Source organism: Loxodonta africana, chromosome 4, assembly GCF_030014295.1.
Source record: "Loxodonta africana isolate mLoxAfr1 chromosome 4, mLoxAfr1.hap2, whole genome shotgun sequence".
Taxonomy (NCBI): Eukaryota; Metazoa; Chordata; class Mammalia; order Proboscidea; family Elephantidae; genus Loxodonta; species Loxodonta africana.
This window is the reverse complement of record NC_087345.1, coordinates 8629781-8690235: the sequence shown is the minus strand read 5'-3', so window position 1 is coordinate 8690235 and position 60455 is coordinate 8629781. Positions and strand designations below refer to the sequence as shown.

At 50.1% G+C, this 60455-nt stretch overlaps 1 protein-coding gene across 3 annotated transcripts; it reads left to right on the top strand.

Annotated features, from left to right (window-relative positions):
* Positions 1 to 5229: 5229 nt before the first annotated feature.
* On the top strand, positions 5230 to 46479 carry SAMM50 (SAMM50 sorting and assembly machinery component). 3 transcript variants are annotated; one of them, XM_064283401.1, is made up of 16 exons: positions 5643 to 5906; positions 10016 to 10126; positions 12453 to 12533; positions 13339 to 13440; positions 17092 to 17179; positions 18215 to 18321; positions 18977 to 19107; positions 19337 to 19424; positions 22562 to 22690; positions 23634 to 23705; positions 24684 to 24770; positions 31286 to 31356; positions 33841 to 33908; positions 37746 to 37892; positions 38598 to 38739; positions 46264 to 46479. In XM_064283401.1, the coding sequence occupies exons 4-16, from the start codon at positions 13396 to 13398 to the stop codon at positions 46307 to 46309; spliced, it is 1221 nt and encodes a 406-aa protein (XP_064139471.1). In that variant the 5' UTR covers positions 5643 to 5906; positions 10016 to 10126; positions 12453 to 12533; positions 13339 to 13395; the 3' UTR covers positions 46310 to 46479. The 3 variants fall into 3 exon arrangements, with proteins under 3 accessions (XP_003419766.2, XP_064139471.1, XP_064139470.1); XM_003419718.4 differs by lacking the exons at positions 5643 to 5906; positions 12453 to 12533 and adding an exon at positions 5230 to 5383; XM_064283400.1 differs by lacking the exon at positions 12453 to 12533 and having other exon boundaries at positions 5644 to 5906.
* The last annotated feature ends 13976 nt before the right edge of the window (positions 46480 to 60455 follow it).

The window sequence follows — 60455 nt, the reverse complement described above, 5'->3', positions numbered from 1 at the left end:
ACTACGGGTCGGAACCAACTCAATGGCGCCTAAAAACAACAATATACTGCATGTTCTGTGAGGGAAATTTAAAATGACTGGTTGTCATTGACTTAATCGGCAGGAGGCGGCTTGGGTTGGTTTATTAGTTTGCGTGTCTGGTTACCTAGAGGCTACTTATGGCTTATCTAACTGCCTTTATCACGAGTTTTTTGTTTCTGTGAAGGGTTAAGAGTTATGTCTAAATGGGGTGAGGGCTTTTTTTTTTTTAAACACAGTAAGTTTCTGTTGTTTTAAGCCCCTCATTTTGGGGTGCTTTGTTGCGGCAGCCCCAAGAGACTGACACAGCTAAGCGCCTTCAGAACAAGCCTCCCTGCAGGCTCGCTGTCTGGCTCCACCATCCGCGCTCAGTGGCAGCCCGGCTCCCACCCACCCAACTGCCCTCCAGGTCACCTGTGGCCTCCCAGCTGCCACAGCACAGGTGGCGTCCCTGTCATCACCTCATGGGGCAGCTGAATCTAGACCCTCCTCCTGGACTCTCTCCTTCCTCTGGGACTCGAGACTCATGGGCTCTTCAGCGTCCAGACCCCTCCCCAGGGCTTGGGTGATGCCGCTGCTCTGCTTGCCTGTGGCTCGTGGGGAGACCTCACTCCTGCCGAGGTGCAACCAGCATCTTCAGGGCAGGCCTCTGGCTCAGGGGAGGGCTGGGCCCACCTGCCTCTGGCAGACCTTCTGCTATGGGAGACCACCCCACTGCATTTGGCTGTTAATAAATAGCTTTCAGCCAGTGTGTAGAGTGCCTTCCAACCCAGAGGGCTCATCTTCCAGCACTATATCTATTATAATCCACAGGGTTTTCATTGGCTAATTCTTGGACGTGGGTCGCCAGGCCTTTCTTCCTAGTCTTAGTCTAGAAGCTCCTCTGAACCTGTCCACCATGTGTGACCCTGCTAGAGAGAGCTAACCCTTGGTGAGCATGCTCTTGGTGCCAGGCACACCTTTACATACATTACCCACTGAATCTGCAAAGTAATCCTAAGAGATCTATGCTGTTAACTCATTGCTGTTAATTCCGACTCATGGTGACCTCCATTTTACAAGAGAGAAAGCTCTGGCCCAGCGAGGTACACACCTTGCCCAAGGCCACACGGCTTGGAAGTGGTAGAATCAAGACTGAAACACGGCAGGTCTGTGCATAAGGCTCACTCTTGGAGCCCTGGTGGCCCGGTGGCTAAGAGCATAGCTGCTAACCAAAAGGCTGGCAGTTCGAATTCACGAGCCACTCCTTGGAAGTCCTATGGGGCCGTGCTACCCTGTCCTAAAACGTTGCTATGAGTCCGAGCTGGCTTGACAGCCACGGGTTTGGTTTGGTCTTGATGTGACACCGCTTGATGGGAGTGAACCTCGTGTTGCTGTTTGACTTGCAAGTGGTTATCCAAGATGGCCCTCAAAACCGGCAGAGACCCAGCACCTGTCACTTCCCACCGAGAAATCTAAACAGATTTTTAAAATTGCCTGCAGAACTGGCAGTTCTTAGCAATCCCATTCTGTTATTTTGTAGTGGCAAAACCCACTCACAGAGGCTACGACTGGCCTGAGGTCACACAGCCAACTTACAGCCCTGTTCTTCTAGCAGCTCGCAGAGCAGGCTCCTTCCGCCTCAAACCTGAGCCCACCCCCAGGCCTGGCTTTGCACAGCCCGCACACAGTTCTCCTGTCAAGGCAGCCTCCTGTCCTCCCACACCCCCCTGTATCCCTCCACACGCCTCTGCAATGCCCTTCCTGCCACCTCCTCTCTCTGAGCTGGGAACTCTGCTAAGCACTAGGGATACAGAGCTGAGGCGGGAACCGTGCTGAACGCTACGGATACAGAGCTGAGCCGGGAACCGTGCTGAACACTAGGGATATAGAGCCGAGCCAGGAACTGTGCTGAATGCTAGGAATATAGAGCTGAGCTGGGAACCTTGCTGAATGCTAGGGATATAGAGCTGATCCGGGAACCGTGCTGAATGCTAGGGATATAGAGATGATCCGGGAACCGTGCTGAACGCTAAGGATAGAGAGCTGAGCCGGGAACCGTGCTGAACGCTAGGGATAGAGAGCTGAGCCGGGAAGCGTGCTGAACACTAGGGATATAGAGCTGAGCCAGGAACTGTGCTGAACACTAGGATTAGAGAGCTGAACAAGGTAGGATGGGTTCCCTCTGTCAAAATGAACAAACGCCATTAACAGATTGCTGTGCACGTTCAGTAGACAATTTGCACCTTACCACCAGGCTGGTTAGTGCTCCAATGAATTCAGATTTTTCAGGGTGTTTATATACGATTTTATCAGGAACTCTGAACACATTTTCTGACTGGTTCAGGATTACTTTAGAACACGTCAGTCTTCCACGAGGGCAGTATGGACCTTAACAGTACCCAAGGTCAAACAGAAACCTCGGGAAACAGCCACACAGCCACCACAGGATTGGTAAGCCGTGGCCACAAGCCCTCTGGAGCCTTGGAAACAGGGCATGTTGGTTAATCTCCCACTATTTTATGAAAAAGTAAGTTTTAAGGTAAAGTTAATAATGGAACCAGCCCTTCTTTGTTGTCAATAAGCTTGATCATCTAGATACAGTTATGTTAAACAAGCTACTTTTAAAGGTTTGTTATAATGCAAAGCATAGCTATGGGTGTTAAAAACCAAACCAAACCCACTGCCGCTGAGTGGATTGACTCCTAGCAGCTCTGTAGGACAGAGCAGAACTGCCCCATAGGGTTTCCAAGGAGCGGTTGGTGGATTCAAACTGCCGACCTTTTGGTCAGCAGCTGAGCTCTTAACCACTGCGCCATCAGGGCTCCATAGGCATTAAAGACTTTTATTTATTTATTTCTGGACATAGGCTTCTAGCATTTACCTAGATGATCTTTACTGTCGTAAGAGAACTCTGCTTTCCTAAAGCAAAACTTGTAATTTTATCTCACAACTCCCGGTTTTCAAGTCTGTCTTTGGAATGGGTGGCATCTACTGGGAGCTAAAGACAGCTGCCATGGAATCGCTTCTCACTCATGGCCACCCAGTGTGTTACAGAGGAGAACTGCACTCCATAGGGGTTTCAAGGCTGTGACCTTTCACACAGAGATCACCGAGTCTTTCTTCTGAGGTGCCTCTGGTTAAGTCTGAACTGCCAACCTTGTGCTTAGTAGCTGAGTGCTTAATATTTACACCACCAGGACTCCTCATTCTGGACAGGTGAGCAGTTACTCAGTTCAGCAAGTTCGCCGTGTGGCGCCAGGAACTGTGCTAGGCTCTGGGCTCAGGGCAGTGAACCAGACCGGGCCCCACCTTGATGAAGCTGACAGTCTGGCTCAGAGGACAGATGAAGAAGTCAACCAGCAAGGGGTGCCCAGTAGGGGAAAGAGCAGGCAGGGCCTGGTATGTGGTGGGTTCTGCCTCTTTCCAGCCAAGAAGGGGAATGTGGACTTTGGGAGTTTACCCCAGGGATGTTGGAGGCGTAAAACCAAAAAAACCAAACCCAGTGCCATCGAGTCAATTCCGACTCATAGCAACCCTATGAGTCAATTCCGACTCATAGCAACCCATAGAGTTTCCAAGGAGCACCTGGCGGATTCAAACTCCTGACCCTTTGGTTAACAGCCATGGCAGTTAACCACTGCGTCACCAGGGTTTCCGCTGGAGGCGTAAGGTGCAGCTATTTAAGGAGAAAAGGGTGTTAGGGTCTCTGGGGGAAAAGGGACAGACGGACAGGAGGATGTTGTAACAACTGTACATTTTTAAAAAAAACAAAACCCCAAACCCACTTGCTGTAGAGTTGATTTGACTCATGGCGATCCCATGTCACCAAGCAGATCGCCAGGCCTTTCTTTCATGTCACTAGGTGGGTTCGAACTACCAATCTTTTCAGTTAGCAGCCTAGTGCAAGCTGTTTGCACCACCCCAGGACCTTGACTGTACAGAATATGGAAAATTCCTCTTCTCCCATTCTGTCTCTTATTTGCTTCTCTCATTGCACTTATCATAATGTGTGATTGCTATTTATCATGTATTGTTTTTTGGGGGGGGTTGTTTTCCCACCAAAAAGCAAGCCCCAAGGCTGTCTTGTTCACCTGTGTGTCTGGCCCCCATCCAAACACCTAGGTGGTCCTCACTAACATTTACTGACTGTAGTTGAATAAATTGTTCTTGTCGTCAGGTGCTGTCCCGTCAGTTCTGATTCAGTGACCCCACGTACAACAGAACAAAACACTACCCGGTCCTGCACCATCCTCCCAATCACTGTGCTTGAGCCCGCTGTTGCTGCGACTGTGTCAATCCATTTCATTGAGTGTCTTACTCTTTCTCTGACCCTCTACTTTACCAGGCCTGATGTCCTTCTGCAAGTACTGGTCCCTCCTGGTAACATGTCCAAAATATACGAGACGAAGTCTTACCATCCTCACTTTCAAGGTGCATTCTAGCTGTACTTCTTCCAAGACAGACTCAGTCCATTCGGTGTTCGTCACCAACACCATAGTTCAAATCTATCAGTTCTTTTCTGGTCTTCCTTATTCACTGTCCAGCTTTCACATGCATATGAAGCAAGTAAATTAAAAAAAAACCATTGCCCTTGAGTCGATTCCGACTCATAGAGACCCTACAGGGCAGTTCTACTCTATTCTATCGGGTCGCTTGAGTCGCAATCAACTCGACGGCAGCCAACATTCCCTGCTTACTAAGCGCCATGAACGGCAACGGGCGGTTTGACATACGCTCTCTCCTACAGGAGCCCTTCAGTCCAACCCTGTGAGGTAGCTATGACCATCACCTGCATCTCACCAAGGAGGACACTGAGCCCAGGGGCTTCAAGGGCTTCAGCGGGTCCGTGCACCCAGGACGAGGACCCAGGGCACCAGTCGGGATTGACGCAGCACCCGATGCGGGAGGCGAGATCCACTGCTGCGGGCTGGGTGTAGCGAGAAGTCCTACGCTGTGTCGGGGTGCCAGGAGGGTAAAAGGAGAGAGTTGAGTGACGGCCTAGAACACGAGTCGACTTCTTCCAGCCGCAACTCCAGGTGCCTGGCTCCTGGCCAACCGTCAGGCAGACCAGCCATCCACGTGCCAGGAGCCTCACTGCGTCCTTGGACACTCTGCGCCTGCGCCGTCGCCAGGCCTCAGCACTTCCGGCGTCCGGAGCAAAGATCCGGGTCACGGGCTCAAGGGGCCCAATGAGCGGAGGCGCCCTGGGCTACGGGGGCGGGACGGAGGCGGGGCATCATGGTCGCCCCCGGTGCGCAGCGTCTAGGGGGCTTGTGGGAGGCTCGCTGACCTCCGCGGCCGCTGACTCGCCTTCGGCCCTCACCGGACGAGTGCTCTGCAAAGCGGCGGCCTAGAGGGAACCATGGGGACGGTGCACGCTCGGGTAAGAGGCCCAGTGACCCTGGGCTGTGTCGCTCCTGGGTGGCGGGCCCGCGGGGAGACGCTCTCTGGGCTGCGGCCGCGCGTCCACCGGGGCGGGAGCGTCGAGGGCGGCGGGGACCGGAGGCCCGAGGGGACGGGGACGGGCCGGGCCGGCCATCCGCGGGCAGCGTCCCCGCGCGGACCTCCGGGGCCGGGTGCGGGAGGCTGCAGAGACGTGGCCGCAGGCCAGCGGGTCTCGCGGCGCGGGGCAGGACACCGATGCTCCGAGGAGGGACCTGCCTTGCCCAAGGTCACTCAACAGGTGGCCCGGAAGCTCCCAGTGAACTCTCCGTAAAGTCCTGCAGCAGCTTGTGAGAAGTTATCTTTCTCCGTGACTTGACTTCCCCTCAGCCGTTTCGGGTGTCTTTGCCCCTTTCTGGTCATTTTGTCCCGTCTCCCTGCCCAGCCGCCGCTGGAGTCACCCGAGACCCTTGGAGCAGGAAGAGTCTTTGAGGTCTTCGAGTGCAGACTCACCTAGGAGTCAGGTAGACGTGTTTACCGGGCAAAGACGGGATCTCTCTTTGCTTTAGCTTCACCTTTTAGAGTGGAGGTGGTGATAGTATGTGCCTTCCTTACCAGTTATGGGGAGAATTAAAAGACACAACGCATGTGAAGTACTTAATTAAGCGCTTGGCTACTAACTTAAAGGTGGGCAGTTCGAACCCACCTAGCATCTCCCTAGGAGAAAGACCTGGCTATTTGCTCCGGTAAAAATTGGTGGCTTTGTGTGCCTTTGAGTCGATTCCGACTCATAGCGATCCTACAGGACGGAATAGAACCACCCCATAGGGTTTCCAAGGAGCGGCAGGTGGATTTGAGCGGCTGACCTTTGGTTAGCAGCTGAGCTCTTAACCACTATGCCACCAGGCCTCCCCCATAAAGATTAAAAAAAAAAAAAAAAAAAGATTACAGCCTGAAAACTCTGAGACAGTTCTGCTCTGTCACATGGGGTCACCACGAGTTGAAATCCACTTAACAGCACTCAGCAGTTTCGGTTCTTGGCTCTTCGTAACTCCTTGCCAAATGCTCTCATTTATGATAATCTTAACTGAGGGCCAGAGAATGAAAGTCACTTGACCAGGATCACAGTGTTGGTGCCGCAGGACGTTCTAGACTCAGACCTCCTGACTTCCGGCCCTCATCACTACTTTTCTCCTGTGGCATGGGTTGTTTCACTTGCCCTGTTCAGAAGTTTCCCGGTGGCTTCCACAAGAGCTTAGTACAGACTTGTCATCCTGGCATCAGGAATTGCACTTAGTGCCTCTTCGCATAGCTTTTGTTCAGAACAAGCCCTGTTGCTGTCTGCTGTGCTCAGGACTGTGCTGTATACACAGTTCCCTCCCTGGTCACCCACCCCACACCCGTCTTTACTTCCCATAACCTTTTCCTACATCCCTTCATTTGGGTGTCCTGCTAGTTTTCTTGGCATTTTTCCTCTGGTGCCATTTATATTGTGCTGTGTTGTTGCTCTGTTTGCTTTTTGGTCTTATCCTATTAGATTCTGTGTTTCTAGATATTCCTATAGGAGCTGCATCTTACTTGCCTTACATTTTTAGCATCTTTAAACATACTTTCATTTAACTAACATTTACTGATGGCCTACTTACGTGCCTGACACTGTTATAAGTGCTAGGGATATTTTGTGTGTGTGTGTGTGTGTGTGTGTGTGTGTCTGCAATTCTGTGATTTCACATCCCCCTAGCCACTGGTTTTCAAACTTTTTCAATCAGGACTCTAATGGTGGCAGAATGTGAAAAATGTAGTCAATGTTGTTAAATTGTAAAAGTGAAAGTTGTGTTGGCAGGTGTTTTGGGGTGTATATTTTCACCACAATAAAAAAGAAAAAAAGTTTTGTAAAAAAAAAATATTTACTATTAATATTTGTTATGTATTTTTATCTTTTCTGTTTGATTCTAGTGTATATCACTTTAAAAATGCTGATTGTAACTCATTAAGTTGATTTTATGTCCTGTCCCCCCATGCCTTGCACAGTGCCTGGCATGTGGAACTCAGTAAAAACCTGTGGACAGATTGGTAGACTAGTCTGCTTAAAGGCTAATGGCTAGATGCAAAGACTTATTTTAATTGATTTTATCAAATCCTTACCCCTTACCTGCTCTTCCAGACACTGGAATATAAATTCTGTGAGGATGAGGGTTTTGTAAGTGCTTGTCACATAGTAGGTTCGTCATGGTATTTGGTGATGAACGAATCTGTCTGTGAGACCATGAATTTAGAACATTAAGCTTTGGTGTACCTGAGCAACCACAGAGACACCATCTCTTGAACTTAAGGTCTAAATTTCAGGTTAAAGAATACAAGTAGGTCTGGCGGGGGGGTCTCTGGTGAACCTTGTTTCGTACTTTGAGACTTTAGAAACTGTAATGGGATTTTTTTTAGCATAATGGAATATGAACTTTGTGCCTAGGCAAAGCATGTTTGCTAAGCACTGAGATTACAAACAAAATAAGTGCACACATTCCTGACTGTACCGTGTATCCCATGCAGAATTCTCACACTTCAGTACACTTTTTGTGCTGTATAAGCTTAAGCCCAGAAGCGTGTTCATGAAATGGTGCAGGTAACAGGTCACCATTGCTGAGAAGTAATGATGATTCCGTTTTGAAATATTACACAACAAAAATGGGAGAATAATGATACGCAATTGTGTATTCTTTGTCCAGCATTAGCTTCTTTTTTATTTGTGTAAATATGTTTTACTTTTTATCTAATTAGTTTTGATTTTATTTTTCCTTGTGTAAACTTTTCTTATGCAGATATTGGTTGTCTGCACTGCCGTGTTCCCAGCGCTTAGCACATGCTGAGTACTGAGGAGATTCTTGTCCAGTGAAGGAATAACAACAAACTTCATTCGTTCATCCATTCCACGAGTATCTCCTGAGGGCTTCTAACATGCCAGGGCAGATACAAATAAGAAAAAGAAGGGGTGCCCGAGGAGGCCACAAACTTCTAGGATCAAGAGATGTCCCTGTGCAGGAAGGGCTGGGCCCTCCCGAGGAAGATAGGAGTGGCTCACAGCAGAGGCGACGTTTACGGTGGATCTGTAAGCTGCATAGGGGAAAAGTGATTCTGGGCAGCGGGAACAAGGTGTGCAAAAGCAAGGATGCGAGGGTCGGGGAGTGGGGAGATCGACCCTGGAGTAGCAGACGAGGGCCTTGTGGTGAAGCTTTTTGTGGCCCTGCTGAAGAATCTAGTTGGATTCTATCCCTGTAGGGCCATCAGAGTTGTTTAGGGCATGGATAGGAAAGGGGGACATGACAGTATCAGGCCGGTTACCTTCCCAAAGAGCTAGTGACAGCGTGAAGATGTGCTGGTGGAGCTGTCGAGTGTCCCCATGGCCCCATGTACCACAGATGTCAAACCTGTCTCTAAGCTTTTTACAAAAGAAAGATGGTAAAAATACACATAACATTTGCCAATCCAACAATTTTACATGTGTAGTTCAGTAATAGTGGTTAACGTTCATGTTGTGCACCCGTGCACTTTTAAACCTGTCTCATTGCCAGGAATTGGTGAAGCAAGGAGATAGGCAGATGTTGGTTAGCACAGCTTTTCCAAACTCGGTTATTTCTCATAGTCACCCAGTGCCACGCTAGACCTGAAGCCATCTCCAGGGGGTACCTGGGAGTCCCTGTGGTTAAGCTCAGGCGAATGTAGGAATACACGAGAAGTGAACGAACACTTTGTTATTACGTATTACTTCTCATATATAGGAGCCCTAGTGGCTGAGCGCTTAAGAGCTCGGCTGCTAACCAGAAGGTCAGCAGTTCACATCTGTCAGCAGCTCATTGTGTACCCTGTGGGGCAGTTCTCCTCTGTCCTGTAGGGTCGCTATGAGTGGGAATTGACTCGGTTTTTTGGTTTTGGCCGTATGTGAAGTATATATGATATGTGTTACACATTTACTACTATCATCACGTCTCCCTGAATGTACTAAACCTGGTGTAGCCTGTCCTTATTCAGGACATGCTTTCAAGCATTTGAGACGGTGTCAGTTCAGGCTGGGGACTGACAGCTTCCCGGCCATTCTGTGAGCATGTGTAGCTCCTTATAGTGTGTGAACGAGACTTTCTGACCTGAAAAGATCTATCAGGGCCCAGAGCAAAATGTTTTCTTGGTAATTTAGTGTGTCAATGTAGCTATCCTATTTTGATTCAAAAAATCAGAATACTTTTATGACAACAGGAAAGCAGGGTTCTTTATTTTTCCTTCTCCCCTTGATAAATGTCTCTGTGGTGCCTTATTTTTTAATGACTTCTTTCCTTTAAATGGGCCTCAGGTGTACAGAGTTAGATTGGCCATAATCCTTGGTTCGTGGTACGCTGTCATCAGTTTCAGCTCTTTGTTAATTATGATATAATGAATTAAAACGATATAGCGAACACCAAGGAGTTCAGCACCGACCCGGGAACTTCCCGTGAACAGCGGCTCACATCTGCCCGGCGCTCCGCTTCTGTCCTGTCCCCGCCTCCGCTCCCCACGCGGAACCGGGCACTCAGTGTTCTCTAACACCATCTAAAGATCGTGGTTTTGTTATGTTACAACTTTGTTGATCTGTGGTTCTTCCCCTCAGAGTTTGGAGCCCCTCCCAGTGGGAGGTCCTGATTTTGGGGCCTTGGGAGAAGAAGCCGAATTTGTGGAAGTTGAACCAGAAGCGAAACAGGAGATCCTTGAAAACAAAGACGTGAGTATCTGCCGCCGGCCGTGGTGTCGTCGTCACTAGGAGCAGGCACTTCAGTGCCCCGCTAGACGACCCCGCCGGCCGTGGTGTCGTCGTCACTAGGAGCAGGCACTTCAGTGCCCCGCTAGACGACCCCGCCGGCCGTGGTGTCGTCGTCACTAGGAGCAGGCACTTCAGTGCCCCGCTAGACGACCCCGCCGGCCGTGGTGTCGTCGTCACTAGGAGCAGGCACTTCAGTGCCCCGCTAGACGACCCCGCCGGCCGTGGTGTCGTCGTCACTAGGAGCAGGCACTTCAGTGCCCCGCTAGACGACCCCGCCGGCCGTGGTGTCGTCGTCACTAGGAGCAGGCACTTCAGTGCCCCGCTAGACGACCCCGCCGGCCGTGGTGTCGTCGTCACTAGGAGCAGGCACTTCAGTGCCCCGCTAGACGACCCCGCCGGCCGTGGTGTCGTCGTCACTAGGAGCAGGCACTTCAGTGCCCCGCTAGACGACCCCGCCGGCCGTGGTGTCGTCGTCACTAGGAGCAGGCACTTCAGTGCCCCGCTAGACGACCCCGCCGGCCGTGGTGTCGTCGTCACTAGGAGCAGGCACTTCAGTGCCCCGCTAGACGACCCCGCCGGCCGTGGTGTCGTCGTCACTAGGAGCAGGCACTTCAGTGCCCCGCTAGACGACCCCGCCGGCCGTGGTGTCGTCGTCACTAGGAGCAGGCACTTCAGTGCCCCGCTAGACGACCCCGCCGGCCGTGGTGCCGTCGTCACTAGGAGCAGGCACTTCAGTGCCCCGCTAGACGACCCCGCCGGCCGTGGTGCCGTCGTCACTAGGAGCAGGCACTTCAGTGCCCCGCTAGACGACCCCGCCGGCCGTGGTGCTGTCGTCACTAGGAGCAGGCACTTCAGTGCCCCGCTAGACGACCCCGCCGGCCGTGGTGCCGTCGTCACTAGGAGCAGGCACTTCAGTGCCCCGCTAGACGACCCCGCCGGCCGTGGTGTCGTCGTCACTAGGAGCAGGCACTTCAGTGCCCCGCTAGACGACCCCGCCGGCCGTGGTGTCGTCGTCACTAGGAGCAGGCACTTCAGTGCCCCGCTAGACGACCCCGCCGGCCGTGGTGTCGTCGTCACTAGGAGCAGGCACTTCAGTGCCCCGCTAGACGACCCCGCCGGCCGTGGTGTCGTCGTCACTAGGAGCAGGCACTTCAGTGCCCCGCTAGACGACCCCGCCGGCCGTGGTGTCGTCGTCACTAGGAGCAGGCACTTCAGTGCCCCGCTAGACGACCCCGCCGGCCGTGGTGTCGTCGTCACTAGGAGCAGGCACTTCAGTGCCCCGCTAGACGACCCTGCCGGCCGTGGTGTCGTCGTCACTAGGAGCAGGCACTTCAGTGCCCCGCTAGACGACCCCGCCGGCCGTGGTGTCGTCGTCACTAGGAGCAGGCACTTCAGTGCCCCGCTAGACGACCCTGCCGGCCGTGGTGTCGTCGTCACTAGGAGCAGGCACTTCAGTGCCCCGCTAGACGACCCTGCCGGCCGTGGTGTCGTCGTCACTAGGAGCAGGCACTTCAGTGCCCCGCTAGACGACCCTGCCGGCCGCGGTGGTGTTGTCACTAGGAGCAGGCACTTCAGTGCCCCGCTAGACGAACCTGCCGGCCGTGGTGTCGTTGTCACTAGGAGCAGGCACTTCAGTGAGCCACTAGATGAACCCATTTCAATACTTTTATCAAAGAAGAGTTTGTAACGAATGAACTTTTCCAAAGACTGGTGAGTTAGAAACAGAGTTTCTGGTTTTAGAGAAATAGCTTTTTCCTTAGTGATTATTTGCCTGGCAGGCTTAGGCAAATGCATTTTTGTATTTGTATTATAAACAAGAAGTACTTCAAGGACAAGCTCAAGTTACGCTTAAGTTTATACTTCCACGTCTTGTACCCAGAAAAATGAGCTTGGGTCTCAAGTGCTTTTCCTAAACTTTGTTGTCTCTGAAATTTAAATATACCTGAAAAAATGTAAGTACATGTTCGTAAATTCTTTAATTAAGATCTTCTCAATTCCCCTAGTACTCCCCGTCCCCACCCTTCTTTATTACCGCCTGTTGTACAACGTGAGGGGGCCTGGTGGTGCAGTGGTTAAGCACTCGGCTGCTAACCAAAAGGTCAGCGCTTCGAACCCATCAGACGCTCTGCGGGAGGAACATGTGGCAGTCTGCTTCCATAGAGATTACAGCCTTGGAAACCCCATGGGGCAGTTCTACTCTGTCCTGTCGTTTTGCTATGGGTTGGAATTGACTCGACAGCTGTGGGTTTATGATTCAAAACACATTACCTATTTCTCTCCCCTTTAGAACATAAGCTCCATTTGGACAGAGATTTATGTTTTACTCACTGCTGTGTCCACAGAGTTGAGGACAGTACCTGGCTCCTAGGTAATCAGTCCATTTTTATTGAGTGAATGAGTGAAGTAAGCAGTTACTGAGTCCTCACTCTGATAAGCAGCTTTTATGAACAGTGGGGAAGCAGTTTCTTCTCTTAAGGAGTTTACATTCCAGTGAGAAGGTGAGAAGTTAGAGGCTCTCTGCGGAGGGTGGGAAGTTAGAGGCCCTCTGCGGAGGGTGGGAAGTTAGAGGCTCTCTGCGGAGGGTGGGAAGTTAGAGGCTCTCTGCGGAGGGTGGGAAGTTAGAGGCTCTCTGCGGAGGGTGGGAAGTTAGAGGCTCTCTGCGGAAGGTGGGAAGTTAGAGGCTCTCTGCGGAGGGTGGGAAGTTAGAGGCTCTCTGCGGAGGGTGGGAAGTTAGAGGCTCTCTGCAGAAGGTGAGAAGTTAGAGGCTCTCTGTGGAGGATGGGAAGTTAGAGGCTCTCTGCAGAGGCATTTCTCCTCCTGGGTTGGAACCTCTGGAAGGTACCTAGCGAGATATGCACACTAGGAAGGCGGAGCTGGGGCCTCTGAGGACTGCCTGGATTCGGGGCTGCCGTGGGCGGTGCTCCTCTGGCCGTAGAGACTTGTAGGTTTCTTTTCCAGAAAGTGAGGACCTAGCAAAGGAGAAGGCCCAGTGGCCAGTTTTTTTTGGAAAGGTGTGAAAAATAAGGAGAAAAAAGTTAAGAAGAAGAATGGGTCCTTAAACTTGAAAATAAAGAAATAGATGGAAATGAATTGCAGATATCTGTCTTTAGCCTTGCTGCCTCATTTCTGCCCAGTGTCGTATTTAATAACCAGCGTCCTCTTGTCGCATTTAGGTGGTTGTTCAGCACGTTCATTTTGATGGACTTGGAAGGACTAAAGATGATATCATCATGTATGAAATTGGAGATGTTTTTAAGGCAAAGAACCTAATTGATGTGAGTATTTCCCATTCCCTTCTGAGGGGCCGGTAGGTCTCCCTGTCTCCTCAGACCACTGTGTATCCCGCCTCCAGCCTCTCTACCGAAGACCTTGCCTTCACCTCCCAGAGCTGAACCCCCGATTCCCTGAACCTCCCACAAACTCAAATATGTTTGCATCCGCCCTTACCTCCTGTCTGTATACCTCAGAGGAGGAAGCGTCTGCCCTCTTTTCCAAGGCCAGCCCATCCCTGTGTTCTTCAGAACGACCCCTGGCCTCTTCTAGGAGCTGGTGCTGTTGACCACCAGCCTTCCTCACCAGGCCCTGTTCCGAGTGCCCTCTACTGCTCTCTCCGTCCGGCCTCACCAACCCTGCAGGGAGCTAATATTTGTAACGCCCCCCTCCAGCTGCTTCTCAGCCCCCCAGCCCATTGGCCCATCCTCACCCGTCACCCCCCACTCTATTAATCAGCCAGTCTCCTGCCTGGATTGCCACCCGTCTCCCTTCTCTGTGGGCTTCTGCCTTTGGAACCGCATTGAACATTCCTGGGCAAAGGTCACTGCTTTCCTCGTGGCCAGATCTAGCTGGCTCCTTCCAGTCCTCATTACACTGGACCTTTCACAAGTGTGACACCGTTGACCACTCCCACTTTAAAAAAAAGTATATATATTTTTTTAAAGTTTAAAGTATTTATAAGCATAGCCAAAAATATATAAATATACACACATATGTACGTATTTGTATGTGTATGAATGAAAACGTAAAGAAGGGTATGAACAAAATGTACACGTTTCCCTCTTGCTGGCCAATCCCCAGGCCCACTTTCTGGAGGTAACCAGGACTGACCCCACCCAACCTCACTCTTCAGAGATAACGAGGACTAACCCCACCCAGGCCCACTCTCCAGAGATAACCAGGACTAGCCCCACTCAGTTTCACTCTCTCAGAGGTAACCAGGACTAACCCCACCCCAGCTCTCTCCAGAGTTAGCCAGGCCTAACCCCACCCCAGCTCTCTCCAGAGGTAACCAGGACTAACCCCACCCAGGCCCAGTCTGCAGAGATAACCAGGACTAACCCCACCCAGCTTCACTCTTCAGAGGTAACCAGGACTAACCCCACCCAGCTTCACTCTTCAGAGGTAACAAGGACTAACCCCACCCAGGCCCAGTCTGCAGAGGTAACCAGGACTAGCCCCACTCAGTCTCACTCTCTCAGAGGTAACCAGGACTAACCCCACCCAGGCCCAGTCTGCAGAGGTAACCAGGACTAACCCCACCCAGGCCCAGTCTGCAGAGGTAACCAGGACTAACCCCACCCAGGCCCAGTCTGCAGAGGTAACCAGGACTAACCCCACCCAGGCCCAGTCGGCAGAGGTAACCAGGACTAACCCCACCCAGGCCCAGTCTGCAGAGGTAACCAGGACTAACCCCACCCAGGCCCAGTCTGCAGAGGTAACCAGGACCAACAGTTTCTGATGCATCCTTCCAAATACTTTATACACGTGTATGAACACATATATCCTTAAAAAAATAAAATTCTTATCTCACACATTTTCTCTCACCTTTCATCTTCCACGTTACGCCTTTTCCCATCAGCACATAGCAGCCTGCTATATGGCTGCACGGTGGTAGCTCAGTGCGGGGACTTTCCATCGTTTGCATACCGTGAACAGGTCCCTCCTCGTGGACATCCCAGTTAGCGGAGTGCTGTGCTCTCACAGACAGTGCTGCTGTCAACATCTTTGTGTCTCTGTGGACGTCTGAGAGTGCATCTGTGGGATAAATCCCTAGAAGTGGGGTGAGGAGGTCACAGGGGGTGTGCTTTCTGATTTCAGCAGACGCTGCCATATTGCTCTCTAATGAGATGGCGGCGTCTATAGTCCTACCCAGAAACCCTGGTAGTATAGTGGTTAAGAGCTAACCAAAAGGTCAGCAGTTCAAATCCACCAGGTGCTCCTTGGAAACCCTATGGGTAAGTTCTACTCTGTCCTACAGGGTCGCCGTGAGTCAGACTCAACTTGACAGCAATGGCTTTGGTTTTGTTTTTTTACACTCCTACTCGCAGTTCAGGAGAGGGTCCGTTTCCCAGCATTGCGTCTCATCAGACTTCTGTAATCCTCGCCAGCCTGTTAGGTGAAAAGCCCTTTCTCACTGTTTTAGTTTGCATTCACTTATTTATGGATGGTCAAGAGCTCAGCTGCTAACAGGAAGGTCTGCAGTTCGAATCCACCAGCCCCGTGGGGCAGCTCTGCTCTGTCCTGTGGGGTCACCATGAGTCAGAGTCGACTTGATGGCGATGGGTTTGGGTTTTTGTTTTAATTACGGATGAGGTTGCGTGTTTTTGTTAATTTATCAGAGCTCCTTATATATTAAAGAAACCATCTCTGTGTCACTTACGTTAAATATATTTCTTCTGCTCCGTCGCTTGTCTTTTGAATTGGTTTATGTCCTCCCTCTTTCTGGTCGTTCTCCCTCACCCTGGTTTCTGGGGTCCCACTCCTGGGTTTGCTTCCACTTCTCATCCCTTTGTGTTAGCTCCCTGGTCAGCTTCTTCCCTGTGACCACCCTTATGTGTTGCTTTGCTGCAAGGAGCAGTTTTGATCTGCTCACACCCTCCCTGCTTCCAGCTTCCAGCTTCCAGCTGCAGCCTGTCTGCCGAGGACCCCTTCTATTTCCAGCCAGTTCCCCTGCAGAGCTTCAGTCCCTTCATGCAGCCGCCTACTCGGTGTTTCCTCATGGAATTGCCACGGACAGCTCCAGCTCTGCATGGCTAGATCCCAAAGTCACTGTCTATTTTCACCCCAGCCCCTGGTTATTCCTCCACCTCTGTCCCTTCACGCCGTAGCCACGTGCAAAGCCTAGAGCCAGAAGTTCTCATCAGCTCCTTCCTCACCCTTGTGTTCAGTGGCTAACCAGTGACCGTCACCTGGCCTCTGCCTGTCGACGTCTCTAGCGTCCGTTCTCTCTCTACACCATGGCAACACCTGGTCAGTCTCCATCACCTCTCCCTGGGTCTGTGGCAGAGTCTCCTCATGGCCTCCTCTGGCTCTACTTTTCTCCCCCTCTGAGCAAAGACCTATATTCACCCCCATGATAAGCTTTCTGAGGAGGAAATGGCATCCTGTCTCTCCCCTGCTGGGGGTTCTAATGTAGGTAGCTCCCCTTACTCGGGATCCTCCTGGTGCCTGTCCTGCCCTCTACTTTCCCTCCAGCAAAAAAGGACTCCTGGACTGCCAGCCTCATAATGCCCTATGACCTGCCGTTGGCCTGATGGGAAAACACAGACCATGTGTGTGTGGTTCAGGAACCCAGACCGCACTATAAAGCACAGAATAACTGCATAGTCACTGCTGACAGTTGATTGTGAGCCCTTCCAGAGAAGCAATGCCAGGCTTTCTGTGGGGGTCTTTTATTTATTTTGTTTCTATAAAAGGGATTATATTACGTACACTGCTTTGTGCCTCAGGCTGGGTTTTGCCCTTTAGAATCGGGTTTTTGTTGCCCTGTTAGGTGCTTTGTCTGCTCTTTCATGTCGTCTTGGTAGCCATCTCTTCTCCGTGATTAGTGACGTAGCACCAAGTGGAAAGTGCTCGCCTGGTCGTACAGCCACCAGTTGGGTTTCTCCGTTTTACAAGAATGCAGCCTCTGTCTCTTTCCCCTCTTGCAGGTAATGCGGAAATCTCACGAGGCTCGTGAAAGGCTGCTTCGCCTTGGAATTTTTAGACAAGTGGACGTTTTGATCGATACATGTCAAGGTCTGTACTGTGATGTAGTACCTCTGTGATTTCCCTTCTCTGTCCTCCAGGATCATAGAAAAGCTCTTTGTACATAGAGCCTCGGGTTCATCAGACAGAAAGGTCTGGCAGTTAGCAGTCTCTGGAAGTGGCTGGGTTTTTCTGTCAGGCCATGGGGTGGAGCGGTGAACTGCGAGGATACGGTCGTCTGAATCCTGGACTACCCCAGGCCTCTGAGAGAAGGATCCTGAAGGAGGAACCCAGGCTGCGTCAGGCACATCCTGGCCCAGCAGCTTCCAAATGGGCTCTTGGTGGGCTCATCTCAGTGTGTGCTTTGCTAAGAGGATCCACTAGGAGGCAGGTTTCAGTTTTGGTTTTTGCTCATTCCCTTGTTTGCTGTGTGCTATTGAGCACGTCTCCCAGCTTAGTGTTGCTTCTTTATTAGGAAGACCTGGAACAGGCCCTGTGCTGGGTACTGGGACACGGCTGCAAACACGTCGTCTCTTCTTAAAGAGCTTCTGGCCAGGGGCAGGGTGGGGGACAGGCAAATCAGGGGTTACAGTGCCGGATGATACATGCCCTAAGGGGGCTAGAAGAGGAAACTTTCCCCTGTCTGGCGGGGCGGGGCAGGGGACAGGGTCCCAGAGGTTTCCTGCGGGGGGGCTGATAGGTAAGCTGAGTTAGTCTGGGGAGTAGGGCCTGCTGGTCAGAGGAGGGTGGAGAGTGCTCCGGGGAGAGGGGTAGCACCCAGCAGCCAGAGAGATGGCTCCTCAGGTGGCCCCCAGTGCCCGAAAGAACCGGAAGGCAGATGTGGGGGAATGGGAATGGTGAAAGATAAGCCAGAAAAATAATCAGGAAACGGGGTCGTGAGGCACTCCATGCCGCAGCAGAGTTGGGGCTGCAGTCTGTGTTTGTGTGGGAGCGCACTTGAGCTTTAGAGTAGATGGTGCACTTTCCAAAGGGGCTCGCAAAGTAAAATGAACTTCCAGCAGTGGGACGTAAAATAAAATGAGGGCTTCTGGGTGTCTTACCGTCTGGTATTTTTTGTCTCCTTAGGTGACGATGCACTTCCAAACGGTTTAGACGTTACGTTTGAAGTGACTGAGCTAAGGAGGTTAACAGGCAGCTACAACACCATGGTTGGGAACAACGAAGGCAGCATGGTATGGTGTCCATTTCTCCTTCTTGGTGTTGGAACTTGGAACTAAGAGTTTTTAAAATGTGACGACGTTCTAAAAGCTGATACTGGTTTCAGAGCTCTTTCTCATTTCATGTACCTTAATCTTGTTTTGAAAGTAGGTTATTGTTATTGGTGGTGTCTCTTTAATCTCCCTAGGGTGGATTACAACGTGTTTGGGATTGTTTGGTGGCAATATTAACATTAGGAGCAATTTGGGGAATGTTGGCATCAGTAGGCTTTTGTTCAGACTCTCGTGAGCTCCTAACCCATAGGACTAATGTCCTTGAGCTTCACAGTTGGCAAGTTTACCTGTCCCCCCGTTTATCAGTTTCATATGCAGGGCTCGTGCACTCAGCAAAGGCATACTTTTAAAGAATAAAAGCAATTACAAGTGAAAGCCCAGGTCTGTAGTCTACGTTTTATTCTGTTGTTACGAGACTGTCTCGGCTCGTATTGTTACTGTTGTTAGCGGCCGTCCACTTGGCTCTGACTCGGGATGACCTTGTGTATAACAGGACAAAACGTTGCGTGGTCCTGCTCCATCTCTGTGATCTTTGATAGGTTTGAGCTAGCATAGTCTTTATTAAATGGAGTTATTTCTTCATCTCAGGCCATTGCTGTTTTTCTTTTTCTTCTAGGTACTTGGCCTCAAACTCCCTAATCTTCTAGGACGTGCAGAAAAGGTGACTTTTCAGTTTTCCTATGGAACAAAGGAAACATCGTACGGCTTGTCCTTCTTCAAACCACAGCCCGGAAACTTCGAAAGAAAGTAGGAAGCCCAACAGCTCATTGAGTTCAGTGGCCTGGTTAAAAGTTAAGGTAGATGGCTTGTATGTGAAAAGAAGCCGTGCAGACTCAGCCGCCACTCGACAGTGTCAGCACGCTAGATGTTTCCTCGTGAAGATGAGCCCCAGAGTGTATTTTTAAACCTGTTGATTTAAACGTTTGCGAGTTATAATCACTTTCAGCTTTTAAAGCTCTGTCCCGTTGCCTTCTAGTTTCTCTGTAAACTTGTATAAAGTTACTGGGCAGTTTCCTTGGAGCTCACTTCGGGAGACAGACAGAGGACTGTCAGCCGAGTATAGCGTAAGTAGCATTTTGGTCATTCCCTTGTGGAGCTGGGTGGAAGCCATGGTCAATGATACCCAAAGACGGCAGAAGGGAGGCTGGGCAAGGGGAGGACAATTGCTGGTGGTCTGAGCTTGGATTGGCGCCCTCTGTTCCTTGAGCTCCCTGTCAGCTGCCTCTTGATGAGCAAAGTGCAGGGCCGGTGCACACGGTGACGGCCCCTCCATCCTGACCAAGGTCACTCTGCTCCTGACTTCCGAGTGCCACTCCATCTGTTTGTGCTTCTCACCTATGTTAAGATCGACAGTTTCTGGTAGCAGCAAAGTCACTTCAGATCACTGAAGCCTCCATTATTGATTCACACTGAAGTTTTTTTTAATTGAAGGATGTGATTAAATGTCACAAATGGAATTCATATCAAGTGACTGTTTGGGGACCTAACGATGAACCTTGCTATTTTGACTCCTTCCTTTCTACCCGTTTCTCTATTGTTGCATCCCTATCGCAGGTGTCAGCTCGTGGGGAAAGGTCTCAAGACACAGTGCTGTGTGTGAGCGTCATGTGTAACCCCCAGACCACAGCATCGGCAGCCCCTGGGAGCGGGTTAGAAATGTGTGTTCTCGGCCCACCACACTCCCAGTGGTTCTTACGCATGCTGAAGTTGGAGAACCACAGCCCTGGTGAAGGGCTGAGCTTGGGAGTTAGAGTGCCTGGGCGGGAACCAGCTCTGCCACTAACAGCTAGGTGCCCTTGGGGTGATGACTCAGTCTCCTCGTCTGTAGGATGGGAGTAGTAATAACACCATCCCCCAGGGGCCTGCAGGGCAGTGGTGAAGGTGGAATGAGATAAGTAGATACAGCTCCTCTCTTAGTGCTTGGAAGCCTTTGAGAGTGTAAGCTGCGAAGGCTGCTGCTGGTGCAGACCAGGGTCACCAACATGGGCCAAGTGGCCAGGCTGGGCGCCAGGCTCAGGACGGAGACACACACATCCGTGAGCGTTTGCCCAGCCGCTGTCTTTTCCCTTGTCTGGAGATGAGTGGCCCTCAGGTACTCTGCTGCTCTGATGTCATCCCCGAGTGCCCTGTGGTGGGGGTACAAAGGGGCTACCCAGGCAAATGCTTTTTTCTGCCATCCCCGGCTCCCTCAGGCCATGGTTACCAGCGAGGCAGCTGTGGTTAGGCACCAGGGGTTGTCCCCAGCTTTCTCCTGTGTCTCCCCTTGACCCCTTTTCTCTAGGCCTCTTAAAGAGCAGAGATTCCTAGGAGAGCAGAAGCCCCTGGTATCCACACGGAGAGGGCAGAGCTGAGAGAACCGGCTTTGGGATGGGCTCCAGGGGAGGTGTGCCGTGGAGGGAGAGGCTGGGAGCTGGCCACCTTCCCCCACCCACTCCTGTGCCCCTAGACGGAACTCCAGGTGGAAGGGACCTCATCGTGCCCATTTTGTCTCCTTGGTGCCTGCATGAAGCAGGAGCTTGGTGAAGCAGGAGCGTGCTAACAGATGGGGGAACTGGCCAAAGGAGGGGGCACAGCACTGATGGGTAATCAGTAAGAGGTGTGACGGTTGTGCTGGCGGCTGCTCAGACAGGCCCACTTTGTCATTTCTTGCAGCTGTGGCCTGACCCTGCTCTGCCAGCACGGCTGTGGACGGGAGGGGAGACCCGTGGGGGAGAGCAGGCACAGGCTGGCTTAATAGATCAGCAGATTGAGCACGTGAGGAGTTGGGGTCTAGGGTAGAAAGAAGTATGATCAGAGTGCAGTGGGTGCCCCCGACCCACGATGACCCCATGTCAGAGTACACCTATGGGGTTTTCAGTGGCTGGTTTTTCAGAAGTAGATTGCCAGGCCTTTCTTCCAAAGTGACTCTGGGTGGATTTGAACCTCCAGCCTTTCAGTTAGCAGACGAGTGCATTAACTGTTTATTCTACCCATAGGAGCTGAGAGGGGGTGAATCTGACTAGGAATAGGGAGCTGAGAAAGGGGCCCCCAAAGAGGTGATGCTGGAGCTGGGCCTTGAAGGGAGGGCAGGGGCCCGCCTGCTGAATAAGAGAAGGAAGGTGATCTCACACACAACGAGCCTGTATGCTCTGGCCCCTGCTCGTCCCCTAGCGGTGAATCCAGAGATGTTTCTCCTCGGAATAGTACCGCCCTTGTTAAGAGCTGCTGTACAAGGAATGGAGAAATGGTTAGGTCAGCTCTGCGCCTCTCGCAGGCATTTGGGCGAGTCACTGGCCCTCAGGCAGCTTAGTGCAGAACTGGCCATGAACAGGTTGCCCACCCGGCACTGTGGTTCCCAGCGCCTGGCACGCTATCTTCTGGGTGCTTGATGAAAACCTGCGTTGAAGTGGTTCTCCTGTTTTCCCACCCTGGAAGCTGGATGGGGTGTTCTAGGCCGGCGACGGTGCCCACCCCTAGTGGCTCAGTTCTCCCACAGGCCTGCGGCTGCAGAGCATACCCAGTGTCGGACTCAGCCTGGGCCACTCCGGCTGAGGGATGGGGGGTGTGGCCAGGGTCTTCCAAGGGCAACATTACTGCCATACCTTCTGAAGCCACCCAACAACTTGGTTTACTGTCCAGCAAGCATGAGACAGACTGTCGTGGCTTCAGGGAGAGTGTCAGGCAAAGAGGCCTGTCCTCTTGTCCTGACCCCAGAGTCCCCTGGGTCGGGCTGTGTCTGTGGGAAGGACGCTCAGTAGCTCACATGCAGCCTTCTCTCCCAGCTCTTGTCAGGGCTGTGGGAGTCATCTGGGTCACTGGGCCTGGCTTCCGACAAGGGCTCAGGACTGGGCGGAGTGTGTGTCATGTCATCCTGGGTGCCTTGTCCTTTACAAAGGTTGGGGAGGAAGGATGCCTGTTGCTTATAAAGTTGCCTGCAGCTTTCAGATGAGTGAGCCAGGCCTCACCACAGCTCGGTCCTGACACTGCAGAGCAGTGTTTCATCCCACCTCAGCTCCCCTTCCCTCCCTCCCTCCGTCCTGCCTCTTCCTTCCATCTTTCTTCCTCTCTCCCTACCTCCTTTTTGAGGAACTGTGACTTAGATAACTAATTAGTTATTTAGGGATGCCTCATTCCAAAAAGTGATCTGGGACAACTTCCTGAAGTGTGGATAGTACAGAAGGGTTTAATCACAGGCCGGTCACCATTTTCCGTGTGTTTGCAGATTCCCATCTGGAAAACCAGCCACACCGTGAAGTGGGAAGGCGTGTGGCGAGAGCTGGGCTGCCTCTCCAGAACAGCCTCCTTTGCTGTCCGAAAGGAGAGCGGACATTCACTTAAGTCATCTCTCTCGGTGAGGACTTCTCTCGTCTGAGGAAGTAGCTAAGTTTTTTGATACAGCCTGTTGGGGTGCCGTCAGGTTGCTGACTCACAGCAGCCCTGGGTTTAACAGAACAAATCGTGGCCTGGTCCCGCACCATCCTCACGGTTGCTGCTGCCCGGTCTCGAGCCATCCCCACAGTCGCCACTGCCCGGTCGTGCACCATCCCCATGGTCACTGCTTCCTCGTCCCAAGCCATCCCCAAGGTCACTGCTGCCCGGTCCCGTGCCATCCCCACGGTCGCCGCTGTCCGGTTCTGCGTCATCCGCACGGTCACCGCTTCCTGGTCCTGAGCCATCCCCACGGTCACTGCTACCCGGTCCTGCTCCATCCCCACAGTCACTGATGTGTTTGTTGTAAACTGGAAAAATGTCTCAGCCAACATCGGGGCGTATTGACAGGCATCACAGATTATATTCTGCCGAAAACTTTGGGGTTGGGCAGATAAAACGTTGTTGAAAATGGTGGCTTCCAGGCATTCTGCGAGTTTATGGTCCATTACCTCACGTTGTGTTTTCTTAATAACGTGTTGTTTTTTTCACGATATCATCTGTGGTAATGGGGAAAAACGTGCCTAAGAGCTGACTGTGGGATAAAAGCTTTCCAAAAGAATTAAAACGCAGGCTGAGTAGCCTTGCTGTCTGAGAGAATGACCCCAGTGGAGGCGGTCAGCGCTCACCTAATTGACATGAATTCTTCATTCCTTCGAAGGTCCAGCTGGTACCCTGTGGGTGCTCCAGCCTCCTCCTGTAAAGCAGAGGCACTAATCTGCCTTCCTTGCAGGGCTTTTATAAGGACTAAATGATTTAATGTTTGTGAAGCGCGTACAACGGTGCTTAGCATATAGCTGGCGCTCAGTAAGTGTCGGCTACTTTATAGAACTGTTTGAAGTGAAAACGCACCAAATGTCTTCCAGCACGCGATGGTCATTGACTCTCGGAATTCTTCCATTTTACCAAGAAAAGGGGCTTTGCTGAAAATTAACCAGGTAATGTTCATTCACCTATCACCTGTGCAGGGCAGAGGGCAGCCAGGCTTTTGACACTGGGTAAGGTGTCTGCAGGCTTGAGTGCCCCGGGGGACAGGGACACCCAGGTATGGGCATTTTTAATACTGTGCTTCTTCCTGTCACAGTGAACACCGTGCTGGTCGCCTTCCCTTCTGGGGCTCCCGGCCCTGGGCTTGTTCCCTGCTCTCTGCAGCCCTGTCTCTTACCCCCACAGAACCTGGGGTGGGGTCACAAACTAGACCAGGGTCAGCTGTGATTTGGTGTGAGTGGTTTCCTTGGTTGCCCGTTAAAGAACAGTGGAAGGCAGGGGTTGTCGTGTGTGTGCCAGCAGGGGTCAGACAGGTAATGTCAGTGAGGTCCACGCAGGGAACAGGCTTCACCATGCTGAGGTGACCCCGCCTCTAGTGCTTAGTCTGCCTTTCATTTTCCCTTTTTTTCGAGGCAGAGGAGCCGAGCCATCATTCTCTCTTATAAGATGAACAACAGTACAGCACAAGGAGGAGTGGAAGCCCACCTCGGGGAGGGCAGTTTTGAGCTACAAGGCCTCACGTGGGCAGCCTCCTGTGCTCCAGCCACTTGTCACCGTGCAGGGCATACGCCCAGGTGGCCGCAGCCTCCGCCCAGAGAAGCAGCTCGAAACCAGAGCTTGATAGGCAGTGTTCCTCCCTGTAAATGGTTGGCTGTTACTTCATCTCCCCAGACACTGATTAGGCCAGACAAGCTGTGTCTGTTGTGAGCGCTCTCGTGAACTGTCCCTGTAGCCAGTGTTTTCTCATCTGTGGGAATAACAGGCTGTAGTCAGCACATCTCTCTGTCAGCCCTGAGTTACTTTGTAGAACAGCTAGAACGTCGTCTTCCAGGAGACAGAAGTGGTCCGGTGAGGTGATTGCAACCACACCATCTAGTGGCCCCATAAGGAGTATCTGCTCCGCCTTGACTGAGGACTCTTTCCTGCAGGAGCTGGCAGGCTACACCGGGGGAGACGTGAGCTTCCTAAAGGAAGATTTTGAGCTCCAGTTGAATAAACAGCTCGTGTTGGATTCAGTGAGTATCTAATCACGATGGAGGCACCTGCGATGTCACCCCTTGCTTTTGGGATCGTGTTAGAAGGTCCTAGTTCCTGAATCTCTAAAGCACGCAAGTGAAATCCCAGGGCGTTAATGCATTAAACGGGAGTATTCGGTCTTTTAAACATAGCCCGAATTGAAGAAGTGGTGGTTATTCTCTTTTGAAAACAATTTCCATTCGTTATTTCACACGGGACCAGAAAAGAGCACCTTCTCTGTTTACCAGCTCAGGGCCTTCCGGGAAGTGTGGTTCAAGGACACGTCTACACCCATCTCCTTTTCTTCATCATGTCACTTCTGTGGAAACTCTGCCCTGTTTTGCCAAGTCTGCTGGGCTCTGAGTGCTTCCAGGATTTTTTTTTTTTTTTAATCCAATTTGCTTTAGTGTCCCTCAGTTGACTCAGGAAATGAGGAGTAAGTGACCGAATTCTGACCTAGTCAGTAGAGTCCAGGCTGAGGGGGTAGCTGGGTTACTCCCCAAGTCTTCCCAGCGCATTGGTGACTGTGGACAGCTAGCTCCCTGCCACATGGCAGCTGCCAGTCTCTTCGCTGACCTTACACTTGGGGGCGAGAAGGGCAGTATGACTGCAGTAGTCTGGTCATTTCTGGACAGCTTATTTTAAAGGCACTCATCACTACTGCCACTCAGCCCTTGGCTCGCTGCAGGTTGAATTTGGTTCCCGCCTTCCTCCTGCTTCCACTCTGCCAGAGGCCCCGGGCCTCTCTGGCGTTAAACTCAGTGAGCTCCTTCCAGGTTTCTTCCTTCTGGTCCCTCTCCCTGCACTTGCTGCTGTGGTCTGCGTGCTTGTCCTTCGCATCTGCTCCTCACTTATTTTCTCTGGCTCCATGATGCCTACCTCTCCTGTATTTTCAGCTTCTCCCTCTCAGGGTCTGTACATGGCTTTACCTCCTCCTCTGCCTCATAAATGTGGTTTTCCCCTGGGCTCTCCTGGAGGTCTTCTCACTGGGCACGCTGTCCCGGAGGATCTCGGCCTCCCTGTGGCCGCAGCTCCCACCCGTGCGCTGCAGCTCCCGATCCAGCCCAGCTCGCTCTCTCTTGGGCCCCAGGTTCCCATGCTGCCAGATAGTCCGGGTTCCGGATTTCACCAACTTCACAGCCTTTTGCTAGTGGCCGCAAACTTCTTTCTGACTGCTCCAAGTCCTCACTCCCAAAGCCAGCGAGCACCAGGCCCGGTCTCTTCTCCCCGCCGGAGTTCCTCTTTCTCACCCGTGGCACCGACGCAGCTTTGTCCCTCCCCTCCCCACTCTCTACCTCTGCCCCTTCTCCTTCTGTCACCTAAATGCACATCTTACCATAAACAGTTCATGCCCCTTCTTGTGGCACACACGGCTCTATGCTCCTTAATCACTGCCCCCTTTTCCCTGTGTACTGGCTCTGCTAAACAACTTCTAGTTTCCCAAAGGATGGGGCTCGCTCTTCAGGCATTTGTGCGTACACTGCCTTCATCTGTCTGTAGCTCGCTTTTTCAATTCCTGCTCCCTGCCTTGAAAATGTCGATATAGGTATGTCTTCTGTGAGCCTTCTCTAACCTCCCAGATCAAGCTAGCGCTTCCCTCCACTGTGTTTGTATTTCCTGTGCTTAAGTCTAAGGTAGTGCTCACCTATCCACCCACCCATCTCCTTGTTTATCCATTCATCCACTCATCCACTCATCAGTCATCCATCCATTGAGCTACCCACTTGCCCACCTACTCATCATCCATCCATCCACCCACTCGCCCACCAGCACACCCATCCACCACCCATCAGTCATCCACCCACCCATCCATTTATCCATCCACCCATCCGTTATCCATCCGTCACTCCTTAATCGTCCATCCACCCATCATCCTGCCATCACTCATCAGTCATCTGCTCTTCTACTTACTCACCTACCCACCCATCATCCGTCTACCCACCCACCTACACAACCACCCACCCATCATCCATCTACCCACCAACACAACCCCCCCATCGTCCGTCTATCCACGTACACGACCGCCCACCCATCATCCATCTACCCACCCACCTACACAGCCACCCACCCGTCGTCTGTCAACCCACCCAACTACACAACCACCCACCCATCATCCATCAACCCACCCACCCATCATCTGTGTCTACCCACCCACCTACACAGCCACCCACCCATCATCTGTCAACCCACCCAACTACACAACCACCCACCCATCATCCATCTACCCAACACAACCACCCACCCATCATCCGTCTACCCACCCACCTACACAGCCACCTACCCATCATCCGTCTACCCAACAACCACCCACCCATCATCTGTCTACCCACCCACCTACACAGCCACCCACCCATCATCCGTCTACCCACCCACCTACACAGCCACCCACCCATCATCCATCAACCCACCCAACTACACAACCACCCACCCATCATCCGTCTACCCAACACAACCACCCACCCATCATCCGTCTACCCACCCACCTATACAACCACCCACCCATCATCCGTCTACCCACCCACCTACACAACCACCCACCCATTGTGTCAACCCACCCACCCTTCATCCGTGTCTACCCACCCACCTACACAACCACCCACCCATTGTGTCAACCCACCCACCCTTCATCCGTGTCTACCCACCCACCTACACAACCACCCACCCATCATCCGTCTACCCACCCACCTACACAGCCACCCACCCGTCATCTGTCAACCCACCTACACAACCACCCACCCATCATCCGTCTACCCACCCACCTACACAGCCACCCACCCATCATCCACCTGTCCCACAAATATATACCGGCTGCCAGGCACTGTCCAGGCACAAAGAATACGTCACTGGGTAAGACAAAAATTTTGCTCTTGAGGAAGTTACATTCTAGTGAATGTAAACGGGTATGTTAGTATATAAATAACAGGTGGTGATAAATGCTATGAAGAAAACGGTTATTGTTAGGTGCCATTGAGTCGATGCCGACTCATAGCGACCCTGTGTACAACTGAATGAAACACTGCCCGGTCCTGGGCCATTCTTACAGTTGTTACACTTGAGCCCGTTGTTGCAGCCGCTGTGTCCATCCATCTTGTTGAAGGTCTTCCTCTTTTTCGCTGACCCTCTACCAAGCATGGTGTCCTTCTCCAGGGACTGGTCCCTCCTCATAACGTGCCCAAAGTAAGTGAGATGTACTCTCACCACCCTTGCTTTTAAGAAGCATTCTGGTCATATTTCCAGGACAGGTTTGTTCGTTCTTCCGGCAGTCCACGGTATAGTCAGTATCCTTCGCCAGCACCACAATTCACAGGCGTCGGCCCTTCTTCGGCCTTCCCTACTCACTCTCCAGCTTTCACATGCATGTGATGCGATCGGAAACACCGTGACTTCAGTCAGATGCACTTTAGTCTTCAAGGTGACATCTTTGCTTTTCAATACTTTAAAGAGGTCTTTTGCAGCAGATTTGCCCAGTGCAATGGGTCTTTTGATTTCTTGACTGCTGCTTCCGTGAGTGTTGATTGTGGATCCAAGTAAAATGAAATCCTTGACAACTTCCATCTTTTTTTTTTTAATTGTGCTTTAAGTCAAAGTTTATAAACCAAGTCAGTCTTACAAAAATTTATATACACCTTGCTATATACTCCTGTGGAAGCCCTGGTGACATAGTGGTTAAGTGTCATGGCTGCTAACCAAAAGTTCAGCAGTTTCAATCTACCGGGCGCTCCTTGGAAACTCTGTGGGGGCAGTTCTACTCTGTCCTATAGGGTCGCTATGAGTTGGAATCGACTCGATGGCAATGGGTTGATGTATATACTCCTACTTGCTCTCCCCCTAATGAGACAGCACACTCCTTCTCTCGTATATTCCCTGTGCATTCAGCCAGCTCCTGTCCCCCTCTGCCTTCTCATCTCCCCTCCAGACAGGAGATGCCAGCATAGTCTTCATGTGTCTACTTGAGCTAAGAAGCTCACTCCTCGCCAGTATCATTTTCTATCCATAGTCCAGTCCAATCCCTGTCTGAAGAGTTGGCTTTGGGAATGGTTCCAGTCTTGGGCTAACAGAAGGTCTGGGGACCGTGACCTCTGGGGTCCTTTTGTCTAAGTCAGACCATTAAGTCTGGTCTTTTTACTAGAATTTGAGGTCTGCAACCCACTGGTCTCCTGCTCCATCAGGGATTCTCTGTTGTGTTCCCTCTCAGGGCAGTCATCAGTTGTGGCCGGGCACCATCTAATTCTTCTGGTCTCAGGATGATGTAGTCTCTGATTTATGTGGCCCTTTCTGTCTCTTAGGCTCATAATTACCTTGTGTCTTTTGTGTTCTTTATTCTCCTTTGCTCCAGGTGGGTTGAGACCAATTGATGCATCTTAGATGGCCTCTTGCTAGCATTTAAGACCCCAGGCGCCACTCTCCAAAGTGGGATGCAGAATGTTTTCTTAATAGATTTTATTATGCCAATTGACCTAGATGTCCCCTGAGACCAGGATCCCTAAACCCCCACCCCTGCTACGCTGGCCTTCGAAGTGTTAGGTTTACTCAGGAAACTGCTTTGCTTTTGGTTTAGTCCAATTGTGCTGACCTCGCCTGTATTGTGTGTTGTCTTTCCCTTCACCTAAAATAGTTCTTGTCTACTATCTAATTAGTGAGTACCCTCTCCCCCCTCCTTTGTAACCATCAAAGAATATTTTCTTATTTATTTAAACTATTTTTCAAGTTCTTATAATAGTGGTCTCATATAATATTTGTCCTTTTGCAGCTGACTAATTTCACTCAGCATAATGCCTTCCAGGTTCCTCCATGTTATGAAATGTTTCACAGATTCCTCACTGTTCTTTATCGATGTGTAGTATTCCGTTGTGTGAATACACCATCATTTATCCATTCATCCGTTGATGGGCACCTTGGCTGCTTCCATCTTTTTGCTATTGTAAACAGTGCTGCAATGAACATGGGTGTGCATATATCCGTTCGTGTAAGGGCTCTTATTTCTCTAGGATATATTACGAGGAGTGGGATTGCTGGATTGTATGGTAGTTCTATTTCCAGGTTTTTAAGGAAGCGCCAAATCGATTTCCAAAGTGATTGTACCATTTTACGTTCCCACCAGCAGTGTATAAGCGTTCCAGTCTCTCCACAACCTCTCCAACATTTATTATTTTGTATTTTTTGTATTAACGCCAGCCTTGTTGGAGTGAGATGGAATCTCGTTGTAGTTTTGATTTGCATTTCTCTAATGGCTAATGATCGAGAGCATTTCCTCACGTATCTGTTAGCTACCTAAATGTCTTCTTTAGTGAAGTGCCTGTTCATATCCTTTGCCCATTTTTTAATTGGGTTATTTGTTTTTTCGTAGTTGAGTTTTTGCAGTATCATGTAGATTTTAGAGATCAGACACTGATTGGAAATGTCGTCACTAAAAACTTTTTCCCAGCCTGTAGTCAGGTGGAGGTGTGGCGGTGTGGAGCAGCAGTGGGTGTGAGGACGGGGACCTGGGGGGTTGAAGATAAAGCTGCAGGACTTCGTGACATGTTTCATGTGCGAGTGGAAGCAGGAGACTCAAGTCTGATGCCAAGATCTTGGGGCCTGAGCATCCAGAAAGTGGACTTGCTGTGCACAGAGACTTTTGGTTTTGAGGGGGCAGCTGCAGACTCAAGGGGTTTCTGGTGTCACTTGAGCCTAAGAGCCTCTGTGGTTTCCGGTGTTGAGTGGGTATTGTGGGTGGCGCTTATGGGAATGAAGACCAGACTGTTGATCTAATATTAGGGCCTGCCTCTTGACCTGTTCCAGAATGCTCTGTCCCTGGGCTTGGACTTCATAACTGTGCGAGCATCGTCACCATCCTTCTTTCAGCCTGAGATGCTCTGTTTCTTCAGTCCTCCATGTGTGAAGCCAAGTTCAAGGCGTGATCAGATGCAGAGTCACGCATCCAGGCCCTGGTCCTCCTCCCCGGCAGGCCAGGCTTGCCCTGCTGAACCTTGCTTCTCAGCGGGTCAGACAGAAGCCATGCCCTGTGTGTGTTGGAGCTTGCCGTTGGCTTGTGTGTAAACCAGTTGCCATCACGTCGATTCCAATTCACGGCAATGCCATGTGTGTCGGACTGGAACTGTGCTTCATAGAGTTTTCAATGACTGACCTTTCGGAAGCAGTTGCCAGACCTTTTCTTCCAGGCACCTCTGAATGGGTGCCAACCACCAACCTTTCAGCGAGTAGTAGAGCACTTTACTGTTTGCTCTACCCAGGGACTTGGCTTGTGTTTTAAAAAAAAAAAAGTTTAGTATGTCTTTATTTGAGAGTTGAAGTTGCAGTGTTTTTGAACGTATACACAAAACCAGCTGAACTATAATTCCTGATGTGCGCGAGCCTGTATCCTCCTCTGCGGCTCTGGTGTCCTCACCCCAGGGCTCTGTGAGCCTCATGTGCTCGTAGTGTGGCCAGTGACTGGGTTTGGGGTATGTTTTATAGCTGCTAGCACACGAAGAGAACGTCGGAGGAAAACAGCTGTTTGTTTATATTTTAACAGGTCATCTCAGCCTCGCTCTGGGGTGGGATGCTGGTGCCCATTGGTGACAAACCATCGAGCATTGCCGATCGGTGAGTAAGAAGCGAGTGGGTCATTTGAAAATGTTTTCCCTTTGGGTCTTTTTGGTTGATTTCTAAGAAGGTACTTTAGGGAAGTTTAATTATTTAGGAGAGCAATATTTTATATTTTTCTTTAGTTTTTGTTTTTAAGCTAACCTCAAAATACCCAGTATACCTTGTACTTAATATTTTTTTTTACAATTTTTGGAGGCATGGGGGTAAAGGTTACTTAGTTTATTATATTAAGAAACTCGGCGTCACTCTCTTCTGATTATAAAAGAATACAGTTCATATGCGTTGCAGAAATATAAAAATAGAAAAGTTGAAGGAAGTAAAGACTCAGGCCTACCCAGTATCAAGCTGAGGTGACGTTTGAGACTATCTCGTTTTAGTCTGTCTTTGCGGATGTGTGTTTGCGGGTGTGTGTGTACACACATACGTTTATATATATACACCTGTGTTACGTTGGAGCCCTGGTGGGGCGGCTGCTCCTGGGAAACCATATGGGGCAGTTCTGCTCTGTCCTGTAGGGTCACTAGGAATCGGAATCCACCCAACAGTAGTAGGTTTGGTTTTACGCTAAGTTGTTGACGTACTGTATTTTATATATAGTTTTGTGTCCTTTTAAGAAAGTTTTTTAAGAAACCAGAGTAGCCATTCACCAAGTCATGAGAAGTTTTTTGTAAGCAGCATTTTAATGGCATGCAATCTTTAATTGTTTGCATGTCCCATAACTTTGTAGCCTACCACTGTTCTGGATATTTCAGTGGTTTTTGTAAACAACACTCTGAAGCATAGCTTTGTCAATCATTGGTTGTTCATTTTATTTCCTGAGAAGAGATTCCTAAACGTGGAAGTACTGTCTGAAGAATGCGAATGTTTTTAAGGCTTGTAGAGAATATTCCTGGGTCCCACCTTTCAGAAGGGCATGCCTCTGTACTTGCTGCTCTGAAATACTGGTAACTGTCCTTGAGGACAAGAAAACTTTTTGTTTTAAACCCTGTGCTAATTAAAATGTTGCTTTAGCTTCAACTGGTTTTTTGGGACGTATAAAAACTTAAATTCGTAAATACTTTCACCTCCATGAATCTAATGTACAGGAAGGCTTTTGTAGTGTGGAAGAGTTATTTACAGGGATGTCCATTGTAGCCGTGTTGATAACAGCAGAAGTTTTCCAGCTGCCTTATCTAAGCCCAGCAGTGGGCAGATGATTCAATAAGTACGGCCATTCTAAAGAAGACTGTAATTATTTTACAGAAGGAGATAGGTGTCTGGAAGTTAAGAGTTTGCATATAAAAACACATAATTGGCCTCTTCCTAATGAGGGGCCAGAAACCCCGGCGTGGGCAGTCTGTTTGCGGGTGCAGTGGCGAGGGTCTCCACTGACCGCGTGGCCCACTCTGGCCCCTGGGATGTGGTGGGCAGACAAGGCGGGAGGAAGGACCTTTTCACTTTTTATATTACGTGCTCCCTGGGTCATTTGGATTTTTTTCAGAAGAACGTGTGGATATGTATAGTTTTTCTAAAAATGAAAAGAATTTGCTGTTTGTTTCCTATAATTCATGAAGCATTCAGACAGGCTTTACATGGAAACCTCAAGTAATAAGTAAACGCACATTTATAGACTCTTAAGCTCAAGTTCAAGTGGATAAATTCGGCAAGGCTTCTCTGTGGCGGGAGGACCAGGAGCACAGCACCCCGGTTGTGATTGTGCAGATATGTCCAGTGCTTTTAGCAGCAACACGTGGCCCTGCGGGTCCGCAGGCGGCTCTCAGGGCTTCTCTGGCGGCCACGCTGGAAAGACTGTACGCACCTCTCTTAGCATTTTAATTCGTTATTTAGTAATTATCACTGTCTACAGTCGGCTTCCAACAAGCTGTTCGATTTTATAGAAAGTGGACGGGGTTTCTAAGTAGCTAATTTTTAATTTATGCCCTTCATTTTATTCAGTTATAGTTGAAAAACATATGAAAATCCAGTCCCTTAAGGAGTCCAAGAGGAATTCATTTTTTTTAATTATAATATTTTGTTTTTCTAATGAAAAATCATTGTTGAAAAAAACATTTAAAGTAACAGCAAGAGTTTCCTTTGGTGTTATCTTCCCCCTTTATGCTCTTCAGGTCATACAGTCTGCAGTTTGTGTCTTGCTTTTTGTTCTGAATGTTGTGTTTTGAGCAGTTAGGAGGCCTGTTGTGAAAAGGAAGTGCGTAATGGATTCTTACAGGCAGTCCTTTCCAACGGACAGACCACCGCCCTTCTGCCCTGAGTCCCCGCGTTTGTGCTTCCTGTCGCTGCCCCCCCCCCCCGCCCCCAGCAGCTTGAAGCACCTGGTCAAGTTTAGACTTTCAGGAACCGTGTGGTCTTTCTAAGCCTTCGGTGGCTGTTTTGCCGTGATGTTGACATTGCAGCACCAAAGGCGACTCGGACTTAGGCACTTCCACGTCTGCTGTCGCTTTTCACCTGGCGACTTTGCTCTGACGTTCTGCTCTCGTTTAGGTTTTACCTGGGGGGCCCGACCAGCGTCCGTGGATTCAGCATGCACAGCATCGGTCCTCAGAGTGAAGGTCTGTCGCCCCACCGTCCCGCCGCACACACCGCGTAACTTCCGGGCACGTAGTCATCGGTGTTCCTGTCCGTCACTGTGGAGTTAGAATCTAGTTCAGTGTCCACCACACAGCAGCCAGGGAGTAGACAGCTGCTGAGGGAATTAGAATTGTAGAAAGATCAGAAAACGTATCAAAGCCAAACATGAAAATGATCCATAGTGCAGGCACCCAGAGAGAACGTGTGTGCGTGTCGTCTGCGTTCCTTCCGGGCTGTTCACGTGCACGACTTCACACTTGTGTTTCAGTTTGTTGTGTTTCCCTACTGCTTTTTAACATGTCCCCTCTCCCATTTTAAAAATATACCAAGTGTATTTTTATGAGAATATTTTATCATTTTTAATAGCTACATATTTCATCTTATTAACATACTATAATTTTTTTTAACCAAATCCGAAGTTTAGAACATTTATACTGTTTTCCTTTTTTCACAATTTTAAAACAGTATATCAGCGAATATCCTTCTGTGTGCTCATCTGTGCGTTCTACTTTAATAGAAAGTTCTAGATGTGTAATTGCTGGATCAAAGGATTTCGATATTTTAAGGCTTTGTGGTGCTCTCTAGAAAGGCTGTCTCAGTTATATCCTTTCCAGCAATGTGTGAGAATTCGCGTTTCCTGGCACCCTCTCCTCCACATGATGTTGTAGCAGAGATACAGTTGAAGGTGTCTCCGCTCGTTATTAGAAACTTTCAACAGCGTTGTTTTAAATGGTTGTATATTGTCCTGTTTTATGTCATTATAAATAATGACTGCATGGTGCATAAATTTTTGTGTGAAATACGGATTTGTCTTTCCATGTGTTCTTAGAGTACTTTATTAGAGTTTCAGATTTTCTAGAAAAGTGACATGAGTTTTGGGTGGCTTTATTTTATTTTTTTTTTCTTATAAGCAAGTAAGTACGATATGAGAGCTGTATGAAAGTTTGGGAACTTTTCGCTTGTCTGAAAATCAAAACACCATGATATTCCACTTACTGCTTCTCAGATAGGCAGTGGGTAAGACTCTGGGCAAGGATGTAAGTCGCCTTAACTTCCATGAAAGCAGTTGGACGATAGGTGCCAGGAGCCTTAAACATGATTATTCTTTCTAACTCAGTGACCCCATTCTAGGCATCTATCCAGGGGATATAGTAAGAGACGCTGTAAAAGTATGTGTGCAGGGAATGCTCACGGTAGCCCCAAACTGGAACTACCCAACACCCGTTGACAATAGATGGGCAAACGAGCAGTGATGTCTTCACCCTGTGAGATACGGTACAGCCGGGAGGATCGCCGGGTCACAGCCGCTGGCCCAAGGAGGGCATGAGTGAGCGAGCCTCAGAGACGTGCAGAAAGGGGCCAGACCCAGAGACATGCAGAGTGTGTGCTTCCATTTACGTCAAGTTTGGGACCTGGCTGAACTAACCTATGCTGTTAAAAAAGCCAGGTGCTGTTGAGTCGGCTTTGACTCATAGCGACCCCGTGTGTGTCCACAGAGTTTTCAGTGGCTGATTTTTCAGAAGTAGATCACCAGGCCTTTCTCCCGAGGCACCTCTGGGTGGACCCCAGCCTTGAACCTTTCAGCTAGCAGTAACCGTTTGCACCACCCAGGGCCAGGCTCTGCTGTTAGCCACCGGGTAGTGGTTGCCCGTGGCCTGAGTGGTGGTGTCTCAGTCATCTAGTGCTGCTATCCAGAAATACCACAAGGGGGTGGCTTTCACAAACAGAAATTTATTTTCTCACGGTCTAGGAGGCTTGAAGTCCGAATTCAGGGTGCCGGCTCTGGGGGAAGGCTTTCTGTCTTTGTTGGTTCTGGAGGAAAATCCTTGTCTCTTTCCAGCTACTGTTCCTTGGTCCCTTGGTGACCTTCATATGGCATCTGTCTTCCTCAATCTCTGCTGGCTTCTGTGTGCCTAATCTGCTCAGTTTATATATGTCAACGGTGATTGGCCCAAAACACACCCTATACTCATTGCTTCATTAACATAACGAAGCAAACCCTATTTCCAAATGGGACTACATCTGCAAGTATAAGGGTTAGAATTTACAACACATGTTTTGGGGGGACACAGTTCAATCCATAATATGTAGGTAGTGATTTACAAAGGAGAACAGGGGCTTCCAGGGGGCTGGACGTTCTATTTTTTGATCTGGGTGCTTGTGGGTGTGTTCAGTGTGAACACCGTTGAGTTGTACACTTAGATTTCTTGTACTTTTCTCTATGTCAGTACGAGGTTTAAAACTATGTGTGTGTGTGCACTGGGGTTCTCATCACAGGTTAGTGTCTACTATTGTGAGATTAGAAACCAGTGTGCCAATGGAAGGCAAATGGATCCTGAATCACGGTATAGCTATGTGATTATTCAAAGAGCCCTGGTGGCGCAGTGGTTAAGCGCTTGCCTGCTAACTAACAGGTCGGCAGTTGGAACCCACCAGCTGCTCTATGGGAGAAAGATGTCGCAGTCTACTCCTGGAACGATTACAACATTGGAAACCCAGTGGACAGTTCTCCTCTGTCCTGTAGGGTTGTTACGAGCTGGAATCAACTCCATGGCACACGACAACGATAGTGTAATTATTCAGCTATAAAAATCACATTTCAAAGAGTGTAAGGGAAATGCTTGTGATATGTTGAACTAAAAAAAAAAGAAGACTAGAAGCCATATATATTAAATGAGCCGAATTTTATGATTTAATTATACGTTACACTTCACTGGAAGAAAGAACACCAGAATGTTAGCTGGTCATCTCTGAATAGTAGAAATTAGAAGAAAATTTCTTTTTTTTTTCTCTAATTCTCTATATCAGATTGTCTACAAGTTTATTGCTTTTATGATCAGAATACAGTTGGTTATTTAAGGAAAGAAAGGGCTGTTTCTGGGAAATAAGGAACAAAGTTGACCTTTTGTTATTTCCTCTCAAGCTTGTTCGTTCCCTCTAGAAACATGTGACTGTATTAAACATTCATACATACATATTAAAAGGGGTTAAGGAAGGAGCTGCTGACGTCTCTAAGTGAATAAACAGTTCTTTCCTTGGGGTCAGTCTCAGACATCCAGTATTTTTCTTTGTCATGATCTGTCATTTTGTATTAAAGGGACTATGACCCTTTATAAATAGCATTTTTACAGCAAAGTATAAACATTTAAGGTTTTTGTTTTTTTTTTTTGTCCCTTCAGTGTGACTATTTATAGCAAAATGGAAGGGATAAAAGCATTTTCAGAAATAATGAAAATGCGTGCTGTCCGTGGGTAGCCTTTAATTATGGCAACATTAACCTTTCTCTGAAATAAAAAGTTCTGAGTAGCTGTGCACCTTTACAGACAGCCTTCTCTCTGCAGACGCCGGGCCCGGGCGGGTGCCTTAGGTGGCACTGTGCCGAGTACGGGAGGTGCCCCGTGCCTTTTCGTTAGTAGTGCGTTCATCCACGTCCAGGACCTGCAGAGAGCTTTTCTGCATTTTGTCTCTCAACACTGTGATCTTGACATTTTGGCAAAAATAATACATAAAGTAATACTTTATCCACAACTGCAGAGGCCTGTCGCTATCTGCAGTTGTGGATAAAGTGATGTTTACGAGATTACATTCTTTCCTAAACTATACTGGCTTTTTTTTTTTTTTTCCAGCTAAAGCAAATTGTAAAACAAACCAGGAGAAAAAGAAAGATGATTTAAATGAGGCCAGCAGCACCAGGAGTTAGAAAACCTGCTATTCACAGAGCTGCGTGCTTATTTATATGAAATGAGTCTTGTGTACTGTGCGAGTTCATGTGATTTCGGTCCATGTGACCTTGTTCTTGTTCTGTGCCCTCCTGCTAGGAGACTACCTGGGAGGGGAGGCCTACTGGGCCGGCGGCCTGCACCTCTATACCCCACTGCCTTTCCGGCCCGGCCAGGGCGGCTTTGGAGAACTTTTCAGAACGCACTTCTTCCTCAACGCAGGAAACCTCTGCAACCTCAACTATGGTAAAGCTTGGACTGGAAGCAAAACCTTCTCATGCAGCTAGCTTTATGTTTAAAAGCCGAGTACACGAATAGGCGTCTCTCTCTCAGATTCCACGGTCTTTAGCTGTAAAGACTGCGCTTGACTTTGAATAGCTCCCACAACGCCTGTACGGTGCCCAGAACAGAGTCGTTGCTTGGGTGACTGCAGCGTGCATGGAGACTAGTTACCAGTGCTGTCTGCAGAGAGAAACCTGCCCATCCCTTTAAACAGACACTTCTTGAGCACTTACTCTATTCCAGCCCTTATGGCCACAGGGCTCCACCCTTCCCCAGCAGCTCAGGTCCAGAGGAGACTCAGCGGATGGACGGATGCAGCCAGTGGGCAGAAAGAGTCATGGGAAGCTTCCCAGACGGCCCCGGAGTTGAGGCCGGGAGGAGGGTTGTCCCAGTGGTCAGGGCGGGGAAAGGCAGGCCAAGGCAGCGGAATGTGCAGGAGCCCGAGGAGCTGAGGAAGCGCGGCTCACTGGGGCAGGCAGCAAGTCTGGTCCCAAAGCCTCTCTGGGTTTTGTTTCTGGTCCTCATCTCACTTCATGCACCCTTCTCGCAGCCCAGGGCCTGGCTTCAAACGTTACCACTGGGCAGACGGCAGGGGAGAGCCAGGGCTTGTCCGAGCGTGGCTTTGAAAGGACAGGATGCTGTTGGTCTCACATCCTTTTCTCTTTCCAGGGGAGGGCCCCAAAGCCCACATCCGCAGGCTGGCTGAGTGCATCCGCTGGTCGTACGGTGCTGGGATCGTCCTCAGGCTTGGCAACATTGCCCGCCTGGAGCTTAATTACTGCATCCCCATGGGCGTCCAGAGGGGCGACAGGTCAGTGCCCGCATTGTCTCCCACACCCGCCTCACGCTTGCCAGTCATTTTGTCTTAGTTTGGACATGGTTAATCGTTTATCAGTGGCCTTTAAGATTCAAGATTTTAGAAGAAATAGAGTAGTTAGTGAAAGAATGGCAATATGTGTGTTTTTCTCCAGTAGGTTTTTTGCCATCTGTTTTGGAAGAAAATGTCGTGTGTTCCCACCCCCACCCTCACCCCCACCCCCACCCCAGGCTGCTTGTGCTTCTCATTACACAAGCAGCCGGAGTGGCTCCTGGTCTGGCTGGAAGAATTGAGGCCCGCTATTGATCCTGCTTGTAGGATGTGCAAAGAGGGCTTTCCAGTGGCTGTCTGTGCAGGCCAGGGGCTAAGGTTGAAGGGACAAAGCTTTGCCTCCAGCCATAGGGGATTCATTCTCGAGAGCGTTCTCTCAGCACCGGAGGAGTGTTCCCCAGCGGCCTCCGACCTTAGCCCTTCCCCTGGTCATTGTACTAAAGAAAGAGCTGCTAAATGTTACCTGGGCGAATACGGCGCAGGGCATTTACAGTTAGAGAAATTAATTTTAATTCCGTTTCTTATGTTGTATGGGAATCATTGTGATGATAGTGTTTATGTTGTCTCTTACTACCTCATACTTCAGTACTCTAGGCTCTGTTTCTTTCCCTTCAGTTTTCTCTCTTTCCTCGCCCTCAGTGGGGTGCTGAGTCTCAGCCCTGGGTTTTAAACACGAAGTTGTAATTTGTCTTAGTTTAAGGAAATATTCTACCATTTTTACACTTACTAAGTCTTCTACTTCCCCCACGTGTCTGTCAGTTTGTCATACTGTGGGAGCTTGAATGTTGCTGTGATGCTGGGAGCTGTGCCACCAGTATTCAAATACCAGCAGGGTCATCCACGGCGGACAGGTTTCAAAGAGCTGGAGATAGAAAACCAAAAGGGAAGAACATGCCCAACATTTCTCAGGCTGAAAGAACTGAAGAGAAAATTCAAGCCTCGAGTTGCAATAGTAAAGGATTCTATGGGGAAGATATTAAACGACACAAGAAGGATCAAAAGAAGATAGAAGGAATACACAGAGTCACTGTACCAAAAAGAATCAGTCGACATTCAACCATTTCAAGAGGTGGCATAATGATCAGGAGCGGATGATACTGAAGGAGGACGTCCAAGCTGCACTGAAGGCATTGGCGAAAAACAAGGTTCCAGGAATTGACGGGATACCAATTGCCATGTTTCAACAAAGGGATACAGCGCTGAAAGTGCTCACTTGTCTATGCCAAGAAATTTGCAAGACAGCTACGTGGCCAGCTGACTGGAAGAGATCCGTATTTATACCTATTTCCAAGGAAATTGATCCAACCGAATGTAGAAATTATCAAACAATATCACATGCAAGTAAAATTTTGCTGAAGATAGTTCAGAAGCGGCTGCAGCAGTATACCAACAGGAAACTGCCAGAAATTCAGGCCAGATTCAGGAGGGGACATGGAACCAGGGATCTCATTGCTGATGTCAGGTGGATCCTGGCTGAAAGCAGAGAATACCAGAAGGATGTTTACCTGTGTTTTATTGACTGTGCAAAGGTATTTGACTGTGTGGATCATAACAAATTACGAATACCATTGCAAAGAATGGAAATTCCAGAACGCTTCATTGTGCTCATGAGGAACCTGTACATAAACAAAGAGGCAGTCGATTGAACAAAACAGGGGGACACTCCGTGGTTTAAACTCAGGAAAGGTGTGTGTCAGGGTTGTATCCTTTCACCACACTTATTCAGTCTGTATGCTGAGCAAATAATCCGAGAAGCTGGACTATATGAAGGAGAACGGGGCATCAGGATTGGAGGAAGACTCATTAACAACCTGCGTTATGCAGATGACACAGCCTTGCTTGCTGAAAGTGAAGAGGACTTGAAGCACTTGCTGATAAGGATCAAAAATCACAGCCTTCAGTATGGATTACACCTCAACATAAAGAAAACAAAAATCCTCACAACGGGACCAATGAGCAACATCACGATAAACGGAGAAAAGTTTGAAGTTGTCAAAGATTTCATTTTACTTGGATCCACGATCAACACCCATGGAAGCAGCAGTCAGGATATCAAAAGACACATTGCATTGGACAAATCTGCTGCAAAAGACCTCTTTAAAGTGTTGAAAAGCAAAGACTAAGGTGTGCCTGACCCAAGCCATGGTATTTTCAATGGCATCATATGCATGTGAAAGCTGAACAATGAATAAGGAAGACGGAACAAGAATTGATGCCTTTGAATTGTGGTGTTGGTGAATATTGAATATTCCATGGACTGCCAAAAGAAGGAACAAATCTGTCTTGGAAGAAGTACGACCAGAATGCTTAGAAGCAAAGATGGTGACACTATGTCTTACATAGTTTGGACATGTTATCGGGAGGGATCAGTCCCTGGAAAGGACATCATGCTTGGTAAAGTAGAGGGTCAGCAGAAAAGAGGAAGACCCTCCACAAGATGGATTGACATGGTGGCTGCAACAATGGGCGCAAACAGAGCAACAGTTGGGAGGATGGTGCAGGACCGGGCAGTGTTTAGTTAGCTCTGTTGTTCATAGGGTCACTGTTAGTCGGAACCAACTTGACTGCACCTAACAAGTCGTCTACTTCAGGGTAAGTGATGGTGCTTCTTAAAGGGTAGTCGTTTTAGCAGGCTTTTAATGCCCCGTTGTTACGTAGGAGCAGTTCCGTAGCAGCCTTTCAGACAGACCCCCACAGCTATCACTTCGGTAGAATCTGCTCTTCCTCCCACTCTCACTGGAGGGCTGATTTCACATCCGCTCTGTATCCAGGGGCACTGCAGGGCTGCCATGGCTCCCTTGTCACGTGAGAGCCCTTTCAGCACCTGCACACCTTGCCTGCTCTCGGACAAAGCAGAGCTGGAGGTTAGGCAGGCAGGCGGGCAGACTGTGCGCTCAGCGCAGCTGCCCAGGCTTGAACCCAGCTGGGCCGCTCCTACGCTGTGTGACTGGGTGAGAACGGAAGACGATGGCGATCACTCTGCGGGTTTGTGGCGACGACGAAGTGAACTAATGTGCGCGGAACACTTGCAGTACTTGGCTGTCGTCAGTGGATGCTGTCTGTCTCTCGCATGGTGGTGGCTGCTGCCGTGCTCACTGTGTCCAGCTTTCCCGACAAAGCCACCAGTGTTCACTGCTCCCACAGGAGACGTCTCCCTTCCCCCTGCATGCGTGGCTGCTGCCAGGGTGACAGTGCTCAAAACAGGCGTTGTGATTGCAGAGTGAATGTGAGAAAATGGATGCCTGAGGACTGCGGAGCTAGCGCAGGGTGTGCATTAGATAGCCTCTTAGCAAAGACCCCACAAACCTGTACTGGCTTCAGTAGATGAGGCTCACTTTACAAGAGAGCCCCTCAGACTGTTGCCTACAAAGCTTTTATTCTCCTGCAGATGGGGACCTTGGTCTCCCAGCTTAGCCCCCTGGTGCTCATTAGAATCCTTGCAGGTAGCCCAGAGGTGCGGTGGTGCCCCCTCAAGGACAGCCCCTGGGATGCAGCCTTCTGGCTGGTGCCTCACACTGTGCTCTGTTTCCATCACCTGGCGCCTGGTTAAGGGCAGAGTCCATTCCTTCATCTCGGTGACTGGAAACGCTATGTCCTAACATGCTCCCTCGTGGTGCTGATGCGCTGCCTGGGGACCAGCCACACTCTGGGGTAGGGAGGTTTGAATGACTCCTTGCCTCTGCTGGGAGCAAGGATAACGTTTGGGGGAGGAAGGAGCTTGCCTGTGTCAGACGCCAAGCTAAGCACCTCACTTTATTAGGTCTCACAGCAGCTTTATGCAGTTGAGGCTGTCACCCCTTTGGACAGACGAGGAAACAGACCCCACAGTGTAAGTAGTCAGGCAGGCTGATTCTAAAGCCCAGGAACGAGCAAACAAGAGATTGCCACAGCCATGCATCGCCACCACACTCGGGAGACTGAGCGTGCTGCAGTGTCCCCTGCACCCAGGGCCCGCTGCCACCTGCACAATGCACTGTCCCAGTCCTCCCGTAGCTCCGTGTTGGGGCGTTTTGTCCACACTTGGATTCTACGCTGACTTCCCATCTCAGGGAACACACCCAGGCTGTGTCCACTGCAGTGAGTTCAGACCAGAAAACCAAACCCGTTGCTGTCTCGTCGGTTCTGAGTCAGAGTGAGCCTACAGGACAGAGTAGAACTGCCCCAGAAGGTTTCCAAGGAGTGGCTGGTGGATTCCAACTACCAACGTTTTGGTTAGTAGCTGAGCTCTTAACCGCTGCACCACCAGGGTTTCCTGCAGTCAGTTAGTACATGTTAATTTTAATATTTGTCCTAATTGGACGAGTAAATACATTTTAAATGTTTTTTGTTCCAGAGAGAACTAGAAGTGTATTTGCTTGGCTGCCACGTTCTTGTGGGTTTCGGCCCTGTTGCCGATCGCTGGGGGCTGACTCTGCAGCCTCTGGAAGCCCTGAAACAGCAGTGGGTTGTGGCCCTGCCCTGTCACTCCCCGGCCGTGGGACCGTGGGGCACGTGTCCTGCTTTGGGCCTGCTGCCCCTTTTCAAGGTCCTTCTCCCCTGCAGCCACTGTCGTTGCAGTACTGCGTATGGCCACTGGGTGGCAGTGTGCGCCGGGAAGTCAGCACCGCGGCTCTCAGGAGCTGTTCCCTTTACTGCTTGCTCTCAAATGGTTTTTAGAGAGAATGGCTCCACTTCCCTCGACACTCGGCCTGTCTCTGGGCTGTATTTGTAAAGTCTGTTTCAGAGATAAATCTCAAAACGTGGTTTCCTCCGGGAGGAGAAACACGCTGTGCCGCCCCTGATCCTTAAACAGGCCCCGGCTGGGCAGCCGCTCGCTGTGCTCTGTGTCCGCGATGGTCGCAGCAGAGCTTCACTGTGTACAGAGCTTCACTGTGTACCGTGTCCTGGGGGCCAGCCTGGCCTCTTTTCAACCCAAATGCAGAAATTGCCTTCAGAGAAATCAGAATTTATGACTTCGACTGAGGCTGCCAGAATTGTATCTTCTTTGTTAAATTTTGGCAGCTAGCAAGACGGGGCTCACCTGGGTGCCGACTGCCCATAGATTTCCCCTGTAGTCACTGTGGTTGCTCTATACTTAGGATTCAGATCTTTGTAAAAGTGGAAGTAGTTTTGAAGTGTTTGCTAGGTCCTGCGTTGGCAGGGGTTCGTGGCAGTGTTGTCTCAGATCCTCCAGCATCCTGTCACATCCTGCCTCACCGAGCGCAGCCTCTGGAGACGTGGTGACTAAGGTGACCCGTGGGGAGAGCTGCTCGCAGCCAATGAGGGAGAAAGATGGGCGAGGAGCGTTGCCATGGGGGGAGGGGGTGCTGAGAAGGGCTGAGGTGTTGACACCTGAGCAGAATCTTCTGGAAGGACATCCAGGTTCTTGTGGAGTGAGCACCCCAGGCTAGAGGAGCAGCCAGAGCTTTCGGGCACCAGGAGGGAGCTCTGTGTGGGGCAGAAGTTCGGTGTGAGGAGGGCCAAGGGTGGCGGGGCCAGCTCAGGGAGGCTGGTTTCTATCTGCTGTCCCCTGCTCCTCCCAGTCTTCCAACTGCAGGGGCCTTCTGCTCACATACAGCCCAAGGTCTTTGAGTGCAGGGACCTCATCTGCCTGCTCACCGTGGAGTTCCTAGTCCCAGAGCGGTGCCAGGTGTTCACAGCAGTCATTGGATGGAACAGCGAGAGCGTTGCTCCTGACACACTTGGGGAAACCTTGTGTGAGGCACTGGAGCCAAGGGAGGGAAGTGACCTTCATAAAGACTCGTGTGGTGGCGCTGGTGGTGCTTGGCTAGAGGCAGGTGAGGGTGCAGACAGGTGAAGGAGCAGGCAGGTGAGAGAGCAGGCAGGTGAGGGTGCAGGCAGGTGAGAGAGCAGGCAGGTGAGGGTTCAGGCAGGTGAGGGTGCAGGCAGTGAGAGCAGGCAGGTGAGAGAGCAGGCAGGTGAGGGTGCAGGCAGGTGAGAGCAGACAGGTGAGAGCAGGCAGGTGAGGGTTCAGGCAGGTGAGAGAGCAGGCAGGTGAGGGTTCAGGCAGGTGAGAGAGCAGGCAGGTGAGGGTGTAGGCAGTGAGAGCAGGCAGGTGGGAGAGCAGGCAGGTGAGAGAGCAGGCAGGTGAGGGTGCAGGCAGGTGAGAGAGCAGACAGGTGAGAGCAGGCAGGTGAGGGTTCAGGCAGGTGAGGGTGCAGGCAGGTGAGAGAGAAGGCAGGTGAAGGTGCAGGCAGGTGAGGGTGCAGGCAGGTGAGAGCAGGCAGGTGAGGGTGCAGGCAGGTGAGGGAGCAGGCAGGTGAGGATACAGACAGATGGGGGTGTTGGCAGGTGGGCTGCAGGCAGGGGGCGAGAACTAAGACAGTGGCCATGGAAGGAGGGAGGGAGACTTGGGTGCTTTGCGGAGCCTTCTCTGAGCTACGAGCTGAGCTGAGCAGTAGGAATAGAGACACGGCCCTTCTCTGTCACTCAGCGGTTGTGGGACACGCAGCAGTGATGGATATCTTGGTGAAGGGTCTGGGGGATGTAAAAAGGTCAATTATATCTAGCATTGTATAACTTTGATGGGATTTTGAATATTTGTAGTGGGTGTATTTTTCTTGGGATGTGTTTACGTAGTCCCTGAACATAAACCCGTGCTCATGAAATTGTTTAATCTGCTCAAAGTTAAACAAGCCTTTATTGGAATGCCTGCCTGTTTTCTAAATCATGTGAGCCTAAGGCTTGACTTATTTTTTATCTCGTAGCTTATTTTCAGACATTTTTCCAAATGTAGAATGGGAATGTGGGCCTAGCCCCCTCTTACCAATCTGACGGTGTAGAATGTGTAAGCAGATCGTTCAGATCGGAACAGAACAGTGTGGTACAATGCAGTCAAGGTTTTGATTTTAAATCCGGCTTTCACGGACGTTGGTGTGGTCTGCTGTAGATCCTGCCTCCTGGTTAGATAGCTTCCGCGCTGTCAGTGGCTGATGAGCACCACTGAGGGTTCAGCAGGCCGAGACCACACTCCTGATCCCCCCTCTTCAATCTCGTAATAGACCGGATGTTTGCTTTCCTCACTCACAGTCAGGGTGGAAAAGAAAAATGTCCGTGCCAGTTTTCCTGAGCTGTCAGTCCTCCGCCCGGACGAGGGCCCAGGTGTTAAACAGTGGTGGAGAGGTCAGCTCTCCTGTGAGTGACTGAGCTGTTCTCAGTGCCCAGTCTTTCTAGAATTTGTCCACAACTTGCAAAAATGGTCATCTTCCACAAATGCACCGTCAGCTGCTGGCTGGGCTCTGAGTGCCATTTTCCCTGGGAAGCCTGTGCTTCCTGGCAGGTTGGCTCTCGGGTCAGGGGCTCTGGAGAGCCGGCTGGGGCTGAGAGGGGGTAAGGGGCAGGAGGAGTGCACAGGCAGGGGCTGCCGGGTGTGGCTTTCCAGGAGGCACGTGTATGGGATGTGAACCAGGAGGGGAATGGAGCAGACTGCAGGATTTGATTCCTCACTTTGTTTGTTTTTAATTTTAGGATATGTGATGGCGTCCAGTTTGGAGCTGGGATAAGGTTCCTGTAGCTGCAGCAGAGCGCCCACCTGCTCCCTCGGGGAGGCCCTCGGGGGTCCAGGCTGCAGCGGGTCGCTCGGTGCCACGTGTGTTTCCCTCAGAGTACACACACCGGCACGATGCTCTGACTGCAGTCCCCATGGGAAACCATGCCAATAAATTTTACAGACCAATACCCAGATGCGACGTGGACACGGTTTCCTTCCTCCAGCAGTGTGCCCTCACCGGCTTTTCCTGAGGACCTGGTCAGGGTTGAAATGGTGGGCGAGGCCGCGTGTGCTTACACACAGTCCCTCCCCACGTCAGGTCTCCTCAAGCCATCTCCACGCTCCTTCCAGCCCAGACTGTAGGCATCTCAGGGTTTGGTTCTCCGTGTACCACGAGCATTCAGCAGAACCAAAGCCAGGAGGGGTCTGGATGTGTTCCCAGAACCCAACCACTGTGGTGGAGGGAAGAGGGTGTCCAGGATAGTGCCCGGGGAAGACCCATGTTGGTGGGCATCACTGCTTAGAGTCACCAGACTGAGTGTTTGAGTCACCTAAATGTATAAGTGGTGTGAGAGGAATCACACTGTGCCGTCAGGGACGCTGAGGCAGACGGAAGGCTGGCTGTGGAGTTGTTAGGTGCCGTCAGCTTGGTTCCGACTCACAGCGATCCCATGTACAACAGAATGAAACACTGCCCGGTCCTGCCCCATCCTCACAATTGTTATGCCTGAGCCCATTGCTGCAGCCACTTTGTCAGTCCGTCTCATTGAGGGTCTTCCTCTTTTTCGCTGACTGTCTCCTTTACCAAGCCTGATGTCCGTCTCCAGGGATTGGTGCCTCCTGACAACATGTCCAAAGTACGTAAGACTCAGTCTCTCCATCCTTGCTTCTGAGGAGCGTTCTGGTTGTACTTCTTCCAAGACAGAGTTGTTTGTTCTTCTGGCAGTCCATGGAGTAGTAGCTGTGTTAATAAGACACTTGCTTCCTGTGCTATGTAACAAATTGTCACAAACCTAGGCGCTTAAAACGGCATTTATAATCTTACCATCTGGAGGTCAGATTTTAGTCTCACTGGGCTGGAGTCAAGGTGTGGGCAGGGCTGGTTCCCTCTGGAGGCTCCAGGGGAGGAAGACTTCCTTGCCTTTTCCAGCTTCTAGAGGCCGCCCGCATTCCTTGGCTTGTGGCCCCTCCCTCCGTCGTCAAAACCTGCGGCACAGCATCTTCAAGTCTCTGCTGCTTCTGCTTCCCTATGCCATCCTTCCAGGACCCTGTGATTCCATTGGGCCCCCTCAGGTAACCTGGAATAATCTGCTTTTCATCACCTGATCAGCAACCTTTAGCCCCCTTTGCCAAGTAAAAACATATTCACAGGTACCGGGACGTGGACATTTTAAGGGCACGTTATTCTGCCTAGCCCAGTTTGTATCTCTCAAAGTAGTATTTCATCACATGTGAAAAAAGGTTTTAAAAAAAAAGGTAACACAGCCCTTAGAACTCATGGCAAAATGCCCAGGGTTGCAGGTGACGCCCCTTAGGCCTTAGCTGGGGCGCCTTCCTGGAGGATTTTCCCCACTCCCAGCTGGGCCAAGTCCCCGTCACTGCCTTTCCCTAGGACCCGTAGTCTAGGTCTGTGCCACGTGAGCTGGGGGTTCCAGGAGCAGCCTTGTTCCGAGTGGTCCCTGGGCCGAGCTCGTGGTCCCTGCGCTAAGCTGATGGCCCTGAGACTGGCCTGCCCTCATTGCCCGTGTGGGGCCCAGGGCCTTTGCAGAGAATATGGAAGAGAAAATCATTTTACCTTTCTGTTAGCAGTTGGGAACATAGATAGGAAAATAAACTTTTTCCCCTAAATCTGACATTCGATTGTTTACAGTTTAACGTTTCTGCCTTTGGCAGAAGAAGAACCGAGGCTACAACACTGTCATTTTCGGATGCTGAAAATTAAGAACAGCAAAGTCTGAGTAATACAGGCTTTCCCAGAATGCCCCCAGCTGTCGGCAGACTCCAGAGAAGGAGGCAGCAGTGAGAAGGCACAGGTTTAATCAGGCAGGCCCAGGCAGCCCCGGGTCCCCCAGACATGTACCTCGATGAAAGTGCACGTAATGAGGGTTCCCGCTGTCTCCAGAGGATGTGACACGGGTCAGCTGCCAGCGTCTCCACAGGCCGCCCCATCGCAAGGTGAAAGGACACGGCGGAGGTGGAGGTAAAATGTGGACTCATTCATTCCCTGGCGGCAGTAAGTGGGCAGGCTGGAGGTAAAACCGGAAGCGGGGAAAGGAAGAGCCCACCACGGACTGAAGACGGGAAGGTGCACGGCGGGGCGTAATTTCTCATGGCTGATACTTGAGTGTTCAGATGTGATATAAAGAGCCCTGGCAGCAGTGGTCAGCCGCTTGGCCGCTAACTGAATGGCCTTCGGTTTGAACCCACCAGCTGCTCCGCGGGAGAAAGATGGGGCAGTCTGCCTCTGTGAAGATTTACAGCCGTGGACACCCTATGGGAATGGACTCCGGCACATGACAGATGTGATAGAAAAGAAACAGGAAATGCATAGTACCGCCCTCCACAAAGCTCCTGGGGCGCGGTGGTTCTTTGCACCCTAATTTTACCCCATCTCTTGACCTGAGTATCCTGTGCTGGATATTTATTTAGTTGACCTCTTGCTTTGCTCTGCCAGACGCGGGCATACATCTGTGTGGTTTGTTCTGTTGGAGACCCCTTGGGGCACCTGCTGGGCCTTTGTAACAGAGGCTGACTGCGGTGAGCCTGTCCCCACGGTGCTGAGGAGGGAAGCACACCGCGTGGGGCCCCAGCCTCCGGGACCAGGAGCATGCGGTGTTTTCTACACACCAGGAACCTCGACAAGGGTCCATTAGCCATGGGCTCACTGAGCAGCACTGTGACCATGCGTGTCCCCATCTGCTGTCCGCAGGTCTTACGGTCGGGCTGGGAGCAGGCTCTTCTGCCAAATGCCAGAGTAACTGGGACAGGACGATCCCACAGACCTCACAGCCCCTGCTGAAAGCTCCCCAGTCAAGCGGCTTTTCCCCTTAGATTGGTTCCCAGAAAGCCTTCACTTTGCTAACCTCCCATTCTCTGCAGCCCTGTGGGCTAAGAAAAGAGCTCTTTAATTGGTGAATTCATATTTTTCCTAAAAAGACCAGATAAACTAACTTCTAGGACAGTTAGATGCCCTGAAATATACCCTTTGTTTAAAGATCAGGACGAGGAGAAAAAAGCAGAGAACAAAAGCTGGCGAGTTGCATTGTAAATAAAATGGAGTTTCTAAAATCAGGTGACTGCACTCAAAAATCCCCGTTTCTGGCTCCCCTAAACGAATCGGGTCTGGCAGCAAGAGGTCTTCGTTCCTGCCAACAACAGTGGTCTGGAGTTGGAAGGTGGGGTCCCCAGCTGGTGACGGCACTCCCAGGTGCACCTGGGTCCCATCTGGCTGTTTCCACATTTGCTGTCTGGTCCTGGCCTTGGCCAGTCAGGACTAGAAGCATCTGACAACTTGGAGGAGGCAAGTTTGGGAAGACAGCTGTGGGGAAGTGGACAAGCAAGGGAGCCCGGAGTTGGGTGCCCTGCCTCTTGTCTGCCTGGCTGGTTACCAAATCCTGTCACTCCTGTCTTCCACCCAAGAATGAGATTTGGGGGACTCGAGCAGATACTTGTACACCTATGTCCATCGCAGCACCATTCACAATGGCCCAAAGAGGGAGACAACCCAGATGCCTGTCAACAGGTGGGTAAGCACAACGGGACCTGTCCATACAATGGAGTATTACTCAGCCAGGAAGAGAAGCGAAGTCCTGATACATGCTACAACGTGGATGAACCTTGAAAACATGACGCTGAGTGAAGTCAGTCAGACACAAAAGAGCAAGAGTGTACCATGCTATTTACGTGAAATATCTAGAACAGGTAAATGCAGACACCAGAGTTCATTAGTGGTTACCAGGGGTGGGAGGGAGGGTGGAAAGGGGAAGCTGATGCTGAAGGAGCACTGAGTTTCTGCTAAGGGTGATAAAAATCTTTTAGAAAGAAATTGTGTGGATGGTTGAACAACAGAAATAAACATGCCCAAAATAGAAGCAACAATAAAAGCAGGGGTGGGGCTTGGTATGGCACCTTCCAGCGATGGGTTCCACAGCGTAGTGGAGAGCACTGTGCCTTCTCTGGGGCTTTCTGCCCAGCGAGTCGGCAGGGCAGCTGGCCTCCAACACAGGGGTGGGTATTGCCTGGTTTTGAGCAATATATACACAGAGTCCGTCGGTAGGTAGGTCCTTGTTCGTGATGTAGACGGGAGTCTACTCCCAGCTCTCTAGGCCACTTGCTGTACGACCTTGAACAAGTGACCATCTGTGGCCAAATAGCGGGCAACTGGATACAAGGCACAGCCACCTAGTGTCCCGAAGAGAACAGACGGGGCCAGGGAGCTGGCTAAGCCCAAGTTAGAACTTTTTGGAAATAAAGTAGATTAATGTTTACTCATTCCAGCTTCACATACGTCATCCGAGATGCATGAAATAACGTGGCTTAGGAAAGACTGGTTTTTGCCGTCTTAGTTGTGTTCTCGTTCTCGCACTTTCCGCGTCAGTGTTTTTGCCATCGTTCGAGCCACCTTTAGAGCCACTGAGCCAGTAACCAGAGCACGTGTCTTCACGTCCATCCGAGTTATTGGAGGTGGCATTTCCTGCATCCAGTGCGACACCATCACCAGAGATTTCCTCTCAGGCCACCAGGGCCCGTTCACGAGGTACTGTCATTGGTCTCCACAGCGTAACCACTTACTAGGTGGCACGATAAGGAGCCCTGATGGCACAGTGGTTAAACATCCCTGTGCTAACTGAAAGATCGGCAGTTCGAACCCACCACCCGCTCCGGGGGGGAAAGGTGGCAGTCTGCTTCCATAAAGGTTACAGCCTTGGAAACGCTGAGGGGCAGTCCTACTGTGTCCGAGAGGGTCACTCTGAGTCGGAACTGGCAGCACACAACAACACGGTGCACAGCAATTAAGTGCTCAGCTGCTAACCGAAAGGTCGATGGTTCAAACTCACTAGCTGCTCCATAGGGGAAAAGACCTTGTGATCTGCTCCTGTAAAGATTTCAGGCTAGGAAACCTTATGGGACAGTTCTACTCTGTCACAAGGTCGCTATGAATCAGAATCAGCTCAATGGCACGCGGCAACAACAGAAGGCTTTTTAAAGCTGGTTTACAACACTCAACACTTGAACCCCAGGAGTAATAAATGTCTTTGTCTCCAGGTCGCAGGAGCTCCACAGATACATCCAAACTCCCTGAGGGAACGAGTGGCTGGGCTGAGGGCTGTGGGGTCCATGGTCTCAGGGAACATCTAATTCAATTGGCATAACGTAGCTTATCAAGAAAATGTTCTACGTTCTACTTTGGTGAGTAGCGCCTGGGGTCTTAAAAGCCTGTGAGCAGCCTTCTGAGATATGCCACTTGTCACACTCAGCCTGGAGCAAGAGAGAATGAAGAAAAAGACACAAGGGAAAGTTTAATCCAAAGGCCTGATGGACCACAAGTACCACAGCCTCCACCAGATTGAGTCCAGCACAACTAGATGGCACCCGGGCACCACCACTGACTGCTCTGACAGGGATCACGATAGAGTCCCAGACTGAGCTGGAGAAAAATGTAGAACAAAATTCAAACTCATAAAAAAAAGACCAGACTTGCTGGCCTGACAGAGATTGGAAAAACCTGGAGAGTATGGCCCCCGAACAGCCTTTTAGCTCGGTAATGAAGTCACTCCTGAGGTTCACCCTCCAGCCAAGGATTAGACAGGCCCAGTAAAACAAAACGAGACTAAAGGGCCACACCAGCCCAGGGGCAAAGACGAGAAGGCAGGAGGGGACAGGAAAACTGGTAATAGGGAACCCACGGTTGAGAAGGGGAGAGTGTTGACACATCGTGGGGTTGGCAACTGATGCCACAAAACAGTATGTGTATGGTTTAATGAGAAACTAGTTTGTAAACCATCTAAAACACACAAAAAAATCCACTGGGCAGTCTGGCAGTGTGGATGGATCTTGATCCTAGGTGACTGGTAACGTCAGGCATTGGCCCTTTAGAAGACCCTGGTTCACTGAGTCACACAGCTTTTCAGAATGCTGTTACGTTTCACGATTGCACAGTTTCTCTTAAAAACTTCCCCGTATTTAACATCACCACTAGTCTCATCAGGAAAATCTCAAACTGCTGGGAAGCTGCCAAGCTCATGGCGGAGGATACAGGTTCTCCAAAATCCCAGCTGTCACTTGAAAGCGCCCGTTTCATCATTGGCCTCAGATGCCGTCAAATGGTTGCCTTGAAGTCCTGGTCATTCATTTTTGAGATGTCTGCCAAACACCCAGGTCTGAATAACCATTGTTTGCCAGTCTTTAGTCCAACCGAAAACGATGTCGAGAAGAGTGGCTAGTTCAGCTGGAAATGCACCTTGGTGCTCCCACACAGCGCAGGCACACCCGTGCCCCCTACATCACCCCAGGAAGATGCAGAAGACAGCACTCCAGGGTGGAGATTTAATACAATGCAGCATTTTTACTGCTTTATCAAGGACATTTTTTTTTTTTTTTTCTTATCAAGGACATTAGGCATTTTTTAATTGTAAAAAAAAAAAATGCGTATAAATGGGCTGCTCTGTCCGGAGGCAGGTGAGAAGACAGGAAGGGACAGGAGCTGGTTGAATGGACACAGGAAACCCAGGGTGGAAAGGGGGAGTGTGCCGTCCCATTATAGGGAAAGCAACTAGGGTCACATAACAATGTGTGTATACATTTTTGTATGAGAAACTGAGCTATAAACTTTCACCTAAAGCACAATAAAAAAAAAAAAAAATTCTGCCATTTCAACAGGAGCACTCCAGCCATCGTTAAGCTAAAACAATTCCTTCAGGGAGAAGTGGCTTCTCCTTTGATTTCTGTCAGAACAGCTTTGACTTCGAGGATACATCTACAAAACAGTACCTGCAGGCTCCGCCTTGGCGACCAGAGTTTAACAAAGGACATGTCTGCTCTGAACAGATGAAACCTGATTAAAGATTCATTTCAAATAAAAAAAAAAAAAAAATATGCCAACTCAACCACTGTTACATGTGCGATGCAGTGACGTTATTACACCCATCGTGTTGTGTGACCGTTACTGTTACCCTTTTCCAAATTATTGCACCAACATTGACGGAAACTCAGCGCTTCCCGAGCTGAGACTTCCCTTCCCTCCTCCGTCCGGTCTCTGGTAACCACTAATAGGTCTGGGCCTCTACGTGTGCCTATTGCATGTACGTAGGATGGTACAGCGTTTGTCCCCTTGTGATGACTTCTTTCACTCAGCATGATGTTCTCAAGGTTGATCCGTGTTGTAGCATGTACCAGGACTTCGTTTCACTTTATCCTGTCCGCTGCCGTCACATCGATTCCAACTCATAGCAACCCTGGAGGACAGAGTAGAACTGCCCCGTAGGGTTTCCAGGGCTGTATTGGGGTAATCTTTACTGGAGCAGACTGCTACATCTTTCTCTCGTGGAGCGGCTGGTGGGTTCGAAGCACCGACCTTTTGGTTAGCAGCTGAGCAGTTAACCACTGTGCTACCAGGGCTCCTTCTCATTATAGCTGAGTAATATTCTGTTGTATGTATATACAGCGTATACCGCATCTTGTTTATCTGTTGATGAACGGTGAAATTGTTTCCCCCTCTAGCTGTTGTGAATAGTGCTGCAATGAACTTTGGTGTACATACAGGCTTCTGTTTGCGTTCCTGGTTTCCGGTTGTTTGAGTATAAGCCTAGGATTGGAATTGCTGGGTCATGTGGTAGTTCCATGTTCCACTTTCTGAGGACCCACCAAACTTTTCCACAGTGGCTGCACCATTTTGCATCCCCACCAGCCATGGATGAGGGTTCCAGTTTTTCCACATTCTCGCCAACGACTGTTTTTCCCTTTTTTTGATCATAGCCATTCTAGTGGGATGAGGTGGTATCTCGTCGTGGTTTTGATTTGCATCCCAGCGAGTGCATCTCATGCGTAGCCACCATCTGCCTGTCAGTAGGGGCTTGTGTGTTGCTGTGATGCTGAACAGCCTTCAGCAGAGCTTCCAGGCTAAGACAGACTAGGAAGAAAGGCCTGGAGACCTTCTGAAAGTCAGCCAACGCAAACCATGTGGAGCATAATGGTTCAATCTGCAGCTGATCGTGGAGATGGGTAGCCTTTCATTCCATGGTACATGGGGTCGCCATGAGTTGGGGGCCGACTAACAACGATGACAACATACTAACAACAAATAACAAACGATGTTGAACATCTTTTCATGTGCTTGTTGGCCATTCTTATTCTCCTTGGTGAAATGTCATCAAGGACATTCTTCAGTGAAACTGGCGTTTTTGTCTCGCTCTGCATGCATGGCGGAGAAGAAGAAAGTAACTCCTGGCGTGGTTTGCTCCTCACCTTGGCCGCCAACTGCTAAGATGCAGCCATTTCGTCCGCTGTTGATTGTGCATCATGAGAGCAAACGTCAACACAGTGAATGCAGTAACTGAGTCAGGTCTCAGTGTTATTATACAAATTGTTTCCACCTCACAGACACCCTGAGAAGTTCTGGGGACCCTCCACGGGTCTGTGGGCCACACTATGAGAACCACAGACCTAGCATCATCGAAAGCAAGTTACTTCAGGCTGGAGCACCCCCTCCCCACGTAGCATCTTGTTACTTGTAGTAAAGTAATTGTGAGAGTGGTAACAGGACAGGCTTCCTATGGGCCTGAACAAGGAGGGACCACCTCTCTGCTGGGAGTCCCTGGGTGGTGCAAACACTTAAATGTGCTCAGCTGCTAAACGAAAGGCCTTGGAAGAAAGGCCTGGCAATCCACTTCCAAAGAATCAGTCACTGAAAACCACTATGCATGGGGCACAGCTCTGCTTTGACACACACGGGCCACTGTGAGCTGGAGGTACAGGGTACAGCTCTGCTCTGACACGCGCGGGCCACCGTGAGCTGGAGGTACAGGGCACAGCTCTGCTCTGACACGCGTGGGCCACCGTGAGCTGGAGGTACGGGGCACAGCTCTGCTCTGACACGCGTGGGCCACCGTGAGCTGGAGGTACGGGGCACAGCTCTCCTCTGACACGCGTGGACCACCGTGAGCTGGAGGTACGGGGCACAGCTCTGTTCTGACACGCGCGGGCCACCGTGAGCTGGAGGTACGGGGCACAGCTCTGCTCTGACACGCGTGGACCACCGTGAGCTGGAGGTACGGGGCACAGCTCTGTTCTGACACGTGTGGGCCACCGTGAGCTGGAGGTACGGGGCACAGCTCTGCTCTGACACACGTGGGCCACTGTGAGCTGGAGTCGACAGCAGCTGGTTTGGTTCCCACTTTGCTGAGGGGTAATCTTGGAACTGAAAACCCTTCTTTTATTTTCAGATATAAGTCATACTTACGTCCCTGCCCTCAGTTTAGCCTGCCCATAGTAGGAAATGGGACACGTTGTCACGTGTTGTCGAGTTGATTCCAACTCATAGTGACCCGTGTGACAGGGCAGAACTACTCCACAGGGTTTCCATAGTAGATGCTTAAGACTTTTTTTTTGTTGTCGCTGGGTGCCGTCAAATCGATCCTGACTCATAGCAACCCTATAGGAAGAGTCAAAATGCCCCATAGGGTTTCCAGAAAATGGGCACTGGTGGAGGGCAGAGGCAGGGCTACCTCTGTGTGCACAGTGAAGTAGGTGGGAGTTGGCCCTGGGCAGGTAAAATAGAATCCATGTTGCAGTTTTAGTGGGTAAGAGAAATGCCTTTCCTGCATTGGTAGAAAACTGAGTGCTTGTCTTAGGCTGGGCTCTCTAGAGAAGCAAATGCAGTGAAGCATATATATAGAGAGAGAGATTTATCTCAAGGGAATAGCTCACACAGTTGTAGAGGCCGGCAAGTCCCAAGTCCATGGGTCAGGCGTCAGGCTGGAGGCTTCTCCTGACTCACATAGCTGCAGAGGCTGATGACCCCAAGATAGGCAGGTTAGATGGCAGGCCACTGGCTCAAGTGCCAAGAACCAGAGGTCAGATGATGATGAGCTAGATGCAGGATCCAGAGCGAGCGAGCTTTGCCGAAAAGTCCATATATATATTTGCTGCAGGCCACACCCCTGAGGAAACTCCTCTTATACCTGATTGGCTATCACATCAGATCACATCATGGAGGATGACTACATTTTTACATAACTGCCAAATCACACCATTACATAACTGCCAAATCACGTCATTACGTAACTGCCAAATCACTGAGAATCATGGCCCAGCCAAGCTGACACACAACCTTAACCATGACAGTGCTGTAAAGAGAAAAGATGGGTATTACATTTTGAATTAAAGGTAAGGCATGTTTTTCATTTACATTAATAGACTTCAATTTGAGATGTGAGCCATGGGAGGCTCTCTCAACACTGCTTTCCCCAGGGCCAAAGCTGCCATCTTGTTTTTAAGAATGAACAACGGTTCCCAGAGAGAGGGGCTAATGGTAGACACGGAATACTTGTCCCCACGCCTGAGTTGTGACTTTATACGTGGCATTTTCCTGACAAGTAAATTACTCGACCCTTTTGCCAAATCATTAGGTAACTTTTAAGAACAAAGAACTTTCGTGTGAAAGGAGAGGCTGCATTATCTTGCCAGAAAAATTACAGGAATCAAGTACATTCTATGCTTTTGACCAACTGTGAAAATTACAACCCAGCTCCCCAGTTTTTCCCCCTTTTCAGTCAATCAGTTTCTAATGCAGAACCATTTCCTACACTGATCACATGGACTGGTCAGTTGTGATATTCTGGCTTCAAGTGGTTGAGATAATAGCAAGCCCAAATCACCCATCACTATGAAATAGAAGGTGACCTCCCTCCATTGAGTCAGAGACTCATACAATTGCTTTGAGCTTATCACACCCAGACATGACAGCTCATCGGAACGTAATTTCCCTGAAGTACCAAGTAGGCAGGGCTACTGCTAGAAATATTAGAATACCATGAAAGAGACTACGGTAGCTTTGGCATCAAGCACGTAGGAATAACAATTGCCACGCAGCCCTTTCCAAGAGGAACTGTTGAAATCAAACAGGATGGAATTTCCTGAGATATTGTTATGTTTTTCGATGCCTTTGAGTTGGTTCCGGCTCATAGAGACCCTATCTACAACAGAAAGAAACACTACCCAGTCCTGTGCCATCCTCACAATTGTTATTCTTGAGCCCATTGTTGCAGCCACTGTGTCAATCCATCTGTTGAGGGCCTTCCCCGTTTTCGCTGACCCTCTACTCTAGCAAGCATGATGTCCTTCTGCAGGCACTGGTCCCTCCTGATAATATGTCCAAAGTATGGGAGACAAAGTCTTACCATCCTCGCTTCCAAGGAGCACTCTGGCTCTACTTCTTCCAAGACAAACTTGTTTGTTCTTCTGGCAGTCCGTAGTAGGTTCAATATTCTTTTCCAACACCACAATTCCAAGGCATCAATTCTTCTCCAGTCTTCCTTATTCATTGTCCAGCTTTCGCATGCATGTGAGGTGATTGAAAACACCATGGCTTGGGTCAGGCACACCTTAGTCCTTAAAGTGACACCTTTGCTCTTTAAGACTTTAAAGAGGTCCTTTGCAGCAGATTTGCCCAATGCAATGCATCTTTTGATTTCTTGACTGCTGCTTCCATGGCTGTTGATTGTGGATCCAAGTAAAATGAAATCCTTGACAACTTCAATCTTTTCTCCATTTGTCATGACATTGCTTATTGGTCCAGGTGTGAGGATTTTTTTTTTCTTTATGTTGAGGTGTAATCCATACTGAAGGCTGTAGTCTTTGATTTTCATTGGTAAGTGCTTCAAGTCCTCTTCACTTTCAGCAAGCAAGGTTGTGTCATTTGCATAACACAGCTTGTTAATGAGTCTTCCTCCAATCCTGATGCCCTGTTCTTCTTCATATAGTCCAGCTTCTCGGATTATTTGTTCAGCATGCAGATTGAGTAAGTATGGTGAAATGATACAACCCTCATGCACGTCTTTTCTAATTTTAAGCCACACAGTATCCCCTTGTTCTGTTCAAACAACTGCTTCTTGGTCTATATACAGGTTCCTCATGAGCACAATTAAGTGTTCTAGAATTCTTATTCTTTACAATGTTATCCATAATTTGTTGAACGCCTTTGCATAGTCAATAAAACACAGGTAAACATCTTTCTGGTATTCTCTGCTTTCATCCAAGATCCATCTGACTTCAGCAATGACATCCCTCGTTCCATGTCCTCTTCTGAAACTGGTTTGAATTTCTGGCAGTTCCCTGTCGATGTACTGCTGCAACCTGAGCTATTATTATGTCTAAAAGCACCAATTGCCACCGAGTCAACTCTGATTCATAGTGACCCTAACTTTGACAGAGTAGAACTGTGGTCTATAACGTTTTCTTTTTAATAGTTGTGAATATACATATATTTATATATAGAGAGAGTGAGAGCCCTGGTGGTGCAGTAGTTAAGCGCTCGGCTGCTAACCAAAAGGTCAGCAGTTCGAATCCACCAGCCACTCCCTGGAAACCTCACAGGGCAGTTCTACTCTGGAATCAACTCGACAGCAATAGGTTTTTTTTGGTTATATATATACAAAACCCAACGTTTGCCATATCAACATTTTTTACACATACAATTTGGTGACACCAATAACATTCGTCATGTTGTGAACCATCACCTGTGCCCGTGGCCAGGTTTCCCATCACCATAAACAAGCACTCACCGCTTCCTAAACAATGACTCCCTCCCCCCTCCCCATAACCACTCTTAAACTTTGGTTTCTATGAATTTGCCTGTTCTAGATGTTTCCCGTAAGTGGGATCATACAACATTTGTCCTTCTGTGACCCGCATGATGTTTTCCAAGTTCATCCGTGTTGTAGCAGGTGCGAACCGCATTCCTCTTCGTGGCTGAGTAGTCTGTATTGTGCGGTTAGACAACGTTTTGTTTATCCACTCCTCGTCTGTCGATGGGCGTTGAGGTGGCCTCCCCTCTGTGAACACTGCTGCCGTGCACACTGGTGTACAGCGTTTCGTTTGTCTTCCTGCCTGTTCTCCTGGGGGCACCCCGGGGTTGGGGTTGCTGGGTCGCAGGCAGCTCTGTGTTCACCTTTCTGAGAGGCCACCAAACTGCCCTCCGCAGTGCCCGTACTACTGTGCATTCCCGCCAGCAGTGGGTGAGCTTCCCAGTTTCTCCACGTCCTTGCCAGTGTTTGTCGTTCTCTTTCTTTTTTTCACCTCAGCCGTCCTGGGGGGGTGAAGCGGTGTCACCTGACTCCATCAGGTGTCCAGTGGCTGATTTTGGGGGAGTAGCTCACCAAGCCTTTCTCCTGAGACACCTCCAGCCTCTCAGTCATCAGCTGAGCACGTTAACTGTTTGCACCACCCAGGGACTCCGGCTACTATAGCTAGGAAAGGTTAACAAAGGTCCCCCAGAGCCAATGGGTCCCGGGAAGTCAAGCCCGGATCTAAGCCAGCTGCAGCGGCCTCACCGAGTCCGACCCTCCACAGCCTCGGTGTCGCTCAGAGTCATTTCCTATCTGTCTGGAAACAGTCCTCCTGGCTCCTCCGGAGGGCGGGGAACAGGAAGCAGCGTCTTCGGGTGGAAGGAGCGCGTGGAGTCAGAGCAGCTTGGAATTCTCAGCAACTTTGTTCCTCTATTCATTCATCACCAAACCTGGGCCAGACGCAGGGCGGGCGCTGGGCTCCCTCCCCATCACCTCAGAGTCAAGTTTGAATGCTTTTTGTAGCCCTCGAGGCCCGTCACCATCTCGGGTCCCCCTCTCACCCTAGATGCCCCCTGCCCTCCAGCCATTCCGGATGACCTGCAGTGACAGCCCGCTGGCTCTTCTGCAGGGACTGCCCCTCCCCCTTCATCAGTGCCAGCTCTCCTCAGCCCAGTGGCCACTTCCTGGGGGAAGCCTGGGCTGTCTCTGCAGTGTGAATCTGAGGCCAGTGAGGTGCTGGAGATATGCTAACCCTGGTCTGGGCTGTCAGAGAAGGCTTCTCTGAAGGACAGACCCATAAGCTGAGACTTGAAAGACAAGCAGGAGTAAGCCAGGGGCTGAGGAGGTGAAGGGAACAGCATTCTAGGAAGAGGGAACAGCAGATGCAA

What these genes read in the sequence shown, in the direction of transcription:
- SAMM50 (XM_003419718.4), top strand. Translation starts at nt 5,363, where the DNA reads ATGGGGACGGTGCACGCTCGG. An exon ending in AGATCCTTGAAAACAAAGAC is followed by an intron (nt 10,127 to 13,338) that starts GTGAGTATCTGC and finishes TGTCGCATTTAG; the next exon opens with GTGGTTGTTCAGCACGTTCA. An exon ending in AGGCAAAGAACCTAATTGAT is followed by an intron (nt 13,441 to 17,091) that starts GTGAGTATTTCC and finishes CCCCTCTTGCAG; the next exon opens with GTAATGCGGAAATCTCACGA.